This window comes from Diabrotica undecimpunctata, chromosome 10, assembly GCF_040954645.1.
Source record: "Diabrotica undecimpunctata isolate CICGRU chromosome 10, icDiaUnde3, whole genome shotgun sequence".
Classification (NCBI taxonomy): Eukaryota; Metazoa; Arthropoda; class Insecta; order Coleoptera; family Chrysomelidae; genus Diabrotica; species Diabrotica undecimpunctata.
Genome location: NC_092812.1, coordinates 25398712 through 25470800, shown reverse-complemented (window position 1 = coordinate 25470800; position 72089 = coordinate 25398712).

The window sequence follows — 72089 nt, the reverse complement described above, 5'->3', positions numbered from 1 at the left end:
TGTTTTAAGGACGGGAATTTTTGTTACAAAATTATGTTTCCTTGTACTAGATACTTGTCGGACTTCAGGTTTACACCACCTGAATCGGTTTTTCCGTAGAAATATGTCTTATTATGAGTCTTAACTATATTTTCTTCCGATATATTTTCTTCATCACTTTTCGTAGAAATGTCTGAATCCGTCTGGCTATCAGATTCCAAATAAACATCATCTTGTACTTGATCAACATCACTAGCGTCACTCTCTAATTTGTTAAACCACTTCAAAGCTGTATCTTCAAAATCAGCATCGGTAAAACGGATTTTTTTGATGGACCGGCCATGATTGTAACAAATACGCGACGTTTTCAATGAAACAAAATGTAACCTGAACCGAGACGTGCCGTCTAACAGACTAACTAAAACTGATTTTCTGTTATAACTTTTCCAAATATGCGTATTTCTTTCCCTAAGTCGGGTCACTAGTAGTCAACGAATAATATAAGGAATAGATGAAGTGATGTGCCGATGGGCGGAGTTATTTGTACAGGGTGTTAAAAATTCTTAATGCTGTAGTCTGTCAGACGGCACGTCTCCAGTTAAGGGTTAACCGAAAAACGATTTTAACTGATAAATCTAAACGTGTGCAGACAATATGGGTGTCAGTTTTAACAGATCGACTCTTCAGTGAAAACTCTACAGTTGAAACTGAAGGTCTGTAGTCGCCTTAAGATTTTACAAAAGTTGTGTATTTTTTAAAACTACTATGAGTAGAAAACTTTTTCTAAATTAAAAATAAACCACCCTGTTAATTAGGCTTGAGGTTAGGAAAAAATGTGCAGTTTAAATATACTTCCCTACAATATTATGCGATTTTATTGCGGCTATCTGCATGTTTCACTCAACTCCAATAAAAGTTGCATAGCCGTGTAGATAACACATGTACCATTTTGCGTTTTAAGTGGTGAGTTGTGGAGCTACTACATGTTGTGACATATAAATGGACGTTAGTTCTAGACCGCTTAAATCTCAAAAATTATAAACAATTACAAAAAAATACAGGTCGCCAAATCGTAAGCTGTGTAATCTCAATTTTTTTATGACGATCAGTTATGAGATGAGCTTAGGATTAATGTCTAATTCTCATAATGTATTCTAATTTGGGGTTCACCTTGTTTGTGTTTGTGCAAGTTCTCCCATTCCAAGCTCACTGTTTGTTAGTCAAACAAACACTAGTGATAGCGCAACCGACCCCTTTGTAGTCAAATTAATTCCCAATTCAAGACCAGTAACTATACGAAGGTGTTATGTGTAAAAGAAATATGCTCTATTATATCGATGTCAGTTATTTACGTATATGTCAATAATTTTGAGACAAAATGTAACCATTTGACCAACAAAAAACAAATTTTTATTTAAATTCCAATTCTATTGGTTAATTTTATTATATTTTAACTGAATGGCCCGCATTTTAATTTAACCTTGTTTTCATTGTAGCTTAATTAGTTTCCGTTTCGAATTTTTTTTGACATTCTAACGACTAAATTTTTGATTTTATGAATATTTGAAATATTTGAAAATGTGTTATTAGTACCTAAGAAAAAAATAGTTCATACTAATTTTATGGCAAAAATAACAACTCTTTGATAAGCGTTGGCGAAAACTACTATTTTTATTTGTGCGCCCACGAAGAAAACAACTCAGATTACATTTTCAGCGAAAACAATAATTATTTTTTATGTAACTTAACGTGTATGTGATATCTAGGGTCATTAGTGCGAGTTACAGTTTACAGTGTATATGGTATACAGTGATGAGTGTCTTACCACCCGGCTTTTTAACGTAAGGGATAGAAAACACAGTTACCTTGTGAAATAAAAAGAGATGAAACTCGTAGAGGTGAGAAATAATCGGAAAAACCTATAATTTATATTACATTACATTACCACTATCGATAGTCTCACCTTTAGACGTTAGATTCGAGCTAAATCACCTCGGTCATAATTATTATGAGTAACGTCGAATGTGTGACGTATTTCCATTTTTTAATTTCGCATAAAGTAAAAACTGATTGACCACAATAAAGCAAAAATGTGAATAAAATAATTTAATTAATAGTGATTATTTAATCTAAAGTTTTAAATTATTAACCAAGAAGAATTTCTACTATGATTTGAAGCGTTTCATACACTCTTGTCACGGAATAATTATAAATCCTTCGTAGATTAGTGGTAAGAATTCGACATTGCGATACAGACATCGCAGACGATTAGAGTTCAAAACCCACATGTGGTTTTCTTTTTTTTTTTAATAATTTGAAATTATCCAAAGATCGTTTTGCTTTGAATCACTAAACAAAACTAAACAAAAACTAAAGTTAAAACAAAAAATCTTATTGACAAAACAGTATCGTCGTACTTTCGAAAATAAAGTAAAAACTTTTAAAGAATGTTTAAATAAGTAAAAATTCTACAAAAATAAAAAAATATCCATGGCCACTAATCAATCGATTAGGAAAAGTCGCACTGAGATATTCACTGACGATGCGAGAATTATGTGCAGGACAACCATCGTGTTGAAACCATATGAAATCAAAAGGTATTGGTAAATTACAAAGGGCTGGGACAATTTCATTTTGCAGAAGTTCCAAGTATTTCCACCCAGTCAACATACCGTCTATAAAAAATGGACCAATGACATGATTCCCTATTATGCCTCCCCAAACATTTACTTTTCGAAGACGCTGGCTACGAGCGACATAAATCTGACGAGGATTTCCTCGAGATCAATACCAAGCATTGATTGAATTGTGACGGCCATGCAATGAAAACGTACATTCATCGGTCAACAAAACGTTCTCTAAAAAATGTTCATCTTGATGTGACATTTCCATTGCAGTTTGACAAAATTCTAAACGTCTATATTGATCCCCAGGGAATTGTTCGTTGGATTTATGAAGTTTATAGGGACGGTATCCATGTCTTTTCAAAATTTTACCTACTCTAAATCTTGGAATTCCACATTGTTCTCCGAGACGACGTATTGATTGGGTAGGATTTTGCTCAATACTTGCACAAATCAAAGTGTCCCTTAGTTCCAAATCTGGATTTACCTCCCTTCGTCTGCGAACTCCTCTTGGCTCGAACACCGATCCATAAGTAAAAAAATGACGTATAATAGACTGAATTGTTAATCGTGCTGGAGCCGGCCTATTTGAAAACATATTTACAAATTGTTGTCTAATCATGTTGTCTGATAATTCATTCACATGCCAGACAACAATTTGCACTTTTTTCTCGACCGTTAAAATCCTTTTCACGAATTGTTTTTCAATAAAAAGTTTCTGTTTACCGTAAAAAACACTTCTCGATGTGTTATTATTTGATAACTTGAAAGCTTTATGATTTGGTTAGCTATAAAGCAGGTAGCTGTTCGCGCGCATCCATTCCAATGTCGTCAAGTGTTTTGAAAATCATTACCTGTACAGAGGAATTGATATTAACACTAAGAATTTAGTGATGGATTTGACATTAAACAGTCTTCAATGGATTATTTTCCATTCACAACTGAAGACTGTAAAACTGGAATTGAATTTAAAATATTTTGTATTTCTCTTTTATAAAATTGGAATAAGAATAAATTGTAAATAATGAGTTTTTCGAAAACTTGTTACCTAATATGTATCATATTTTCTATTATTTTTGATTGAGTAAAACAAAAATTTTACCCTTGGTGTGAATTGAACCCCAGTCTTCTTATCAATAGACAACGTCTCTAACTACTACGTCAACTCCACATACAACAATAATTGGTTTCGGACTGAACATACCTATTTAGTTTAGTCAAATATTTCAGTTGAGTTATTTTTATTATTAAATAAACTTCGTTTCTAACTCAACAACGTCTCTAACTATTACACCAATTCTAGATACAATAATTGTTTTCGGACTGATTATACCTATTTAGTTTAGTCAAATATTTCAGTTATTTTTATTATTAAATAAACTTAAAGATTTATAATTTAAAATCGCTACTAATTAATGTTTTTTACTCTAATATATCTTAATATATTTAATCATTTATTCAAACATCAGAAATTATTAAAATAAAATATTTTCAAGGTCATCCGTATAATTATGACTGAAGTCAAATAGACACGTCTAATAACTAGCCTTATCTCGTACTATCTCACAACTTAATCTGTCTTCTATCCTTTCTTCTATTTTGCCGGGTGGTAAGACACTCATCACTGTATATTATAAATTACAAATAATATAGTCCAAATTTAACTTCTTCTTTTTCCTCAGTTTCCCTTTTCAGAGGTCGCTGTTCCTTACTCTTCGTCGCCACTTATTTCTGTCCATTAAGTCTTCTTCACCTAAATCTTTCTCTCTCAATTTCCCTGCCACACAGTCCTTCCATTTTCTCCTCGGTTTTTCTCTACCGCATCTTCCATCAACTTCTATAGCTCTATTCTTCGTCCCACATAGTTTTCATCTCTACGTTTGACATGACCAAACCATTGCAGTCTTTGTTCTTGAATCTTTTCTGAGACTGTAGTTACCCCTGCTTCTTTCTTAATTAAGTCGTTTCTGATCGTATCCCTTCTAGTTTCCATCCAACCCAACATCCACCATAACATTTTCATTTCAGCTACCTCCATATTTTTTTCCTGGATCTTTGTTACAGATCACACTTCACCGTCGTACACAAACGCAGGTCTCACTACTCTCTTGTATATCTTTCCTTTTAGCTCTTCTCGGATATTCCGATGAAAAAGTACCTCACGCATCTGCTTTCAGTTAAACCAATCAGCCTGTATCCTGTGGGCAATTTATCGATCTAGTGTCCCATTTTCTGTGTTGTAGGAGCCAAGGTATTTAAATTTTTCTACTCGTCATAGCTTTTTTCCAAGAAATTCTACGTCTTCACCCATTTTTTTTTCTTCCAACCACATAATATTATCCGTTTTAGACCTGCTAACCTTAAGTTCTCCCCCTTTAATAGCCCTTCTCCAACACTTCAACTTCTCCAACATTTCTTTGTTCTCCTCTACTAACACGCTATTATCAACAAAGAGCATTGAACAAGGAGCCTCTTCCCCTACTTTCTCTATCAGTAACGTGTGATCGTAACCAAATTTTTTAAGCACATCTCTTATCCGGCACTTCTCAGCTGGTCTATTTACAGGTTCCATTGCCAAAATTTGGTACTTCTTCATTCGTGACTTTGTCCATTGTATCTTCAGGATCCTTCTGTATAACCATAGCTCAAAAGCCTGAAGTTTGGGTAGAGTTTCCGCCTTCAATGTCCACGTTTCTACTTCGTACAGAAACACTGAGTACACGTAACATTTAAGGAGCCTTATTTTTGTTTTTAGGGTGAGGTCATGGCTCTTGAACACAGAGCTCACAGTCAAGAATGCATTTTTTGCCTTTCCGATGCGACATTTAATCTCTTGGGTATTCCCACGACTCATTGATTATAGTTCCCAAGTAGTTGTACTGTGAGCCACGTTCAATTCTCAATTGGTTTACATACAGATATGCTCTAGTTATTGTCCAATATCAAATCTTTAGAATTCATATCCGAAATTGGACAGTATAATTTTATCACCCAGTAGACCGAATGAATCTACTACTACTACTACTAAGGATTTCCACAGTTTTCACTGTCTTCCTTCACTCAACCGTTTTCTCCAATTTTCCCTGTCATTCCAGTCTCCATCTCGCAGGGTTCTTTTCTCCATAGCCTCGTCGATTTCATCTCTGAATGACCTTCGGGGTCTTCCTCTCTTTCTTCTTCCAATCGGGCTCCATTCTGTGATTTTGTTTATCCAGCGTCCTCTGTCCGCTCTTCTGACGTGGCCGTACCAGGATAGTCTCTTCTCCTCTATATAGTCGATTATGTCTGATTGCACTCCCATTCTCCGCTTAATCTCTGCGTTTTCAATTCTGTCTCTTTTTGTAAGTCTACAGCTTCTATTTCTCTTGTTTATTGTCCAGTTTTCGGACCCATATGTCAGGATACTTCTTGTCAGGGTGTTATATATTCTCTTTTTTGTCTTTATCGTAATGTTCTTATCCCACAACACTGAGTTTAGTTGTCTTATACAGTTTCTTGTTTGTCTCAGTCTGTTGTTTATATCTTCTTCTGTTGTTCCCTGGTTCGATATTATGGTTCCTAAATACTTGAATTTATCTGTTCCATTTATTTGTCTTCCCTCGTCTATCTCTAGGTTTCTCATATCCTTGTTTTCTGTTGTTAGGTATTCGGTTATCTCTAAGTTTATTTCCATTCCGTTGTTTTTATATTCTTCTTCTAGTTTTCTGAGCATAAAGCTGAGATCTTCTTCATCTTGTGCGATGACTACTTGATCGTCGGCAAAACTTAAGGTGTATAGGTATTCGTCTCTTACTGGTATGCCCATTCCTTCGCACTTTCTCCTCCATGGTTTGAGTGTCTTTTCCAAGAATATTTTAAACAGAGTAGGGGACGTAGCACAGCCTTGTAGAAGTCCTTTTGTCGTCTTAAATGGATTGTAGGCTTTATTTCCACATTTAATAGCACATTTAATAACAAATAGATTCATTCACTATTAAATGCGAATGAATCTATTTGTTATTAAATACACACACGTAGTTAATTAGGTTACATACACATTTGGTCAATTATCAATAATATAATTTGGACATCAGTCAAAAGTGCTGACAAAGTTAAACAATTTACATAAATTAAATACACATGTCACGCGAGGTCCGCGAAAATATTGACCCAATTAAAGTTTATATAAAACTAATATCTCTTGCCTAGAGAAGCATTCAATCAATATTCACTCAACGAACTTGATAGTGAACCCATAGTGTACGTCTCTACAATAAACTCTGCTACTATTATTTGGTGTTTCCATTACAACTGAACGAACATCTTCACTGAGCCAACGAAGGGGATTTGTTCATGGTCCTTCGAGCCGAATCATCAAGCAAAAGCTCATCGGCAGTAAGCCTGAATGATATTATGCACACAGGGCCGAAATCACAACAAGATTTGACAAATATACTATTTCGATGGAGATCCAATAAGGTAGCATACTCAGTGGATCTGGAAAAAATGTTTAGACAAATCAGAATGGCAGAAGAAGACCAAAAATATCAAAAAACTTTGTGGAGAAAGGACACAAAGGACCACATACAAGAGTATAACTTAACGACGGTGACATACGGCACGGCCGCAGCACCCTTTTTAGCGTTAAGAACAATACAACAATTACAAGAAGACGAAGGAGCGAGGTTCCCGTTGGCATCGAAAATTGTAAAAGAAAACATGTATGTAGACGATATACTAGGAGGAGCTGAGACAGTGCAGGAAGCAGAAACAGCCCAAAAGGAATTAATACAACTGTTCAGAAAAGGAGGTTTCATTCTTAGAAAATGGTTGAGCAACGAAGAAAAAATAATGGAGAACGTACCGGAGGATATGAGGAACGTAGACTCCAAGGCATTCAAACAAGAAGAAGTACGGAAAACGTTAGGAATACACTGGTCACCTAAAGAGGATATAATCACATTCAAAATAGGGATAACGACGGCAAAGAAAATAACGAAAAGACACGTACTGTCAGAAGTAGCAAAATTATACGACCCACTGGGATGGATAGCACCTGTAGTAATTCAGGCGAAAATGTTCATACAGGAATTATGGGAGCAAAAGACCAGTTGGGATAAAGAATTAACTAGCAACCAACAAAGTAGGTGGAATACATACCAGGCGCAATTAGTAAATCTGGAGAAAATAACATTGCCCAGGTGGAACAACTTAAGCAAGATAAACAGAGTAGAACTACATGGATTTGCAGATGCGTCTATGAAAGGATATGGAGCGGTAATCTACTCAAGGGTATTAGGCCCAGAAATTAAAACGAATCTAATGATAGCAAAATCGAAAGTCGCACCATTGAAAGGGAAAACGACGTTACCGAGGCTCGAGCTGTGTGCCGCGGTACTACTAGCAAATTTAATGAAGAAAACCCTACAAGCATTGAACAGGGAAAACATTGAGGTATATGCATGGTCGGACTCAACGATAACCCTGGCTTGGATAAGGGGATCATCAAAAAGGTGGAAAATGTTCGTCGCCAACAGAGTAGAGGAAATAAGACGCGTTATAGGACCGAAAAATTGGCATAAGGTAGATACAAAGGAAAATCCAGCGGACATCCTCTCACGTGGAAGTACCGCATCAGAATTATTAGAAGCAGAGCTATGGTGGAAGGGACCAACTTGGCTGACTAGTAACAAAACTTTAACGCAGGAATCAGAAGAAATACCAGAGACAAATGAGGAGGAAGTCAAAACGAAAATAACGGTGCGCACGACAACGATAAAGGAGGACATATGCGAGAGATTCTCAAATTTAGAAAGAATGAGAAGAGTACTTTCATATTGTAGGAGATTTGCAGACAAATGCAGAAAAAAGAAGGACAATGGACAAAGTTAGCTTACAGTCCAAAAATTAGAGGAAACGCTATTTAAGGTGATAAAGCACACACAGCATGCCTACTTCAAACAAGAAATAAATAAGCTGAAGAAGAAACAGAAATTAGACAAGAAAAATAAATTAGCGTCATTGGGACCATTCCTGGATAGACAAGGAATTCTAAGAGTCACCGGAAGACTGAGACACACGAATCTAAAGTACGGAGAAAAACATCCGATAATTTTGCCAAAGGATAGTGCATTAACAAAGTTACTTATAACAGATAGTCACGCAAGAAATCTACATAGCGGATTACAACAAACACTACAGTACATAAAAAGGAAATACTGGATAATCAACGGCAGAAGAACCGTGAAAGATCATCTAGCAAAATGTTTAAGGTGCAGGAGGTATAAAAGCCAAGCAGCACAAGAAAGAAATGGAAGAGATTCAAACAATAGAAGAAACGGGTACCAAGCTGATAGGTACAGAGGAGGAAATAATAATCCATACAACGCCAGAGAACAAAATAACGGAAGGCGAGAAAATACACAAGATACCAATGGGCCTAGGAATAGCAACGACCAACAAAGAGGGCAGAATTCAGTAAACTGTGCAAGCCATAAGGAAGGTGAAGCATTACTAGCGACAGCTGTGGTACGCATAAGAGATGCGAAAGGAGTCTCACACATAATGAGAGCACTAATCACAGATCTACAAGAAATATCTAAAGGACTTAACGAAGTAGAAGACAAAGCACAAAAACTAGAAACCAAATATAGCACGTTACGAATACAAACGATAGCATTACAAGTTATGGACTTCATAAACGAATATACTCAATTTTACGAGGGAATATTAAACCTTCACTATAACCACGGACACTTCATTGATATAGTGAAACCGGGTGAAATAACCAAATTAATAGGGAAAGCAGGGCAGATACTGCCTCAAGGGGTCGAAATACGACGACAACCCATTATAGAAACAGAAGTCAGTCATGACGACAGATATATAACAGTCATCGGCTACTTCATAGTGACAGGGAAAAATAAGTACAGCATGCTCAAAGTCACGGCCATACCACTTAACGTTGAGGGGTCGGTGTTGCGCACATTTGTCGCCCCAAGGAATCTACTGGTCGTAGATTATAACACACTGCACTACTGCGAATTGACCGCGGAAGATAGAGAAAGGTGCTTACTGTTGACAAAGGCGCAGATAGCGTGCTCACCAACGGCTATAAGAAACATGGATACCCAACCAAACTGCATACTTGAAGCAATTTATGAGCGATCTAAGAATAGCACATGTCCAGTGGTAGCCAGGACAATACAGACAGCTCAATGGAGTAAGATGGGTACTCCCAACCTCTGGCTAGTTATCACGCCAGTCACGATACACATATCCATTATTTGCGATGGCAATCGGAGCGAAAGAGTACTGGAACGAGTCACATTCCTGAAGCTTTCACCCAAATGTATCGCCCAAACGAAAAATATTACATTACTCCCCACTAGCAGTGGGGTGGACAGAGCAGTGACGAGTTACCTGAAGTCGCCAATCACTCCCGTGGCCCAACTGGTGGCGAGGACACCCCGCAAGTTTAACACGCCTCTAAACACCTACCTTAACATACCAGGAGGAGAGCTACGTCATGTATTACTTGAAGAGGAGAGTCTGGAACAAGAAATGACGCATACGCAGTGGCGTTCGATTCACGAATCTAATTGGCATTATTTTGTGGCCACCGGGATCATTACTATAATGGTAATAATTGGGATACTCACGTTATGGAAGTACCGTCCTGTTGCACGACTATGTCGTTCAGGGAATCCACAAACTCAGACTAACGAACAGGAAGTGCCTGTATTAGTTAGTAATCGGCACAACAATGTACCGTCGACTTCCCAAGTTGACATCCCACTTTCCACATTTTCAGCCAATTGCCCTAATTTTAATCTAGAGATAGAGTCGGACATTGATAGCTAGGGTACGGTTGGAAGATTATTGATTATTCTTAAACTATTTATAATTTATCATGTTTGAATTTTACTATGTTATGTAATACTTATATGTAAACTTTGAGTATTGACACTTGGGCCAGATTGCCCGATTCCGCAGTATGTCCAATATCAAATCTTTAGAATTAATATCCGAAATTGGACAGTATAATTTTATCACCCAGTAGACCGAATGAATCTATTTGTTATTAAATACACACACGTAGTTAATTAGGTTACATACACATTTGGTCAATTATCAATAATATAATTTGGACATCAGTCAAAAGTGCTGACAAAGTTAAACAATTTACATAAATTAAATACACATGTCACGCGAGGTCCGCGAAAATATTGACCCAAGTAAAGTTTATATAAAACTAATATCTCTTGCCTAGAGAAGCATTCAATCAATATTCACTCAACGAACTTGATAATCTTCAACGATCAACTTCATCAGTCTCTACTCAAAGTAATCCCGGGTCAACACCCATAGTGTACGTCTCTACAATAAACTCTGCTACTATTATTTGGTGTTTCCATTAAAACTGAACGAACATCTTCACTGAGCCAACGAAGGGGATTTGTTCATTATGTTTTTCTTGCTGATAATCATTAGCTTGGTTTTGCTGGTGTTTATATTCAGATCATAGTTCTATTTGTTTTATTTTTTTCATTAACTTTTGCATCCCTTCTATAGTATTGGAAAACACTATTCTATCATCTGCATACCGCAGGTTATTGAGCTTGAATCCATTTATTGAGATGCCTTCATCAATATCTTTTAGAGCCTCTTCAAACATGTGCTCCGAGTACAGATTGAATATCAGTGGTGAAATTATCCACGCCTGTCTCACTCCCCTGAAGATTTTGACCTGATCTGTATATTCTCCATATATTTTTAAATTACACCCATCATTTTGCATAAGATTGTATTATAACCCAACTGATTCAAAAACAGTCGCTCCGTGGGCAGACACAGGTTTTATTTAGGTTGTAAACCAATTGCAGATGAAACTAATTTTCAACCATTGTTTTAAAACAGTTGCGTTATAGGCGCTGGACCTTATTTTAAACGATTTTCGTACTAAAAGTCAAACGGTCCAAACGTACATCATTTTAATTACATTAATGTAGTTTATTCCCAAAAGAATAAAATACTTAATCAACTATTAAATTCTTTTGTATTGCGCGTTAATTTGTCTAAAATGATTGAAGAAGAAGGAGTAATATTGTTGACAACCAATGTAATACAATTTTTATTAAGTTTTAAGTACTTTTATTTGTTTTGAATAAACTCGATTTCAATTTAGATAATTTTTCCGACTGCAACTTGATATACTTTACTTGGAAAAGAACTTAATTCAGGAATTCAATCTACTAATGAAATCATTCAACATTACTTTTAAGTAAAATCTTGACTGTAAACTGAACAGTAAATAAAGTAATACAGGTGATTAAATCTCATCTCTAAGTAGAAGTTTTATTTCACTGACATAAAACTTTTAGAAGCCCCATAAATAAAATAATGAACGCACTATCGTGATCAATGCAGGATGAAACGTAAAAACAAGGGACTAAATGGTTACATTTAAACTTCTACACCAAGAAAAGCATCTGCTCGGACTTGCTTGATGATTTTGGCGCCTCTTAGGTATCCCAACTCTAATAAAAACTTTCCTTAAGAGCGAAAACAGACTTAAGGTATTTAACAAAAACTATGAGGGATATTAGATAGCTAAACGGAAATCGGTATTCGTGCGATGAAATCAGTTTGTGGTATTTGCTAAACTTTACTTAAAATTAATAAAGTCGTCCGTTGAAATCAGTTTGCACTATTGCTAAACTTGACTTGAAATTAATAAAGTAGTTCTTGTCCTAACCAACAATTTTATGATACATAAATTTTCTAGTTTCTTGAACATTAAAATATACTTGGGAACTACTACATAAATGCTTACCTTTTAATAAATTTTCTTTTTTAAACACAGCTTAAACACAGCATCTCTAATTTGTTTGTATTTATCCCATAACAAATTGGAAATGTTGGTTTTTTAATTATTTGAAGAATAAATAAGGAGTTTTGGTTATAAACATTCATTCTGTGCGGTTGGTATTATTTGTTGTTCTTGAGTTTGTGAGGAGAAGGATATCAAAGTATTAGGATATTTACTATGAATGTTCATATTTTAAGGTTCTGTTAATGTTTAATTAAAACTTTAATTATTTTTTACTTTATTTCAAGGTATTTTGTTGTTTTCAACTAGGTTATTTCAAAATTAATCAATAAATCATTAAATTTAGTTAGGAAGTTTAAAAATATTTAAATTTATGTTGTATTCTTTTTTAAAAGCTAGTGATTTTATCCCCTAAAAGACTAAACATATTCGTTTTCTAGTAGTTTAAATAGTTATTACTGAAAATATAAATAACTTAAATGGTCTCTTCCTAGCCTTAGCCTGCTATGCAATAAGATCTGTTTCGAAGGAAATCAATTTAGCATCTTCCAAAATAACACATTGTTCTTTGTTCGAGTCCTTCCTTTTTGAGGTTCTAGTACAGCTGCCCAATCTGATGTTATTTTTATATTACAAAAAAGAGCAATACGGTATCTTTTTGGCCTCAGTAGAATAACACATTGCGCAAACTACTTCAAAAGTCACGGGATTTTAACTCTTCACTCTTTATATATTCTAAAAACTGTTTGCTTAATTCGTAAACACCTACATGTTTTTCCAGCAATACCTAAGCATGACTACTCCACCAGAAATTCAAGCTTTGATGTGTATTTACCGATCCCGACCACTGAGTTAGTAAAGAAATCTATATTATATTCGACAAAAAAATTATACAACCATCTTCCTTTGCAATTTAAATCTACAACATCTTTCCTTAGTTCCGTAAATTGACAAAAGCCTTTCTATCTGAAAGACCATATTATTCGGTGGAAGAGTTTCTTAACGAATATCTAAGAAATTACAGTACGTTTAGGTACAAGCAACTAAAGTATTTTTATAATATACATTTGGGTATTACATGCAGCAACTTAAACTTATTCGTAAAATAGTTCGTAAGGTTTTATCATACAATTTGCAATTTAGCTAAATTTTGCAATGGATTGTATACTTTATTATCTTTTATTTTGTGATTCTGTGATATTGACGATTTATGTAATTTTAGTAAATTTTAATTGATATTCTTATTTTTTTTTTTACTTTTTGTAATCTTTGTCCATAAAATTGTACAATTTTCAGTAACAATAAAGCATATTTCTATTCTTTTCTATTCTAAATATTTTAATACTTTGATATTCTTACCTCACAAATTCATGGACAACAATAAATACCAATATGCAGATGACTTGGTGGTTTACGTAAAAGGCAAAGATATTAATTTAATTTCAATAATTTTGCAAACTTTCTTACAAAAACTCGAAAAGTGGTCTCGCGATACTGGTTTTCAATTCTCGGTTACAAAAACCGTTGGTATGGTATTCTCAAAAAAGAACTTCTCAAATAATCCCAATCTCAAGTTTTTCAATACATCGCTATCCTTCAAATCATGTGTAAAATTCTTAGGTATGTGGTTTGATAATCAACTTACTTGGAAAGAACATATTAGACAATTAGTTTCGACTTGTCATAAGAAACTTAACCTAATGAGAACACTGTCAAATAGATTTTGGGGCTCTGACCTCTCTACCTTACTTACAATCTACAGAACTCTAATTAGATCAAAAATTGATTATGGGGCAATCGCTTACGCCTCTGCTTCCCCCACATTGTTAAAACAACTAGACTCTATTCACAACACAGCACTTAGACTCTCTCTTGGCGCATTTCGAACGTCACCGGTGGAAAGTTTATATTCTGAAAGTGGGGAGCCTTCATTATATCACCGCCGAATTTCCTTAACACTTTCACACGCAACGTCAATAGCCTCAAATGTAAACAAACCTCTATTTAATAATACGTTCACTAATAAATATATAAATCTCTTTACCAATAGTACCAAACATAAGCCTTACTATGAGCGAGTACGGTGTTACCTGAGATGTCTTAATATAGAATTCCCAAATACCTTTCCAATCAATATTAAAAGCCCCTCTCCTTGGATAATTAATACCCCAAATTTAAATACTTGTCTAACCCAATACAACAAACATATTAACTGTTACGCAGAGATTAAGAATAATCTAGATCTAATTCTCCGTCAGCATTACGAACATAGCTATAAAATCTTTACAGATGCATCTAAGTGTGATAAAGGAGTAGGTGCTGCATTCGTTACTCCAAGCGATACATATCAATTTCGTCTTCCAACCTTCTTTTCGATTTTCTCCGCTGAGCTCTATGCAATGTTTAAAGCTATCATGCATATAAATTCTAATAATATTCCTAACTCTGTTATCTTAAGTGACTTCAAACCCTTAAACAGATCTATCCTAAAGGTCCCCTTGAGAAACTGATAAAACTAGAACTCATGAAGGCTCAAGAAAATTCTAGGAGTATCAGATTTATATGGATTCCATCCCACATTGGCATTGCTGGCAACGAAAGTGCGGACCAGTGCGCGAGTGAAATTGCTAAATGTGCCGATATAGAAAAAGCCGAGAATCGAAATACCGCGAGTGATATAAAAGCTTTTATAAAAAATCGAGTTTTGTACAAGTGGAAAAACGAATGGCAATCTTCTCAAACATCACTGAAGCAAATTAAAAATGACGTTACAGCTTGGCAACACTCAACCAGGAACAGAAGAGAACAATTGGTGATAACTAGATTACGAATTGGACACACGAGACTTACTCACTCATATTTACTGTCCAAAAGTGATTCACCTATTTGTGAAACATGTAATGTACAAATAACCGTTAACCATTTATTAATTGAATGTCATAGATTTGCCCATTTTCGTCTTACATTTAACATACCTAATAGTTTAAGTAATTTATTAGGCACTAATTTTTCTGTTATTAATATCGTAAATTTCTTAAAATCTATAGGAATATTTTATAAACTCTAATTTTGTAATTCTGTAGCCGCCGCTAATAACCATTATGGTGGATGCGGCTGTAATTTCTAATAAAAAAAAAATAAATACCAATCACACAGAATAAATGTTCATAACCAAAAGTCCTCGTCCAACTACTTATGAGACAAATACACACAAATTAGAAATGTTTGGAAAGGGTTTTAAAAACCCCCGGCTCGTTGTGAAGTAAGACTTGGTAGTCCATTCCAGAATATTTAGTTTATGTATAAATATCTGCATGTATACATAGGAAAAGTCTAGCGATATTTTTATGAAATTATAAAATTATAAAAATGAATTTTCACAAATGTCCAAATTATAGATGAAATCCATATTTATTACACAGCCAACAAAAAAAAATTGTTTTGTTGCCGAAAAAAATCAATCGATTTGGTTTAATTCATCTGTGCTGATTTCAAAAATACAAACCTTTTCTTTGTACCAGCTATAGTTTTCTAGATATAACATAATCATCAAATACACTCCGCCAAAAAAGTATCGCATCACCTATGAGACTGAAAATTTTGTATTAAAAATAATTTAAAACATGGATTTTTTACTGTTTTTTTTGTTTTTAAGTACGTAATAAGTATTAAAAGAAAAATGCAGAATGTACGAAAAACAAAGGTTTTATTTAATTTATTTCATAAATTAGAAGTAAGCGCACAAACAGCATTGAATAAAAAAAACATAAAAATCAAAAGTAAAGATAATTTAGTAAGACGTATTGCCTTCTCTAGCTCTTATAACATCTAGACAACGTCGTGGCATACTTCCAATTAGTCTTCTTAGATAATATTGATCGATATTATCCCATTCTTCGGTTAACAACCATTGCAGGTCCTGAAGACTAGCTGGCGTCACATTACCAGATCTCACCCTTCTGTAACGATGGTCCCAAACATGTTCTATTGGATTTAAGTCCGGGCTGTGCGCTGGCCTACTCAAAACTTGTAAATTTACCTCTTGAAGGTACTCGGTAACGATTCTTGCGACGTGTGGGCGTGCATAGTCATGCATTAAAACAAAGTCATTACCAATAAATGGGGCGTAAGGAACAACATGCATCTCCAAAATTTCTCTAATGTACCTATCAGCAGTTAAGGATCCTCCATCTAGCTGTACCAATTCGGTTTGACCCCTAAGAGATATTCCGCCCCAGAGCATAATAGATCTTCTTTCAAAGTTTGTCGCCGGTCTTAGGTTGCATTGAAAATAACGCTCGCCATCTCGTCTATAAACTGGTATTCTTCGCTCCGAAGTGTATAAACAAAATCTTGACTCATTGGTAAAGAGTATGTTACCCCAGTCGTCGATATTCCAGTTTACGTGTTCTCTTGGAAATGTTAGTCGTGCTATACGGTGTTCTCTTGTAAGTCTCGGGGCAGTAGCAGTTACTCTGGCCCTATTTCCAGACTGTCTTAAGATATGCCTAACAGTTTCTGAAGATACACGTACATTTCTAGTCTCGGCTAAGTCATGTTGAAGTTGACTTGCAGTCACATATGTCTTCGACGCAAAGCCTGAAGGACTAAAAATTTATGGTCCACATGCGTAGTTTATATCGTCTTTCATAAAGACCAGTCTCTCGGTACCTTACTACCACTCGTGATACTGTCGACTAATTTATACCCAGTAAATTTGCCACATATCTCTGACTACTTCCGTCTTCAATGAGGGAAATTATTCTAACCACTTGATCTCTCGTTAAATTTAAATTCATATTGTCACGATCTTCCATACTTAATACGAAATATTTAATACGAAATTTTAAATAAATTGGAGTTCTTCCATACTTTTCAATGGTTTTTCTAGCTGTTTTCTTTTCTTTCTTTAGCATATTATTTTAAATTCTCTTCTAACCACATAGTTTTTGATCGTGTTTTGGGTATTTCCCCTCTTTGTCTACTTTTACCTTATGTTTTTTTGCCAAAACATTCTTTTATTCTTCATCGAACCAGTTTTGACATCTCTGTACATGCATTCTTCCTATACACTTTTCTGCTGCTTCCAACAAGGCTGTCTGTATATTCTGTCATTGTTCTTCTGTTTCCTGCTTGAATGGATTTTCTATCCTAGTCTGTCTATTACATTTTTCTCTTAAAGACGCTTTAACTGGTAATTTGTAACCGTTTCAAAAGTTTCAAAAATTTATTATTATGATTTCTAGTAAATATTCAAATTAATTTTGCTCACACCATCTATCCGAGTATAAGAGTTCCGACTTTGGAATGTGAACGAATTGCGAAATTTAGGATAAAGTATGATTTTATTTTCATATAAGTATTTCTCATTCATAATCTAATGCCAAGATACAAAATGTTTATTTTCTTACTAAATTATTTTAAGTTTAGTTTTATACAAGCACTTCTTATTTGTAAGCTAAACAGAGACTGTTTATTTCTTTTCCAGGATGACGTAATTGTCCTACAATCTTTTAATAACGTTTTGTTCGTTACAAAATAGTAAAGATTAGCTTTGTTTTAACCTTTTCATTGTATTTCTGAGCTCGTTTTCTTACGAGGGTAAACTATTATAGGATGGTGCCCAATTCATTTTAATTTTAAAGGTAATACAAATAGCTTGTATATGATTTTTGAAAGAACCACACCCAAACTCTTTCCGACACGAGATTTTTTAATCTTTTAATAAATATATAACACTCTTTGTATTAATATCTATGAAACTTTCAAGTTCAAACTTTCAGTTCATGAGATATGAACGTTTTCATGCTTTCTTTAGATCATTATCATTATTTGTATCTATTTTTAACCCCAAAATAATCCAACTTTTCTTTTTACTTATTTCTTTCAGTAGTTCAGTTCTTTCTTGTAATTATTTAACTTTGTTTTTTAATCTTTTGTTTTTCGTTTATCTCCTTTGGTTGTTTACCACTTTCTATTTGTTCTTTATGTATTTGTTTTATTTCATCCATCATTTCTTTATTTTTGTTTATTGATATTTGCATTATTTTAATCATACAATTCTCTTTCTGTTCCTTTTTCTCCGTTTCACTTTTAGAAAGTGTTCGCTTTGCTTTGTCATTTTACTTCTTCTAAATAATTCGTCCTGTCTCTTCCCTTGCGTTTCATTTCTTCAGCTCTATATATTTAGTTCAGAATACCTAAATTACATGAAAACAATATCAGTAGAAAACTTTTATGGGATTTGTTAAACTATAAAATGCATCCAAACTATCAATCCGGCTTTTATATTAACTGATTTAGTCGAAATAACCTAATTTTTCTCATAAGTTATATTTCAACAGAACTTAAAAACTAAAAATAATTTACTAAGATACACTGAGTTGTATGAACGGTTGTGAGGTTAAAGACTTTTACTGGATTGTTATTAATCAAAAAATATCTGCGTCAAAAACTATCAATTAAAAGATTTTTTGACAAAGAGTTGCTGTAGAATAATCTTGGACACTTGGCAATAATAAACAAATTTTGTGGATTATGTATTCCCATGAAGAAGAATTTATAGAAACTAAAAGTTTACTAGTGGGGTATAACTTTAAATTGAGACATAAATGGAAATAGCGATCTCGACAGTTGCGCAAGTCTATCAAAAATTCACGATATTTTTATGATATAACGTTAAAGCCATAAAGACGACACTATATGAATAACCAAGTGCATGAATGAAAACTGACTGAATAATAAGTTTTCCTACAGACGTATGAGGAATGTGTATGAAATAACTATAATGCTCTATTTTGCTCGAAATAATTACATTTATGAATTTTATTAGAACACACAGAATTTCTAACAACCTTAAACTATATAACAGATTACATCGATAATATCTTGGATTATACAAACTGTCCAAAAAGGATATTTTTTATTTGACAATCTTTAAAATTAATATAGAATTTCCTTTAGTTAGGGTTTATAAGTTTTCGATATTTTTTTTGTTTTTGTTTAAACCTTGGATTAATAAAACGAAAGATATAACATTTAGGCAACAAATAGATTTGCAAAGTCTGTCAAATATTTCTAGTTAGGATTAATGAGTGGGAGGTGTGACAGGTACGTATTCAGGACAATTTGGGAATAGTAAAATAACGACGATTTAGAGTATTTAATATTAAATAATTTATTTAAAACAATAACTGAAACTAATAAGAGTACTTTATATTTAAAGTATAAAATATTCGCAAGTTTTGCAGATATTAGTGATATTTTTTTTTTCAAGGAAGGAATGCTTTTAATAAATAAATAAATACCTTTGTTTCCTTTTAGACAAACATAGCTTGTATAAAATTGGTCAGTTAATTAAATAAAACAAACAAGTAAACAAACACACTAAACAAACTAACAACAAAACGAGTATCATTTAAAATTGAAGACATTCTTCAATTGAATAGAAAATGTGTGAAAATTTCCAAAACATTTTTGACACTTTCACTAATTTTTATTCCTTCGGGAACCTTTTTGTGAATAAATATTTCCAATAATTCTGATTTCTTAAGACGATCTAGTTCTTTGTATATTAATTCGTCAGTCGCCATCTTGAATATTCATATTCTATTGAAAATTACTTAGGATTCAGCTGAAAAACAAGAATTACTATCAGGTTCAAATGTTTAATAATCTGTATACCCACGTACCGAAGCTCACCATTGTGTCCTTCAAATATGTGGCAAAGTGAACGTACTTGAATCTGGAATTCTTCATTTATCTCATAGCTCCAATACGAAACTTGTATTGTATTATGTTACCCACAATAATACTCAACTCCTGTGCATTCCTGTCGTTCCTTCCAGATCATTGTATGTTAAAACGAATACTGAAGGATGGAGAAATGGGAAAACAAAGAATAAAACGCCCAAAGAAGAAATGGTTGAAAATAATTATCACTTTATGTTATGTTGTTTTCCAAATTATGTTTTCTTTATTGTTTTTACTGCGAATTAGCAACAATATTTCTTTAAAATAAACTTTAAAATTGTGGTTTATTTCCAGTAAAAATAGTAAATTATATTTTCTTTAATGTTTTGCTACAAATCTTACAAGTTACTAAAATTATGTTAACTTAACATAACTATAATACACTTGGTGCAATTTCAGACATAATTTTCTTCCCGAGGGATATACAAGATTGTATTTCAAAGGTAGAATATTTTTAATATCCGCTCCTTGTACCATCTCGCTCATCCGACAAGATAACTTCGCAACTTGTTTGATTAACGCCATATATTTCTGGCAACTTCTTAAACTTACAGTTGTATGAGATTACTTATATACGGTAAGCCGTGAAATACCAAGAAGAAGTATTTTAAATAGTGTTTTAGAAATATGAAACATCTTATAATCAAATTAGTAAAGATCATGTTGATCGCTTTAATTTGTATAAAGCAGATAATTACAGAGCAATCGAAAAAAACCTTGCAATAAGCCATTCGGCTTTTAGATGCTTATCAACTCCCACACAAAGAATTAAAAATATCACCTAACGTGTTAACAATTTTCTACCTTCTTTAAAACACAATTAACAGAAAATAAAATAATATAAAACAAGCTTAAGCCTTTTTGGTTACTTCTGAAACATATACAGGGGATATTGTTATCAAGAATTTAATAAAACATACACACGGTCATTTTACTTTAAACTTTATTTGTCGGTGTGTAACACACTGTTTAATACTCTGACTGCAGGATCCTATTTTTTGTTTATTTAATTTTTTACAGTCAATCATATAAAACTGATTGCCTAAACTGTAAAATTTTGCAGTTCCCTCATTTACGATTGACAGTATCTATGTCAAAAGACAATCAGTCTTTTTGGTTTTTACATTTATTTCCGTATGTCCATCGAAATCATGGCGCCATTTACATGAAAACTCGAACATAAATTTAAGTTCAAATGTTTACAATTAATTAAATTATGTTTTAAACTTCAATATTAAAAAAAACCTTACCAATTTTACTTCAAGCTTTAACATCAAATATAAAAAAAAGAATTTATTATGCTATAGCAGAAGCTACACTTAGAATGCAGTTTTGGTCTTACGGCGCGCAGCGATACCGCTCATGTCGGCACAGTGGTAGGTGTGTGTGGTTTAGCGATAGACTGAGAAATCAGGACTGTACGCGCTTCGTTTCAAAAATCTTTGCTCATTGATTTATCTGATTTAAATAAGAGAATAAAAAAAAACAAAAAAAATACCTGTATACATAAAATATCTAATGCCTCGTAATAACTTATATACATATATACACAAATGCAAGTAGTTAACCCTATACGACACGATAAATATATATATACATAAAATACACATGATCTTTAAATTTAATGTCTGTTTCGTCCCCTTTTTTAAGTGTTTTCTGTGTGTCTTAAAGTGTCCTCAATTCTAATTTTAATCTTTTAACTTTAATTATTGGACTTTACAACCATTTGCCACATATTACAGCAATACTTTATGAAAGAAATTTGATATTTACAAGTTAATAGAATTGCACACCCACACAATTTGTACATCTAATCTCATTCATTGTCTCACAACAGTCACCTTCAAAAATAAAATCTCAATAAATAACACATATTTCATAAATATATCTCTAGAATAAATATAAATAACTTTTAAATAACTCAATGGTATAGAACATTACTTTCATCAAACAAACAATTACATTACACCTATCTCTACTTCATTGGATAAAATCTGTCTCCTCAAGAACTTCCCCGTTTACTGTCAAACAATTACAATAGCAGACTTGAGTTCTCCAAACAACAATACAGGATAGTTTGAACCATGTTCTTTCAACCATCAATTAATAGAGTACCGGCATGTAAGTAATGTTTTATTTATTTGTTCATTTATTAATTCATTACAGTTTAATAGACTATTTTACCAATTTGTGGGTCTTACCCTGTCTGCTTAAACATTTTATTCATTTTGATAAACCACAGACATGTAATATTGGCATAATTACTGTAATTTATATAATTTATATCATCTATCTTTGTTTATCTTTATTAGACAACACCCTAATATGGGTTTATTATTTCAGCATTTATTTAACTTTGTATCGAGACCTGAAGATGCTTTGCATATTGTAGAAAGCGAAACCGGTCGTCTGGATAGTTAAATTAAATTGATTGTGAGTAAGTCTAATTTATTATTTCTTTTACCTTTTAAAATTCAGATATTTGTCTACTGCGCTTTCTTCAATATACAAAGCAGACAGATTGATGAATTAGCCGACAAGGAAAACATCCTTGTACTTAATAAATTAAATTCCAGTACTCACGAACATGAGTAAATAAATAAATCAGGAAGACGATTGAGTTTTAATTTTGTAACGTAGGCAAATTATTTATCAAAATGCGAATATACTGATTTATCTAAAATATTCCAAAGGTACAACTGTCTAAGAGCACCCTATATAGAATTACCTACATAATTATTCTGTGCCCTTCGCTCGTGTCGAAGGAGATTCGGGTGTGGTTCTTTCAAAATTCGTATACAATTTGTTCGTATTATCTTTAAAATTAAAATGAATTCAAAGCTTCATCCTCAATAGTTAACCTTCGTAAGGAAACGAGCTCAGACAAAGAAATATTATGAAAAATTTAAAACAAAACTATACGAAACTAAAATGATAACTGCATCATATAGTAAGAAAACAAACATTCGGTATCTTGGTATTAAATTATGAATGACAAATACTTATATGCAAACAAAATCATATTTTATCCCAAATTTCCAAATTCTTTTACATAAAAAATGGCAATATATAGAAGATATTTATATATTATATAGATATTTATGTAATTAAAAACCAATAATAAATCACATCACTATTATTTAGTTTATAGATAATCTTCACTGTTCAATAAAAACATATAAAATTGGTACAACCAGAATTATTCAAACGCTTGTGTGGCTTGTAGAAAGGATATAATTTTTACAAATTAGGTACTAAGGCTGGGATTTCAGAACGTTGAATCTAACGGCAGCAGAAACATAATATTCACCATAAAAATCTATAGGATGGGGGTGGCCAAGCAAACGGGATATTCACAAAAGGCACTTATACCAAACAACAGTAATCCTGCTTACTGTTGAAGGTGTCATGTAATGGCGGCCAACTATATGTACATTATGTATTCAAAATACATCATACCATAAATCCGTAGAAATATCGGCCAATAAATATAGGTCTGGCAACTATTAGTGCTCCCGGTAAGGGTCTTCTGGAGTCACATCATCATCATCATTGGCTCCACAATCCATGGTGGGTCTTGGCTTGCTTAAGGATGTCTCCATTCTCTTCTATTCTTCGCCATGGCTTTCCAGTTTCGTACTCCCAACATTCTCAAGTCTTCCTCCACCTGATCCTTAAATCGTGCTCTGGGTCTGCCTCTCCTTCTCACTCCAACTATTCTTTGATTATAAATATGTTTTGGGGGTTCCATGTCATTCATTCTCTCTATGTGAGCTAACCACCACAGCCGGTTTATTTTAATGGACCTAATAATATCAGGTCTGTCATACAGGCGGTAAAGTTCGAAATTATAGCGTCTACGCCATAATCCGCCCTCCTGTACTCCTCCATAGATATGCCGGAGGATTTTACGTTCAAAGCATCTTAAACGTTCTTAATCGCTCTTTGTCATCGTCTATGTTATCGACGCGTAGGTGAGGATGGGCTTGATAAGAGTTCTGTATATCACTAGTTTCGTTCTTTTCGTAACTAGGCTTGTTGTTAAAAATTATTTTAACCCATAATAGGCTCTATTTGCCAGATGTATCCGTCTGTTAATTTCTGCAATTACTGCATTATTCTGGTTAATTTGTGAGCCTGGGTATATAAACTATCTTACTCCTTCGAAAGTATATGTTCCGATCGTTAGATCTTCGGGTTGTGCTGCTTGTATATAATTTGATACTTTCATATACTTCGTCTTACTAGTGTTAACCTCTAGTCCCATTCGTTTTCTTGCTGCATCAAGCACCTTGAATGATTCGATCACATCCGCCTTTCTTTTTGCAATAATGTCGATGTCATCGGCTTATGCTAGTAATTGTACGCTGCGATTAATAAGAGTTCCTCTGGTTGTTATTCCAGATTCTCTTATCGCTTTCTCTAGTACAGTATTGAATAGAAGGCATGATAGGCTGTCTCCTTGTCTAAGTCCTATCTGAGACTGGAACGTTCTGGAAACTCCGTTCTGCACTCTAACTTTACACTCGACTCTTGAGAGGGTCGCTTTCACTAATTTTACTAAGTGTACTTGTATGCCGAATTCTATCATGACCTTGTACAGTCCGTTTCTTTCAACACTATCATAGGCACATCTAAAATCAACAAACAGGTGATGAGTATCAATGCCATACTCATATGTTTTTTCCAGAGCTTGCCTTAAAAGGAATATTTGATCGATCGTTGATCTATCTTTACGAAACCCACACTGATATTTACCTATTATGTCTTAACAATATCCCGATAGTCGGTCGTAAAGAATATATGCCAATATTTTGTATATTACGTGTAGGAGGGTTATTCCTCTGTAGTTATCACATATTGTTTTATCTCCTTTCTTGTGGATAGGTACAATTATACCTACATTCCAGTCTTCTGGCAACTTTATGTGCTTCCAGATCAGTTCTACCAGTCTACATATACAGTATGTCAGGTTTTTTTGCCATGTTTTAAAAGTTCTGAAGGAATGCCATCTGCCCCAGGAGCTTTATTTTCTTTCAATTTTTGTATAGCTTGGATGACTTCTACCGCTCTTGGGATGTTATCCCATAGTGGGAGACTAACACATAACATGCAAATATTTATAAGGAATTATTTTTAAATGAATTTTTAAACTTTGTTTGAAAAATAATTTGAAACTGTTAAAACGGTTACTATTTCAATGCAGGGCTCCTGCCATCCGCTTACAGGTATTTCTACCATATTAGGTCTCCTCACAGGGACTTATGTAAAAGCTCTAGATTAAAAATAAACCTCTCATCTTAAAAGTTGAAATAACTACATACGAGCATAAGAAAAATTTATGCTATCCAAATTGTTTACGTGTCATACAGTAGAGTAACAAATAATTTTGTATTCTTAATCGTTTCCCTGTAAGAGGAAGTTTTAGGATACACTTGAAACTTGAAGAATTTTATTTTTGCTATCGTAATCATGAAAAAAGTTTTCAGTTATCTGTATTCGATAAGTAAACATTCGTAAGATTACTTTAATATCTTTAATATAGTGCTTTTATACACAGTAAACTCAAAGATCCTCCAAAATGTTTTAGTGAGAATCAATATCACCCTCGAAAATCGTATTCCGGATATCGGAATATTTTAAACTGGATTATTTGAAAATACATTCCGGAAATAGGAATATTGGAAACTGTTATTTGAAAGTATTTATTTGCGCAAAATAATGAGGAGTTTAGCAATTATAATTTGTTACATTTAACGTCAGTTATACGAATTTATACCAATCACTAAAATACGAAAATAAAGAATTGATGTTTTATCAGACCATAATATAAAAAAAAACAAAAACTATTTTAACAATTTTTCCATTTATCTACCAATAATCTGTAGTCCTAATAAATATATATCTCTGGATATAGGTCTTTCTCTTTCTACTGTCCATGCTCCTCATCACGATTAGTGTGTACTGGTAGGTATAAAACAGAAGGGATTCTTATAATTAAGATGTTATTGTACTGTTCATTACAAGTATTCTTACGTATTTGCCAAAAAAAGTGTTGTTACGATGTATCTTAAATTCATTTTATGAACTACCATGGAGCTTTAATCTTCCAGAGCTCGCGCGCGGACTCTCCCTCTATACTTTAAAAATTTGACCATAACTCCCTAATACGCAGTCGAAGAACTAAGTGCATGCTAGTAATCTCCTAAATTGTGTTGATTTGCATTAGTATTCGTATAAGGTTTGCTCAAAAAACGTTTGGTTGTTCGGTCAGTATTCGTTTATGTGAACTGACGGTCCGCGTGCAAGGATCTGTGTACTCAATATTGTGGGGCGAAGATTAATTTTATATTCTGATTTTATAATATTTTAAAAGAATTTTTTGAAATTATTAAAAATAAGAATGTTACAATATCTGGGACACGTAATGAGGGGACAGCGATATGAACTGCTAAGGCTGATAATACAGGGAAAGAGGAGGAAGGAGTATAGAAAGAAGGGGAGTGTCATGGTTGAAGAATTTAAGAGACTGATTTAAATGCAGTTCTATAGAACTCTTCAGAGCAGCAGTAGATAGAGTAAAGATAGTGATGATGATATCCAACCTTTGATCGGGAGACGGCACTTAAAGAAGAAGTGGTATTTTTATTTTGAAATAGTTTGTACACAAATACTATGTACTTGTAGATGTGTTCTTGAAAAAATGAACAATATTTAGAAAAGCTTATGTTGGAAGTCTTGGCTGAAGATAATATTCAGGAACCAATTGATTTCGATGATGAAGAAGAAGAGGGAGAAGAGGATTTGAATGAAGTTGATATCGACATTTTTGATGATACAAAGCAGGAAATTTCTGATTTAGAAGAAAATAATATGCCTGAAATTCCTACTCCTACATTTATTGGCAAAGACAACACACTATGGACCAAACATCCTATACCCAGGTACAGTAGAACTAGGGCAGAAACTTAATAAAACATCTGCGTGATGTAAAACTGCCACTAAAGAATTTGAAAGTGGAGTTAGAAATTTGTAATTACTTTTTTTCTGATAGCATGTTGAATAAAATTGTCGAATGCACCAACAAATACATTCAATTAAACCGGGAACACTATCAACGTGATAGAGATCAAGGCTTTGATCGGGCTATTATATCTAGTATGAGTTCTCAAATCTTGCTGATTAAACTGTGAGGAAATATGGGACAAAAAAACAGGCATCGAGATGTTTAGACTAACAGTGTCTCGTATTAGATGTAGAATTCTTTTGCAGCATTTGAGATTTGATGATATGGTAAACCATGAGGGAAGGAAAAAAATTGACAAACTTTCCCCTATACGGGAGGTGTTTGAGAATTTTGTCAAAAACTGTCAAATCGCTTATTCACCTTTTGAATATATAACGTTTCCAAAACTAAAATTATAGTATTTTCCAAGATACAAACAAACAAATAAACTTTAAAATCAATCTCAAAGACAGCAAATATCATTCACAAAGTCCAATTATTCGTAAGGGTGATTTTTGTTTTGGTGCTATTGACACAATATCATCCGCGAGAAGGAGGTAACGCCAATAAATTCTTGCAGTAAATACCAACCTTCAGCGCCCTGAAACTTTGGTTTGTGGGTCCTGTGCGTATTAAGACTTTTGTTCGATACATCGAATAGTGTTATATGCGTATTTAATCAAGGGCACTTTTTCATAAGGTTTGTGCTTTCTAAAGAAGTATCAAATATTGAGTGTGTGTGTGTGTGTGTGTGTGTGTGTGTGTGTGTGTATAATCCTTACCTTAACCAGGGCTAGGTGAAAATGAAAGCAAAGCTTTCTCTGATCAATTAGGGGACATACCTATACCTAGTGATATTCCATTAGAGGAGAAAGCTATAATGGGAGGCGATTTTAATGCACATGTGAGCCAACCCAAGACAGGATATGAAGCAATACACGGAGTAATAGGCTTTGGAACTAGAAATAAAGCTGGGGATGATATACTTAAATTAACAACAGCATTAGATATGGCGATTGTTAACACATTATTTTAAAAGAGAGAAACTCAACTTACATAATTATAAAAGAGGACAAAATCATTTCCAAATAAATTATTTCATGACAGGAAAAGAAGATATATATGAATGTAAGGACTACAAGGTAGTAGGTTTTTAGTGAGACAGAAAACCAACAACATAAGTTGCTTGTGTTGCTTTATCAAAATAAAAAGCGGAACTAAACCAAAATATCAAAGGAAACCACAAAAAATCAAGTAGTAGATGTTAAAAGATGAGAAAAAATTCTATTCAAGGCAAGATTAAAACATGAAAGGAAGTTCCAATACAATTTGGAGAAAGATAGCCAGTATCATTAGAGATGCTGCTATTTAAATACTTGCAAAAACGCCAGGAAAGGAGTCTGAGAATAAAGAGACCTGGTTGTAGTCAAAGGAAGTTAAAAAAAATAAAAGAGAATGGAAAATTATATAAACAGCGGCAAGAAAATAGGTGGACACAGATCTTCAAAACTATACGGCCGATAAAAAGAAAGCAAAAGTACCAGTAGCACAAGCTAAAGCAGGAGCGTATAGAAATCTATACGATCAATTTGATACCAGGGAAGGAGAAACAAAACTATATAAAATAGCTAAACATAGGGCAAATAAAGCAAAAAATTGAATAAAGTATTTACAGGTCAAAGTGTGGTAACACATTTTAAAGTTTCTCCACATTTTAAAGTTTAATTCGAGATTCCAACCCTGCGTTTAGTTGATAAAGTGCCGATTAAAATCTGCTCTTACTAAAACTAACTTTTCAGTGGTTTATAATCAAGAAACGTAAAATATTGTTAGCTAAATAGAGTATTTAAACAACAAAGTTTCTTCACACAAAAAATAAACTGTGAGTACATTACCAATTTAATACAAATTCAATATTATTAAATATTATACATAACCCATAATTCAATACAACACATCAATTAATCCAGTCTCTGGTTTTTTGGCAACTTCCACAAGTCGAACTAATTAGCCGATACAAGACCGGCTCTAGAAAAATTTTATCAAATGAAGAAAACAAAAATTAAAAATGGATAATTCTGAAAATATTAGTATACCTACTACATCATCAACATCGACATACTCCAATGCAGTAAGCAACTTCAATTTTCCTTCAAAAGAACAAGCCATTATTCTGTCAGCTATCCAAGGTATTAAAATACATGAATACATAGTAGCCATAGGGTCTCTACTCACACCAAAAAATGTTATCTTTGCATCACGAATAGCTAACAACAGAGTTTGTATTTACTTGAACAATACTAGCATAGTAGATACCTTACTAAACAACCATAAAACAGTACTCATCCAAGGCAATGAGATAGAAATTCGAAGACTTATTACGCCAGCAAGGAGACTAGTAATATCAAACATCTGCCACAGCATTCCGAACAGTATTTTAGAAGAAGAACTGAAACAACTAGAAATAACTGCAGTATCCAAATTAACGTTTTTAAAAGTTGGCATGCCCGAGTCTGAGTATAGTCATGTCTTAAGCTTTAGGCGGCAAATATTTGTCTCTCCGATAATCACCAAACCAATTCCAAATACAATCTTAATAACCTATGACAACACTCCTTACAGAATCTTCCTATCCCTAGATGGTTTAAATTGCTCTAGATGTAATACTACTGGCCACAAAGAAGAAAACTGCACATCAACATCAACTGGTACAGAAACACTTAAAGATCCTTGTACCTCAGAACTCGAACTCATGGAAATAAATCAGAATAATTCAGCAACAAATATTTCAGATGATACAACCAACTGTTTCAACCCTATTTCTGCAGATATCCCAACGACAAATGATTCGCTTATAGTACACAGCATACCTTCAACTAAAGCTAACAGCAATAATAGTAAAACAACCAATCAAGCAAAAAGGCAAATTTCAACCTCTCCTGAAATCTCAGAAACTAAAAACCTAAACGAAACTTTCATAACTCCAAAAAAATCCGCACACAAAAAAAAGAAAAAGGCTTTAGATGTCGAAGCCACATTAAAACCAATTGAAAACATTTTAATGACAGCATCTCCTTTCATAAAAAATGGTTCACTCAAAATTAAATGATAGACGCATGAAAAATAATATCACAAGAATTATAAAGAAAATAAATCCAACAAATGAATCTTCCCTCACTGAAGAAAGCGACTACGATTTATCTCAATAGTCCAATTATATTCATTCTTCAATGGAACTTGAATGGCTATTATAGCCACATTGAAAACATTAAAATACTAATCAATGAACTGTCACCACTAATAATATGTCTTCAAGAAACTCGTCTTTCCAACAATCAAGCAAAACTAAAAAATTATATGCCCTATACAAAAAATCGAGCAGTACAGCAAATATCCAGTGGTGGAGTCGGAATTTTTGTACATTCAACCATCCAATCCCAAGAAATTCCGTTAAATACAAATCTGGAAGCAGTAGCAGTTTCGGTAATACATCATTTTAAAATCAACATATGCAACGTATATTTACCACATCCTGACGAAACTACTCTATTAGAACTTCAAAATGTAATTAAACAAATTCCATCTCCAAAATTAATTTTGGGTGACACAAACTGTCACAACATCGCATGGGGATCACAAAGAACAGATAAAAATGGACGAATATTATTAGAAGCAATTAATAACATAAAACTAGTTTTATTAAACACAGGAGCACCTACTAGATTCAATGCACATAATGGCACTTTTTCCTCCATAGACTTATCTATCAGTGATTCAACTTTAGCTCCATTTTTACAGTGGAATACATTGGACCACCTATACGACAGTGATCATTTTCCGATAATAATTACTCATGACAAAGATGAAAAAACCTGTACAACACCATATGAAACTTGGAAATTAAAGTCAGCCGATTGGGAAAAATACTCGAACTTAGTAAGCATACGTATACCAAATCTCGTTATATCAGATAATATAGACACTACTCTATCATTTTTCAATGGTATAATTTTAGACGCAGCCAGAGATTCTATAGGAAAAACCAAAAATATCACAAAAGCTCCTCTTCCTTGGTGGAACACTGAAATCGCATCCGCTTTAAAGCAAACAAAACATGCTTTTAATATATACAAAAAGTTTAACACACCTAATAACTTAAATAATTTTAGATCTTTAAGGGCCAGATCTAGATTTTTAATAAAACAAGCAAAAAAAGAGAGCTGGACCAATTACGTGTCGTCAATTGACTCGTCTACGCCCATAAGGGATATATGGCAAAAAATAAGGAAAATAAAAGGTTCAAAAACATTTAACCATATTGACACAATCACTACAAATGATCTAACAACTTCAGACAAACACGAAATCTCAGAAATTTTAGTAGAACACTATCAGTTGTATTCAAGCAATCAGCAGTACCACCCAAATTTCTTAGAACACAAAGAAAGAACAGAAGCATCAAAAATTAATATAGAAGATACTGCTGATCCACTAAACACTTCCATAACACTTGATGAATTAAATGAAAGTCTTAATAACCTCAAAAATACCTCACCTGGACCTGATGACATACCACCAATTTTCATAGAAAAACTACCTACAAGCGCGAAGGTTACTTTAGTAGAGATCTACAACAAAATTTATTCGACCCATAAATTTCCATCTCTCTGGCGCGAAGCAATTATAATACCATTTTTAAAAGACAATAAACCAAAAAACTTATCTTCTTCGTATCGACCAATATCTCTTACCTGTAGCATCTGTAAAATAATGGAAAAAATTCTAAGCAAAAGATTAAAATGGTACTTAGAAAAGAAAAATCTCCTTACATCCATCCAAAGTGGGTATCGATCAGAACGGTCTACAATAGATAACATTATAGCATTAGAATCTGAAATACACGAAGCTTTTATACATAAACAAAAATTAATAGCAATTTTCTTTGACATCACAAAAGCATTTGACACCACGTGGACATATCACATCTTAAAAACAATGAAGAGTTGGAAAATAGATGGTAAATTCCTAGCCTTCGCCAAAAACTTCCTGGAGAACAGAAGTATAAAAGTTAAAACAAACGGTGTCATGTCAACTAAGAAATCACTGGAAAATGGTATCCCTCAAGGATCTGTATTAAGCCCCCTGCTATTCTTAATAGCAATCAACAACGTATCTAACCATTTTATGCTTCCAGTAAAAGCAAACCTTTACGCCGATGATCTTGTAATATATATGAGAAGTAAAAACCTAAAATCAGCTGCATCAATATTACAAAATACACTAAATAAATTAGAAGGGTGGTCTTTAGATATAGGCTTGAGATTTTCAACCGAAAAAACTAAAGTAATAATATTTGACAAAAGAAAAACACAACACCACTTAAATTTAAAACTTAATGGAAATACTCTTATAACAATTAACGAAATCAAATTTTTTGGGAATGACATTCGACTCTCAACTAAAATGGACATCGCACATAAATGAACTAATTAAATCATGCCAACAGAGAATAAATCTTCTAAAAGTTCTTTCCAATCACAAATGGGGCGCAGACACAACTATTCTTCTGCGATTATATCAAGCTCTAATTAAAAGCAAACTAGATTATGGATGTATATGCTACGAAACTGCTACTAAAACTCAAATGAACAAACTGGACATCATCCAATCCACAGCATTACGCATAGTTTTCGGAGCTTTCAGAACCACGCCAATTAGCAGCCTTCAAGTCCTAGCAGGAGAACCGCCATTAACTCTCAGAAGACAATATTTTTCAATGTGTTGTGCTACTAAATATCTCAGTGCAAAGGAAAACCCGTTTATAACAAGCCTAATAAGGAGCAACCCTCCAAATCTGTACTCAAATTATTGCCCTAGAAACTTACCTTTCAATGAACGAATAAATCGATTTGAATTCGATATACATCAATTGAGAGCCACTTCTACAAACAGATGCCAGTCTCCTCCCTGGAAAGTTCAAATACCAAAAGTAGATTTTACCTTACTTAACTATCCCAAACATTCACACAATCCTTCTGAAATACAACAACAATTCCGGTCTACCATCTCCAGATACCCTGATTTCAAACTAATTTTTACTGATGCCTCTAAAAGCAGTAATGGTGTAGCTGCTGCAGCTATTTTTGAAGACAACACCTCTGTCACCCGTCTAGCCAAGGAGTGTAGCATATATACTGGAGAACTGCAGGCAATCTTCAACGCACTGAACCAATGTACCAGCATTGATACAAACTTTCTTATTATATCAGATTCTCTAAGTGCCTTAAATGGTGTCAAGCAGATGTATCCTACTCATGCCAATTTAGCATTAATAAAAGACATGCTATACAATGCCCAAACATGTGGTAAAAACATAACATTTTTATGGGTACCATCCCATGTTGGGATAAAGGGTAATGAAGCAGCTGATAAAGCAGCAACAGAAACTATCAATAACATGACAATTCCTATTATGCAAAACATACCAATTTCAGACCAAAAAACATTAATAAAAACTTACATGAACAAAATCTGGCAAGTAAAATGGAACCAAACAGAAGCAAAATTAAAAAGTATCAAACCAGATGTTACTTCTGCTTTACTACCGCTCCCAGCTAAAAGACATGACCAAGTAGTTATTAACAGACTGCGGCTAGGTCATACAAAATTTACACATGGATACATCATCTCCAAGGACCCTCAGCCGATTTGCCACATCTGTCAAATACCATTTTCAGTGCAACATATAATGATAGACTGTCCAGTGTACTCAACAGCAAGATCGACAGCAAAACTAAAACACAATTTGAAAGAAACTCTAAAAGAAGACATCAGCAATACAATCAATTTTATCAAAAATTGTAAACTGTATAACAAACTGTAACATAACATAAAATGTTTGTATTTTACAAAACTGTCATGTAAATTTTAATAATATACTAAATGTAACTTTTCTAAAATAAAGATATACCACCCGCTAATAACCCTAGGGGTTGATGCGGTAAAAAAAAAAAAAAAAATTTAATCGCATTAGATATATATCCGAGATGAAAATATTAAAATACTAGTTCACGAAGAGGATGTCAAAAATAGATGGAAAAAGTACTTTTATTTATTTATTTATTAAATAACGAATTTGACAGAAAACAAGTTGAGTTAACGGAGACAGTAACAGCAATGGTGACCAAAATAACAAATAAGGAAGTCATTTAAGTACTTAAGTACTAAAATAAAGAACGGAAGATTAGTTGAACCAGGTGATATTTCTGGGGAAGTATGTAGTACAATGAGAGAGATAGAAACAAGGTGGTTAACAGGTATATTTAATAGAATTATGAAAGTTGGAAAAATGTCAGACGAATGAAGAGAAGAGAAAGAACGAGGGATATGTACAACAATGTATAAACTACAGAGATATAAAACTACTTAGTCACAACCATGAAAAAATGGGAGAGTGTAATTGATAGAGGGATACGTGGAAAAACCGAAATATCCGATAATCAATTTGGATTTGTGCAGGGTAGATCAACAACAGATGCAATTTTTATCATAAGGCAGTTCATAGAAAAATACAGGAATAAAGAAATAAATGCTCGTATATTATTCATTGATCTTGAGAAAGCACATGATAGTGTTTTTTAAGGGATGCTGTGGTCCCCAGTGAATATGTAAAGATTTTGATAGACATGTATAAGGGATTAACAAGTAGTGTTAGGACAGGTGTGGAAGAGATTGATAAATTTCATATGAAAGTAGAATTGCACTATTTCATTTATCACCCCATGTCTTTGATCTCTAGTACATTTTCATTTAAACTGTGTATTAACAGCCTTGTAATATACAGTGATGAGTGTCTTACCACCCGGCAAAATAGCGGAAAGGATAGAAGACAGATTAAGTTGTGAGATAGTACGAGATAAGGCTAGTATTAGACGTGTCTGTTTGACTTCAGTCATAATTATACGGATGACCTCGAAAATATTTTATTTTAATAATTTCTGATGTTAGAATAAATGATTAAATGTATTAAGATATATTATAGTAAAAAACATTAATTAGTAGCGATTTTAAATTATAGATCTTTAAGTTTATTTAATAATAAAAATAACTCAACTGAAATATTTGACTAAACTAAAGGTAGGTATGTTTTGTCCTAAAATAATTATTGTATGTGAAATTGGAGTAATAGTTAGAGACGTTGTCTATTGACAAGAAGACTGGGGTTCAATCCACACCAAGGGTAAAATTTTTGTTTTACTCAATCAAAAATAATAGAAAATATGGTACATATTAGGTAACAAGTTTTCGAAAAACTCATTATTTACAATTTATTCTTATTCCAATGTTATAAAATAGAAATACAAAATATTTCAAATTCAATTCCAGTTTTACAGTCTTCAGTTGTGAATGGAAAATAATCCATTGAAGACTGTTTAATGTCAAGTCCATCACTAAATTCTCAGTGTTAATATCAATTCCTCTGTACAGGTAATGATTTTCAAAACAATTGACGACATTGGAATGGATGCGCGCGAACAGCTACCTGCTTTATAGCTAACCAAATCATCAAGCCTTCAAGTTATCAAATAATAACACATCGAGAAGTGTTTTTTACGGTAAACAGAAACTTTTTATTGAAAAAACAATTCGTGAAAAGGATTTTAACGGTCGAGGAAAAAGTGCAAATTGTTGTCTGGCATGTGAATGGATTATCAGACAACATGATTAGACAACAATTTGTAAATATGTTTCCAAATAGGCCGGCTCCAGCACGATCAACAATTCAGTCTATTATACGTAATTTTTTTACTTATGGAGTTCGCAGATGAAGGGAGGTAAATCCAGATTTGGAACTAAGGGACACTTTGATTTGTGCAAGTATTGAGCAAAATCCTACCCAATCAACATCTCGTCTCGGAGAACAATATGGAATTCCAAGATTTAGAGTAGGTGAAATTTTGTAAAGACATCGATACCGTCCCTATAAACTTCATAAATCCAACGAACAATTCCCTGGGGATCAATATAGACGTTTAGAATTTTGTCAAACTGCAATGGAAATGTCACATCAAGATGAACATTTTTTAGAGAACGTTTTGTTCACCGATGAATGTACGTTTTCATTGCATGGCCGTCACAATTCAATCAATGCTAGGTATTGGTCTCGAGGAAATCCTCGTCAGATTTATGTCGCTCGTACCCAGCGTCTTCGAAAAGTAAATGTTTGGGGAGGCATAATAGGGAATCATGTCATTGGTCCATTTTTTATAGACGGTATGTTGACTGGGCGGAAATACTTGGAACTTCTGCAAAATGAAATTGTCCCAGCCCTTCGTAATTTACCAATACCTTTCGATTCCATATGGTTTCAACACGATGGTTGTCCTGCACATAATTCTCGCATTGTCAGTGAATATCTCAGTGCGACTTTTCCTAATCGATTGATTAGTGGCCACGGAGATATTTTTTGGCCTGCGATCTTGCACCTTGTGATTTTTTTATTTGAGGATATATCAAGTCCAAACTATGTATATGAGAGATATAACGATGAGAACATCGTGCCTTGAACTCTGATCCATCAGACTTTTATAATTCTTTAGTGACAGTTTGGGTTATTGTTCTGCTGCTAATGAAGGCTTATTTGAACATATTGCAAATAAGTTTATTTACGATATTTTTTTATTTTTGTAGAATTTTTACTTATTTAAACATTCTTTAAAAGTTCTTTTAATTTTGAAGAATGTTTACTTTATTTTCGAAAGTACGACGATACTCTTTTGTCAATAAGATTTTTTGTTTTAACTTTAAACACTTCTAATACTAGTAACGACTGACATAAATGTTTAATGATTCAAAGCAAAACGATCTTTGCATAATTTCAAATTATTAAAAAAAAAAAAAGAAAACCACATGTGAGTTTTGAACTCTAATCGTCCGCGATATCTGTGTCGCAATGTCGAATTCTTACCACTAATCCACGAAGGATTTATAATTATTCCGTCACAATAGTGTATGAAACTTCTCAAATTATAGTAGAAATTATTCTTGGTTAATAATATAAAACTTTAGATTAAATAATCACTATTAATTAAATTATTTTATTCACATTTTTGCTTTATTGTGGTCAATCAGTTTTTACTTTATGCGAAATTAAAAAATGGAAATACGTCACACATTCGACGTTACTCATAATAATTATGACCGAGGTGATTAAGCTCGAAGCTAACGTCTAAAGGTGTGAGACTATCGGTAGTGGTAATGTAATGTAATATAAATTATAGGTTTCTCCGATTATTTCTCACCTCTACGAGTTTCATCTCTTTTTATTTCACAAGGTAACTGTGTTTTCTATCTCTTACGTTAAAAAGCCGGGTGGTAAGACACTCATCACTGTATACTAGTTGTATTGGAACTTTCCTAATCCTAAATGCACTTCAGTTAGGGATTGATGGAGAAGTGTCACCGAGACGCAAGCCCTCATCTCTTGCAATACTGCTCTTCCATCGATTGATCAGACACCAGCGTATTTTAGACTAAGTAGGTACTATGTTAGCACTTTTTGTTTTTCTGGCCAGGGCCATTCCACTCAACAGTAAAGCAAATGCGTGTTATCCGCATGTCTCGCTTGTATATCTGACCGTCAAAAAATAAAGATACTATTGGATTACTTTTTAATTATTTATTTAAAAAAAAACGAAACCAATTAAATCTTTGTCTTTCTGCAAGAAAGTCAAGCAAACTTGATTTCGGATATCACTCATTTTTAAGTTAAAGTATTTTAATCAAATTGAGTCAGTCCCAACAGCATTTTTCACAAAAAATTTATCCAAGCATCTTGACAATTTTTAATTAAACTCAACCAACTCCGTCGTTATTGCCTCAAAATGAATAATAAGAAACTATAAAGACTTTATTTGAAGTCATCCAAGGGATATTAAATCTGAATAAAATGGATACTAGGTAAAATAATTATGCCCTGGTTGAATTGTTGAGCATCATGAATTTGCAATTTTTATTTTTTGTATATGAGGCGAAAATAGAACGAATAAATTCATTCCGTAGAACTAACAACCGCTATTCGAATTTTAAATTTTTTTAATCTGTCAATGTTGATGTTTAGTTTGCTCTTCCTAATCGATAAAACTAATTCATAGAGAACGAGTTATTTGTTTAGGTATGTTATGAAATTCTGGTCCATACCCTTAAGGCTTGGTTATTTGCATTTTATGTTGTATTTGAAGTTTGTTGGGTGGCCATATTATTTTATAAACTGCTGTCTAAAATGAAACAAGAACGTATCGATCTTTACCAGTTCTGCCATAAATATTGATACAAAGTATTTAACTAAAAAAAAAATGATGCAGTAGGCGCTACTGTAGACTAGCGTGAAGCTTTTTTTTATTCTATTGATAACAGCATCAACCACTTTGGGTTATTAGTTGTACTATAGGTAATACATAGATACTTAAATCTAAACAGTATTTTTGATTAATTGCTAGGTTTACAATTGGGTAAGAATGTCATATTTTAGTATTTGTAATTAGGGTTTACAAAACATTCATAGTTACAGTTTGTTTAAAACATTATAGACTAGGTGGGATATGTAGAAATTCAGACCATAATGGACATTTTAAATAGGAAGCTATTTTTTTGCTGGAATCCCTTCAGAAAAAGATCCCTAGAGAAAAAATTATAGAAGTAAAAAGTTTTGCTATTCAATTTTACACAATATTTCGTTAGCTAAAAATTGAAAATTTAATGTTTATTGTTGAAAAAAATAGCAATAATTGGAAAAAAAGTACAAAAAACTGAAGTTAATCCTTTAAATGTTTTGGACTTTGTAAACTTGACTTACAAGCTCCATATTCCGCCTAAAAAAACTTTTTAAAATGTTTAAAACGTGTGCTAAATTTTTTTAAGATCGGTCGAATAGGTTTTGCATAATAATTTTGCAATCCAGCCTACTGGAAAAAATCGCAAATTTTCAAATTTATAGTAGGCCCCAAATAAGCCTCTTAGATAGTTGCAAATTTTTTTACATATAAAGAAAGGCTTAAACTTTCAAACACTTTTTGTAAAATTCAAATCGGTTCACTAGGAGAGCCTAGAAATTTTTTTAAAGTTTTAAACATTTTTTAGGCTTATAAACAAATTAAATAACTTTACGAGATTTAAACATATCAATTTCAAAATTTATAAGGTTGTGATACAACCTCTGCATTTTTTTATCAAGGAAAAAGCAAAATTGTTAAATTGTTTTCAACAAATAATGATATATCGCAAGAAGCAACCATTTTTAATGAAAAAAGTGCCACTAAGGAAGAAATTAAATGCAGCGGATGTAAAATTATATCGGCATTCTATATGGGCCACTCAAATTGCGATTGTACATTGAATAAAATTCGCTACTTGTGCTTTAATAAAGGTTGCAAAAATAAAAAATTTCAATTGTTCATGCTGCCACCAACACAATCTACAGCTGAGCAACACTCTTGTATAGCTTCGTGTATATTTCCAAGTACAGCAGTGGCTTGGAAATAACCTGAATGCTACTGAGCGGGGGTGGGAACTAACTCAAAATGGTCTTGAGCCAATACAAACTGACAGGTATTACTACCTAACTCACTGATTATTCAGAAATATTAGTTGTAAATGTAATAAACTTTGTTCAAAAATGGATTCCTTAGATTTTCTAGAGGCACAAGATAAAGCTACAGATGAAGAAGAAACATTAAATTTACAGTTTGAGGATGAAGATATTGAAATGGAAAATGAAGGTTTTGAGGAAGAAATAAGACCTGAAGATTCTTGTCCTTCCAAAAAAAGAAAGACTTAAAAAAAATTATTGAAGATTAAGTCAAAATAAAGTTTATTTATGAAAATTTTTTTTTTCGTTCGCCTTTGTTTTAACAATTTAAATTATTTATTAACAATTTATAAATACATTTTTGTTTACTAAAAGTAACAATTTACTTCAATGTATGAATTGCAAGCTCAAAAAAAATGCATGAAGAAAAAATGCAATTACTTGTTTAACATACAATTGTTTATTGCAAATTTCCCAATTTGCAATTAAAAATGGTATTTGAAAATATGATATTTGAAATCCTGGTCGTCCGAGACATCAATTAAAAAAAAAAGAGCAAAATTGGTTAACAAGAAGCCGAGATAATGCAATTTTTAGCGCGCGCTATGATTTTGAACTCGCCGATTCACATTTCGAGTGAATGTCCCCCACCACCACCTCTCATGCGTTCCGAGCGACATTTTACGCGAAAACGGTTTTTTATTTGTCTTTTTTATGGATGTTGCCATGAAGTGCATTACGTAAAACTTTTCATATAAAAAGTACTTGACAAGGCGAGGGTACTTGTTTAAAAACGAGCCTTCTATCACTTATGGTTACACGGCAAATGTATGCCAACTTTGACCTTCAATATCTCGGCAACCAGTAAGCCGAATGTATCTTTTTTTTAAAGAAGCGTCTTTTAATATTCTTTAAGTGTATAAATTTTGAAATTGATATGTCTAAAGCTCGTAAAGTTATTCAATTTGTTTATAAGCCTAATATATATATAAAAAATGTTTAAAATTTTAAAAAATTTTCTAGGCTCTCCTAGTAAACCTATTTGAATTTTACAAAAAGCGTTTGAAAGTTTGTGGCCTCCTTTATATGTAAAAAAATTTGCAACTATCTGAGAGGCTTATTTAGGGCCTACTATAAATTTGAAAATTTGCGATTTTTTTTCCAGTAGGCTGGATTGCAAAATTATTATGCAAAACCTATCCTACCGATCTTAACAAAATTTAGCACACGTTTTAAACATATTAAGAAGTTTTTCTAGGCGGAATATGGAGCTTGTAAGTCAAGTTTAGAAAGTCGAAAACATTTAAAGGATTAACTTCATTTTTTTGTACTTTTTTCTCCCATTATTGCTATTTTTTCAACAATAAACATTAAATTTTCAATTTCTAGCTAACGAAATATTGTGTGAAATTGAATAGCGAAACTTAAATAAGTTAAATAAAAAATTTAGCACAGGGTTTGCGACTGGCGCATATCGTGATTACCGATATTGGGCACATCCTGAAGGGATTCCAGCAAAAAAATAGCTTCCTATGGAAAATGTCCAATCCAAAACATATCCCGCCTAGACTATTATTATTATGATTGGCCTAATCGAGCTAAAACGTGTACGTTCGAATCGGACAACCTCTTCAATATTTTGTTGTCTAAATAGCGAAATAGTTGATATTAATTGATAAGAATCACAGTGGAGTAAAGTTATTGAGTAATATTTTGGTGAGTAAAATTTATTTTTACTTGCATTTACTGGCATAAAAACATTCACAACACTTCATTTAGATGTACATATGTACATATGCAACTTATAGAGCAGGTGCAGCGTAAATTTTTAAAATTTTTGTCTTTCAAAATTAACGGCCTATATCCCAAGAGGGGCATGAGCAATAGTGAGTTGTGTAGCGGTTTGGACGTAGTGTCATTAGGATCTAGACGAATTAATGCCTCCTTAATATTCCTGTACAAGCTACTACATAATCTCATTGACTGCCCTGATATTCTTCGACAAATAAATTTTAACGTTCCATCTTATCCAGTGAGAAATTCAATTACGTTCAGAAATACACAAGCTAGAACTAATCTTATGTTAAATTCTCCTCTATTTCTCATGTGCAACTATTATAATTCCTTAAGTGCTTACTGCGATATATTTCACTGCAGTTTAAAGCAGCTTACTAGGATGGCTGAGATCTACCTAGGTGATTGAGTAGTTTCTTTATGTTAAGGTAAAATACTCGAAAAATGTGTTATTTAGTTAGTACTTATGAATTTATTATTATTATTATTATTATTTAGTAAACGACTTTTTGCTCCTCTTATCAATAATTAGTACGGTACAATAAACATAAACCTATTATTGGAACAACTACCTGTTGAATGGGCAGCCAGAATTACGATGAGTAATTACTGGTTGCTAAACGTAATATTCACCAATGGAAGACAAAATGAAAAAGATTTCCAGGTTCCAGGGAAGTTTTAAATGAAGAGACTGATCGATAAGGGGATAAAGCAGAGAAAAAGGCCAATCATCAAAAATATTAAAAACCAAAAACTAAAAATCAAAATATTAAAAATTAAATTATAATTCAAACAAAAATGTCTTCTTTTTTTCCTTTTTGTCTTTTTTATATTTACAAAATTTCATGCAACACAACAGCAATGTTTTTCTTTTGCAGTGTTATCAGTCAATAACTGATGAATTCTCTATATAAAATCGGCATAGACACATTTCCATTTGATTAAATAACACCAAAAAAAAAGTTCTCGTCAGACTGAACTTATTTTGCTTTCTTATTTTTATTTAACATAAAAAAACTAACCTTTGAATGGACTAATATTTTATATCGAAAAGGATCTTTTAGATTATCAAATGGCTTTAGAAGTAAACTGCGGTTAAAGCTCCTTTAAAGGACTTCAAAAGGATGAAGGTCGATTCCACAAATACCCTTGTATCCAATTATGTTATAATTTAAATAAAATTCCCTAAAAGCTCTTTTTTTAGAGTGGCCCACTCTTGGCATTTTATTCAATTAAATATAAGAGGTTTTGGATTTGGGAATTGGTGTAAGGTATTTATAAAAAGTAGAACATTTTGTGGATCCTAATAAAATAATAAATGTTTTTTATATTGTTTTGACCTAAAAAAATATAAGTACGTTATGTAAGAATTAATATTTCAGATCATAGATGTTTTATTAACAAATAGATTTTGTTTTATGTTAACGACTAGAAATAGAATTACCCAGGAGATCAATGACTATAAGGGTAGTAAAAGGTTGTCTCTAAGTAGGAATATTATCGCCACTACAACAGAGGTCAACAGTAGTTGACTATCTATTATAGATCAGAAAAAATAGCAAAAAAAGCCTTTTTCGTGACACTCGTTAATACAGGTGTCAAACAAGTTAACACTTTTCCAGATAGACACAATTTTTAAGACACAATTTTACAGAAAAAGCATAGAAAATCCTTTAAAATAACAGTTCGTGAAGTTATTTTTGTTATTTTGTTGATTAATTAAGCCGCCAATAATAAACCAAAGATAAAGTGTGTAAAATCGAAGCAATTTGATTATTTAAAAAACTCAATTCATAAATTTATAAAAGTCGCAATATCTTAGGCTTTAATGAACGAACATTGATGTTTTTTTTTTATTTGGATTACCTCGTGGCATTTATCATAAGAATGCATTTGCTAATCCGCCTTAGGTCAGGATACTCATCACTTTGAGTGCGACCACGTTTTTGTAATTTCAAAGAAACTTTTATTTTTTTGTTTAATATTTGGGTAAGTCTAAGGTACAGCGAATAAAAAATGAACAGCTAATATAACTACATAAGTAGAAAAATGGTAGAAGAATTTCAAAGAAACATTTCAAGAAGGATAGAGAAGAAGAAAAAAAAACAACAATATACACGAAACAAGATGAGAAAGAAGAAGAATTAACCTATACAGAAGTGGAAGATAAAATTTGCAAACTTAAAAACGGTAAAACCAGCGTGAACTACAATGTTCTATAGAAATAAAAAATATTTAGAGATAAGAAGATAAGCTGAAACACAAAAATAAAAATCTACAAAACGACCATGAGACGAATAGTAGTATATGCTGCAGAGATATTTACATTAAAAGCAAGAGAACAAGAGCAATTGAAAGTTTTTATAAGGAAGAGAATGAGAAAGAGACCCAAGTAATTTACTTTTTGTCGCAAATATTTTTAAGAGTTATAGTTCTTGTGACTTACTCACTTGGACTTTATAGAATCAAGGAGGTATTCGACTTCTTAACTTTGACCTATCTCTCGTTTCACCTTTCAGCCACCCACTTCTCACTATTAACAAACTGGTACTTGCTTATTAACTGACTACACAAAACTTCACTTGCTTCTTTCGGATGCCCATCACATAATAATATTTTTTAATCCAAACTTTCAAACATTCACTCTCTTTCATCTCCATTCCAAACTCGCTAACCAATCAGAAAATTACTATATCCCGCCTCTCATTTTACATCAGAAAAACCCAAGCATTATAAACAACTATTCTTTGAAAATGATAACGGTTTTATCTTATATTTTCTAAATACAATAACTACCTGGTGGCTTTTGCCTTTCCAGCGAAACAAAACAAAAGGCTTTTAAAATATAATATCTACAAATACCGGGAAACAATTGTCTATTCACATTAAGTATTCACTAATGTTTTTCAGTCCATCAGGGTAAAACTCATTATGGATAAAACCCACTGCTTAAAACTAACTTATAACAAATATTTACAAATCGATATACAGGGCGTTGCAAATTTATGTGCCCGCGTTCTAAAACCAAATAACAATTTTATTCTATCTTCGATTAATAAAATGAAACATAACAATATATATTATATATATATATATATATATATATATATATATATATATATATATATATATATATATATATATATATATATATACATATACAGATATCGAGAAAAGGAGTACGACCGTCAATCCAATATAAACTAAGGAACACTCGAAGAGTGGTGGGTTTTTCGGTCAAAGTGGAGAAATAAAAGACAAAGAAGGTGGCTACTTCATCTATTTATTGAAGACGTTTCGCTTCTTAATCAAGAATCATCATCAGTTCATCTAAAAAGCACAATATGAAAAACCAAACATCCATGGAAAAGTTATTATAAGTGGGTTAAAAAGATATGTAGCAGTCAAGATATAAAATGTGTAACATGTGAATACTCTTCGAGTGTTCCTTACAAAATACTTTATTATATAATATATAAAATTGTATGTTTTGAATAAAATAACAAAAAAAAATTTAAAGGATTAACAATTTATTATCATTATTTACAATATGTATTATAAATATATTTTTTTTATTTTGTACAGATATAGGAACCAATACTTAATATGCCGTATTTCCACCTCTTGCATCAATGCAAGACTGAATGCGATGTCCCATGCTTCTTATAAGTGTATTAATATAGTTCTGGTCCATGATGCCCCATTCTTCAATCGCTGCTAGTCTAAGGTCTTGTAGTGTCCTTGGGGGTAGCTGCCGGGACTGAATTTTTCTTTTGAGCATATTCCATCCGTGTTTAATGGGATTGAGGTCAGGTGAGTAAGGTGGCCATTGTAATCTGACGATATCTTCCGTCTCTAAAAAGTCCGCCACATATCTCGTACGATGGGGAGGCGCATTGTCGTCCATAAAAATAAATTCTGGATCAATAGCTCCTCGCCACAAGCGTACAACAGGCCTAAGAATGGTATCAATATAAATTTGTCCATTCATGTTACCAACAATAGGAATTAAAGGAGTTTTATTATTTAGCATGATGCCGCCCCAAAACATTATGGAGCCACCTTGATATGGGACCCTTTCCATATAGCTTGGTCAAGTCTATCCCGTCGATTTGGGTTCCTCCATCGGCAATCGCCAATCCTCCAATCGCCCTCACTGGGCGAATATCCTATAAAAGGCTAATTTTGGTTTGATCAGACTTCTCTGTTGTCATGCCATTGTAAATGTTCATTGGCCCATTCCAGTCGAGTCCTTTTCTGCTCTAACGTAAGCTTTGGTACAAAAAATGGTCTTCTTATAAATAAATTCGCCGAATGTAACCTGTTTCTAATAGTCTGATCGCAAATTACAATATTATGAGCTTGCTGGAGCTCTCTTCTAATAGCTGGGGCAGTCATAGAGGGGTTTCTCCGGGCAGTTAACGTTAAAAAGCGTTCTTGGACATTGGTAGTAATTCTGACTCTTCCGCTTTTTGGACGATCGCTAACAGAATTCCTCTCGATATTTTTTCACAATCCGAGACCCATCACTCTAATTAACTCCAAACTCCAACCCCGACAGCAACGTTGACTTGTGTGTGGCCTTCCTCAATCAAAGTAACGATTCTAGCTCTGTTGAACTCAGATATCACTTGTCTATTCATATTGTTCACTACAAAGTGAATAAAATGCAAACCAATTTTTACAAATATCGGTTTTCGAAAACTGATGAACGCAATATGAATACTGAGAATCTTTGCGACGATTAAGAAACAAAAATCAAGCAATAAAATACATTATTTTAGTAGACAAAAAAAAACTCAGTGCAAAAAATTTCAAATGAGAAACGTTCAGTGCAGTTACAGATAATATGCAAAACATTTTTGAGTTAGTATATATATATATATATATATATATATATATATATATAGATATATATATATATATATATATATATATATATATATATATATATATATAATATACTCTTAATGTATGCATGAAGACGTATGAATCAATGAAAAACACATTCCTCTTATTATAATTGAAAAGAGCCAGTAAAATTCAGACATATTTTACAGTGAAGCGGGAGTCGAAACATACAATTATTTTGCTTGATCCCTAATAAACTTACTATCTGAAAAATTAATGGCTCCCGGTTTTCGCGTGATGAAGTATAATTTCTATAAATCTCCATCAGAATCGCTGCCTTTAAAGAGTATCGGAAGTGAAATTTAACTTTTAGTAAAGAACAAGACACGAAAACCAGATACATACCAAAGAAGTGGCAGAAAGTTTTAAGTACTAATTTAAATTTAACGTCAATTTTGTAATACTGTTATTAAAGTTACCCCTTTTTCGTGGAAATTTCTAAGCTGATACACTAGGAATGTTATGATTTAAACTTTGGCTTAACGTTATGAAAAAATATTACTTTTTTAATTATTTGTCTTACTGTGATAATTCTTTTTAAAATTTTTGTAGCAGTTCAATTTTTGTGTTTAAACATGTTTCCCAGAGGTCTGCTATAACTATTTTAATTCTAAATTAGCATGTTTCTACAAACTGTATATTCAGCTTTCTTGTTTTGATATATGACGGTGAATTAATTATTTACTTTTTGAGGTTTAAATCTTTGTATGTAGGTATATTTAAAAAACCCTTAAAAGGGCTACATCAAAAAACGCAAACGTTTTCGGAATAATAATTCCATCATCAGGTTAAAAAGCTTAAAATAAGTATAAACCATTTAATTAAAACAAACCTCTACCTCATACAAAGATTTAAACCTCTTGTTGTGATACATGGTATACAGCCAGCTGCAGGAATTTATTTTCCTTGTGGATTTTATGTACTTTTTCTTATTAGTACTTGCATGATGGTGGTATAGTCATATATTATCTCTTATGATGCTAATGTCATTATGAAATCACATCAGTATTCACGCTGTAGATATTGTATTATCATCAATAGCTGTTCTGTTGATTGTCGGATGTAAGTCTGCCTAACATTGGTGTGTTAATTCGCTTCTGTTAGTTATATTTTGTCTTTATTCGTGACCAGCAATTTGTTTTATGTCATTGATTCATTTGGCTTGAGTCCTGTCTGTTGCTTCCTTACATTAATGTGCCCATTTGCTTGTGTTGGTTGTTTTTGTCTCCACTTTTGACAAGCAAATTGTTTTGTGTCATGGATCCATGGGTTACAGCAATATTTGACATAGCTATTTCATGACACATCTTTTATATAAATCACTAGGTAATTTTTTTTTATTTCGGTTTTCAGATCATTTATTTAACGTAGTTCCTTTAAAAACCACGGTCGAGCATCCAGATATACAACAGTGCAATGCAATTAAAAATGTACATACATAAAAAAAATTAAATCTTATTACTCATATTCAAATTTTTTCAGTCATTGCCGGCAAAAAATAAAAAAAAACTTAAAAGCTATGCTATGGCTCGCTTTTGTTTGGCTGCATGTACTTATCAGCAATTTTCGATGTTAATTCTGACCAAATTGGTCCAAAAATCATGTCTGTATTTAGGGACATTTAAATGTTCTAGAATAAAAATGGGAATTTGAAGAAACACGCATTAAAAACTTTTTTTCCATGCGATATAGTATCTGACCAGAACCTGTAAACACCTTTTTTAGTTAACGATCAGAACCATCTACTCTCAGCTTCACGACAAACAATACAAGAATATTTGATTGTGTCTGATTTATCTTCAGATGTCTATAAACCTTCACTGCGTCAGACACAGACAGTTCATCGGAAAGTGATATTGAAGGTGTTACTGACCATAAGAAAACTAGACAGCCATCGCCACATCAACCACGCAGGGTTATTAGTGGAGTAACGTACACAAGAGTTCATTTTATTTACATTAAATAGATGTTTATAAACGTAAATCTTTTAAATAATTTATTACATGGTCAGTGTTTATAGTTAAAGTGGTTTTGATGTCATCTGAGATTCCATATTTTCTTCTTGTTTCTTCGTGGTACTGGCAGTCAATCAGAATATGATTCACCGTCAATGGGAATGAACAGTTTCTGCAGGTTGGAGAAGATTCTTTGTTGATTAAAAATTTATGGGTCAGTGCAGTGTGTCCAATTCTTAGTCGGTTAGTTTGGTCCATTCTATTGGATGGATTATTCGAGATGATATTCACAAGCGGATAAATCTCATATAGTTTGGTTCCTGAATCTTTCCAGTAGTCTTGTCATATGTTCATACAGTGGTCTTTAATTAGGTTTTTGAGATCGGAGTATGGGTAGTTTCTTGATTTGGTTGTGTATTGTGAGTTTATTCGACTTAGGTTTGCTAGGTTGTCCACTTTCTCATTTCCAGCTATTCCTACATTTGACGGTACCCAGATAAATGCTACTTCTTTTCGAGTTGATTGAATTATATTTATCTCATTTTTTACAGCCTGAAATATTGGATTTGTAGGGTATATTTGTTTATATACAATTATTCTCACTACGCGTTTTGAATAAAATTAAGGCTTCCAAAATGGCTGTGGTCTCACCTGTGAGGAGCAGTTTGTAGGTATGGATATAGTGTGAGTAGTGTATTTACAGTAGTATGCAGCAGCGTGTTCGTCATGAGATTTAGAGGCATCACTGAAAATTTGGAGATAATTAGGATAATGAGATATCATTTCGGAGTACAAGTGTTTAATGAGAATCATCCCTTGATTCTCCCTCAATTAGTGATGATTCGTCAGTTTCGTCAGCTGAAGAAGGGTTAGGGTTTATTTTTTTCTCTAGTCGGGTGATGTTATTTCTTAACCTAGAATTTTGTGTGTAACAATAAATAAAATTAAGGATCTGAATTAGTTCCTCTGGTTCATTGGAGTAATCTTTAGAAGTTTATTCAGGGTTATGAGAGTTTAAAACATTTTCCATAAAATCACATATTTCATTGAAATTTAGAATAAATGGAGGTGATCTATTTTCGATTTTGTCTTTGATAGATTCTAGGGTGTGAATGACATCTTCGCGGGGGGTTTTGGAGGAGGTTTTAGGTTTCTTTTTTGGTTTATATTGTTTAGGGGTATTAAAAACGGATGAGTCGGTTTTTGGGTTGTCTTCGTTAATTTCAGGAGATGATATGTTATGTCTTTTTATCTGTTTAGAATTGACTGCCTTTTTTTTTTCTTGGCAATCGGGCTAAGTGCCCATCCAGCCAGCAGCAAATGAAATGTGTAATAACGTTCACTTAAATTAACCTATTCTAACTAAACTAAATTCACTACAATTCTGGAAATTAAAAGAAGACTACGATGGGAGAGGAACTAGGATTACTTTTCACACCTAGGGGTCATTCAAGGTGACTCACAGACAGAAAGTGTAGACCACGGAAAGTATAGGTAAAAAGGTAAAATATTTGGCGAGTCAACAGAGGTAACGAGCTTAACACCTACACTAAAGTTTTAAGTTACACATTTTAATAAACTTAAGAATAATTTTATATACCTTGTATATATTTAATGATATCAAATAAAGTAGATTGAAAGGAGGGTATAATTTTTGCAATAATAAACTATTAATAAGTTCTTGTCTTTGTATTTCAAATTTACTACAAGCATAAAAAATGTGATCTAAGTCGCAAACCACATTGCAAGTTTCACAAAGTTCGGTGTTGCCTACACCGATTTTATATAAGTGTTGAGGGAAGCTTGCATGTCCCAATTTTAGCCTACAAATGGTCACAATATCATTTCTTGTAAAATCAAATTCTTGGTGCCACAAATCTGTCGGAATACTTGGATGTAATAGTGTATATCGTGTGAGGTTATTAGAGCAATAGTTTTTCCAATGCAATTCCCATTTTGCCTTAAAATTACTCTTAGATATCATTAAATATTCCTGATCACCTAAATTGTTGTTGATATGCTCTCCAGTTGTAACGCTTTCTTTGGCTAAGGAGTCTGCAACTTCATTGCCTCGAAGTCCTATATGAGTTTTTACCCAAGTGAATTTTAATTCGTATTGACTTTTTTTTAATTTATGAATTCTTGCTTTTAATTCTCTAATAAACAGATTTGTATCAGTAGCCATCACATTAATTGGGTTAGCGATGCATTTAAGAACAGATAAGGAGTCACTCAAAAAATGTATTTTTTTTAACTTGTTTTTTTCTACATAATCGCAGGCTTTAATAATACCAATCGCTTCTGCAGAAAAAATGGAAGTATTATTATTCAATTTGAATTTTTCTTAAACGTTTGTTGAGGGTATATAGAATGCACATCCCGTACCATTATTTTGTTTTGATGCATCGGTATATATTTCCAGAAAATCTGACAAATTTGATATGCAGGCGCTTAATATATTTTTACTTATCAACAAATTTTCATTATATACAGGAATATTAATTTCTAGTGGTTCCAACATATCAAAGAATTTAAATTTTTCGACTGAAATAGTTCTTTTTAAATTACTATTATAACTACTTGTATTTCTAAACGCCATACATAATGGAGGAGAAGGTTTTTTTGACCAGTACGTGTTAGTTAAATCGTGGTTATTTAATAAGGCTATTTTATCTAACAGAGTACGGTTTTTAAAAAAAGACTTAATAATAAATTTTTCTGCTAACCATTCCCTTCGTAAAAATAATGGTGGTTCTAGTGCTTCAATCCGAAGTGGTTCCACAGGCGTTGAACACATTGCACCCAAACAGAGTCTTAGGGAAATATTTTGAATTATTTCCAGTCGTTTTAGAATGTAAGGACTAGCTGATCCATATAACGTACATCCGTAATCCAAGATGGACCTAATAAAAGCTTTGTAAAAAGTTAAACATGTATGTGGATCTGCTCCCCACCAGGTTCTCCTTATGAATTTAAAAAAATTTATGCCTTTTAAACATTTTGATTCTATACTTGGTATAAATGGTTTCCAGCTAAGCTTCTTGTCAAGAATAATTCCAAGATAAGTTACCTTATTTGATACTGGGTATAAGGTACCATTTACATTTATGTTATCAATATTGGGTAGATTATGTCTTGTAAAGATGGTAACACTAGATTTTTGAGGCGTTAAAGAAAAACCTAACGATTCAAATTTCAAAGTAGTTAGTTGTATATGTGACGTGAGCTCAGTTATGCCTACTTCTAATTTTTTATTAGTGTTATAAACGACAAAATCATCAGCATACTGTATAATATTAAAATTAAATTTTTCCTCGTGTATTTCTTTTGTAAAAACATTAAACAAAAGGGGAGAAATAACGGAGCCCTGTGGTAAACCTGTGGATGATCGTCTGGGACCTATTACAGAATTGTTATTTGACCTTACATAAACTTTTCTTTGTGTTAAAAGATTGCATAAGACATTACACACTCTCGCAGGGACATCTGCCTGAAGCAATTTTTCTCTTAACATAATGATATTAACTGCATCGTAGGCACCTTTTATATCGAGAAATGCAGCACCTAAGTAATAGTTATTTGAAAAACATAACTGAATGTCTGTTGTTAAATAAGAAACTGCGTCAATAGTACTAAACCCCTTTTTAAAACCAAATTGTTCCAACGGAAAAAAGGCAGTGCTAGTCAAATGAAATTCTAACCGGTGTTTAATAATCCGTTCAAAAGTTTTCATAACACAGGACAACAAGGAAATAGGCCGGTAAGACTCTGCAAGGTTGGGATTTTTGTGTGAAAAGAAATAATTTACCGACAGTTGGTAAATTCCACAACATATCGTATGTAACTTGATCCATACCTGGAGCTGTGTTACTGGTACTTTTTAATGCAAATTGTAGTTCCGTAAATTTCAAAGGATAATTAAATATATCATTTTGAACATCTGTATTATCTATTAAATCCTTTACTTCCTGATCTGCTGAACATGGTGTGATATTTTGCAAAAAAGTTTCTATCCAGTCATAGTTACTACATTTAGGCTTAGGTGCGGGAATTCTTTGCATTTTTTTTGCCTGTTACCATATTTCCTTAGACGGAGTATTTTTGTTAAGTTTAGCGCAGTAGTTAATCCAGTAACTCTTAGCCTTGTTTTTTAAAAATTTTTTTGATGTTGCCATTTTTTCTTTAACCTGTATATAATTTTCTATATTACTATTGTTGATATAATTATTTAAAGCTTCTTCCCACCAAGGAGGTGGTGACAGTTTAGCTCTTTTACAAGGTTTATTGATTGGAATTGAACATGTAGCAGCATATTCAATGCCTTCCATGAAATATTTATATTTATCATTTACATTTAGTAGTTGCGGTTTATTACTAAAATATAAAATGCACATTCGTTCATGTTCCATCCAGTTAGCTTTTCTAGTGTTCCATTTGGTTTTTGGTTGTATTGTGTTGCTAAACTGTTCCGTTAATATACTAAGTTTCATAAGAATGAGAAAATGATCTAATCCAAGAGTATCTGTTACCACCGTCCAGTTAGTTTTATCCGCGATATCTGGAGATACTAGTGTTAAATCGACAGAAGAATTTTGACCCGACCGAGATATTTTTGTAGGTGACCCATCATTTAAAATTACCAGGTTATTTTGATTTAATGTATTTACCATATTTTTCCCAGATTGATTGATTTTATATGAGCCCCATAGGTCATGGTGCGCATTAAAATCTCCTCCAATTATTGATGTACCATTTATATCATTAAAAAGATTGGAAAAATTGTGTACAGTAACTGAAAGATTTGGAGGGCAATATACAGAAACACAAGTAATAGATAAGTTTCTAGAAACAAAAATTTCTGCTGCACAGACTTGCATACCATCCACTACATTATTAAGAAATACTTCTTTGAAGCTGATATTATTTTTTATAAGAATAGCGACACCCGTCATACCATCTATCCTATCCTTTCGCACAATAGAATATCCATAAAATGTATAAGTAACTTTTGGTTTAAACCATGTTTCTGATATAAGAGCAATATCAACATCATAATCTGCTAATATTTTTACTAAGCTATGTTTATTGGATACAGCGGAACGTGCGTTCCACTGACAAATTTTTAATTGGTTAAGATTAGAATGTGTCGTCATCATCAGGTATACTTTCATTACAATTAAACGCAATATTTTTAATAAAATTTACATCGATGGTTGAGAGTTCTTCAAAAGATTTTACTTCACTTAGTACTTTCTGAAACACCGTGAAAAATCCTTTAATAAATTCATCTGACATATCAGATTCAAAATTTTCTCTTGGTGGTACATTAATAGGTTTATCGGGTCCAAAATTAAATGGGAACATTGGAGGGGGATTTAATATTTGAATGGGAGATATGGCTTTTCGCTTTCTGATAACTGACTCGATTTGAGTTAAAGCGTTGTGATTTCGCTCTGTTTGTAAGGTAATAGAATTAGTTGACTGCGATGAGAAAGGTTGTCTAGGATTTTTAATATTAGGCCTTCGTGTGGGCAAAGGGGGAAACTCTTCCTCTGATAAATAAGATAAAGCTTGAAATTTATTGTTATCTTTTAATGTGGAAGCATATGATGTTTTATTTAAATTTCTTGCTTCCGTAAAAGTTAAATTCTCCTCAGCCATTTTCTTTTTTATTTCACTGTGTTTTATATATGTTGGACAAGATTTAGAGATAGATTTATGTGAATTTGTTTTACAATAAATACAACAATTATCCTGTGGATCCCGACATGAATGAGTTTCATCTTTTGTTTTACCACAGTTTATGCAAAGAGCCACTGTGTTACGACACTGCTTCGCTACGTGACCATATTTAAGACAGCGGTAACATTGTGTAACACCGTGAATATAAGGTTCAACTGGACAAGATACAGAATTAATAAAGATGTTTGAGGGTAACATGTTACTCTCGAATGTAACTATGACTGTTTGTCGAGGGACAAATATTGTTTCTCCATCAGAAATAATATTTCGCTTGATTCTTCGAATCTCAGTAATAGTTACCGCAGATAGAAAATTTGTAAAAAGATATTGCTCATCAAAAGAAGTATCAACATTCTTAACAACACCCTTCCTCGATAATAAATTATTTGGAATATAAGCAATTAAATTTTCGTTTTTTAATTGATAATTCGCCACTAGTTTATTGGCGTCTTTAATTGTTTTTAATTGAACCCTAATTCTGTTTTTGCCTACTCTATCAATTCTTAAAATATTTTGAATATTTAATTTTTTATGTAAAATATGACCGACTGCCATAGGATGTAATTTACCTATATTTTGATTATTGGTATTTTCAATAAATACGTAGACAAAATCTGAATACAGGTTTGGTTTTTGTAGATTGAAAACCTTACTTTTTTGCTTGCTATCTAAAGGTGTGTCCTTATCTTTATCACTTGTATTTTTACCATCTTGATTGTTGGATGTCGTGGTGTTAAACGTAACCATAGCTACGCTTGCTCCTCCATCATCCACTGTTCCACCCTTGTCCAGGGGTGGTTCATCGTCCATTTTTTTAGCTTATCACCCACTAATTAATTTATTTATTACACTTAATAAAATATTTTATGTTTTATAAAGCTAGATAATTTTATCAAAATATCAAATTTGGTTCGAATCACCTAAATTACCTATTAAGCGATAATTAGATTTTAATGAGAATTCGATAAATGTTAATTATTATTTAGCAAAGAAAATTATTTTTAACACATCCGCACTCCACAGAGGCCAAAATAAGACTGAATTGACTGCCTTATTTAAGGTTATTGGTGTTTCTGGTGTCGTAGTATTTTCAGTGTTATTTACAGCTGGTGCTGTTGTTTTGGAAGAAGAAGACGAAGTGTTTGGATTATCTTTAGACATGTTTTGGATGAGGTCGATTTCCGTAATATTTTCAGTGTTATTTACAGCTGGTGATGTTGTTTTGGAAGAAGAAAACGAAGTGTTTGGATTATCTTTAGATATGTTTTGGTTGAGGTAGGTTTCCGTAGATTGATATATTTTATCATTAGGTTCATTAGGTTTAGATAATGACGATGTAGTTTGAGTTAAATCTGAGAGGGGAGTTGAAGGGGTATCATTAGATTTATGAGGTTTAGATAATGATGATGTGGTTTGGGTTAAATCTAAGAGGGTAGTTGAATTAGTCTGGTTTGAAATCTGAGCGCATTCTGATTCTTGATGACCAATGGTTTTACATTAGGAGCAACTGAATTCGTCTATGAAGACCCGTTAGGAAGTATTATCATGAGTTATGGTAAAATAGTCAGGAATAGACATATTTTCCAGGGGTGTAATGAATGACATACCTACTCGAAGAAAAGTCATTTTGGATACAGTGTCAATACCAAGTTTTTGTAATTCTTGTTCAATTATTTCGTTCGGGATTGTAGGACATGCATTAGATATTAGAAGTGTCTGAGCTGGAGAAATTAATCTTCTTACTTCGACTTGAAATCCAGTTATTTCGATATATTTATAAGAATGAAGAAGAGCATCAACAGTGTATTTTGAAGAGAGGTATATGCATATCCTGTTGTTAGCAATTCCGGAGGCAAAAAATACATTAATCATGGATTTTTGTACCTTGAATGCTGGAAATGACTATTGCTTGTTGTTTTGTTGGATGTTTAAAATAATTTACGACATCTGAGTAACTGTGTTTAGTGGAGTTGTGAGTACTATTATTGTTGTATAAAGTCATTTTATTAATTTTCTTGATAAGAAGTTGAGCCGATCCTGTGGCCGGTCCAAAAAACTGATCAAGACCCAACTGGAATTTTTGTTATCTCTTTACGTAGGTATTATTTAAAGGTTATTTTGTTGTTGGTACAAAAATAATACGAAAAGAAGTGCTACTCACTTGAGATAATATTGTCAGCACTAACTAATTCACTTAAATTTGCAGTAGAGGTATAAAATATTAAATTATGGTTTGTTTTTACCATTTTAAATGACTATATTTCGGGACAGCTGATAACGTGGCAGATTTGATCGCTATCAGGGCCGAACTCCAATATCAACATTTTATTAAAGCAATTTGGCTTAAATCGTAATATTTTAAAGTGTAGAATCTATTTTTTTTTGTACAATTACTTAAGGACCACCCTGTATATCCCTTGTAAAAACTTTGGCGTTGGTTTAAATGAGAGAGTGGTATTATAGAATTTCAAAGTAGGAAGCGTAGATAAATTATGTAATTTTAATGGCAATATTTTCTTATTTAAATTATTATTCAGTCAAAAATAATTAAAGACTGTTATAAAGTTTAGGTGTACTTTTGATTAAGACTCATTTAAATGATTTTTAATTACGGTGTTCATCGGATTTAATCGAAATTCTACGTTTTTACTAAAGAGCCTATTATTCTTGTTTCGAATGAATTCCATTTTGTTTGTTTTCGGCTTCGAAATGAAAATGCATCACCCCGTAAAGAAAACAAAGCATCCTTGAAACCCTTTCTGAAAAGCACGATCCCCATAACTTAGTAATATTTGTTTAATTTTAATTTAAATTAGTTTTGACATATCAGCTTGCGCCTGCCGATTTAATTGAAACTGAAATAAATATTCAGAATAGAAGCGGATTATTAATATAAGGAAATTGTATTCAGATTCTGAGAAAGTTTGGCGTTACAGTTACAAATCCAGTTTGCTACATTGGCGGGTGCGAAGGCAATATAATAAACGTACGAAAATGATTAATTGAATATCTCTATTGGTCTGGAATACTGTTAGTCTAATTTGCTCTCAGGTGGCTGGAACGCATGCGGTTACCATAGTTATGTTATCGCTTGGGAATACGATACAACTAGCCAAGGAAACAAGGACACCGTGGGATACGAAAAATTAATAAAAAACAGATTAAAAAAACATTACTTTTTATTTTAAGGCAGCTGAAAGAAAAATACAGGAACAAACGTTCATATTGTTACGATAAATAATGAAGAGTCATATTCTCAAAACTTTAAACATATTTATTGCTAATATCTTTTCTGTTCTAGTTATTTCGGCGCTCAGTTGAAAGACCTGTTTACCTGAATTATGATGACTCACCCGCGATTTGAAATTTCCAGAATAAAACCAGTCTGAGCGACCTTCTGGGCTCTTTGATGGGGAATCGCGGCGATTCCGGAACTAGCGGCATTTTATATTTAAAGAGGAATTTTGTTATAAACAGAACAGTTAGTTTTTAAACATCGCGTCGAGTTTTTAAAATGTAACGCACGTAGATAAATTATATAATTATTGGTGTAATATAAATTACTTATATTGTCCAAATAAAGACTTTAAATAAACTTATAAGTGTTATAAGTGTAGAACCTTTCATAATAAATAAAAACAATAAATTAGAATAATAAAAACATTACAATAAGGTATTTATTGACCTTCAGAAATCATGTGAATTATCAGTGAATATGTAAAGTGTCTGATACACATGTATAAGGAAGTAACAACCAGTGTTAAAAGAGGTGTGGGTGAGATAAATTTCATATGAGAGTAGGACAATTACATTAGGACTCAGTGCTTAGCCTTTATTTATTCTCATAAGGATTGGATTAGATAATATTGAATTTACCCTGGTTCTTTGTGTATGCTGATATTGTAGTGGTACTAATAATTACTGAAAAAAATACAACACCAACAATGGCTCTTGAGGAAAAATTGTGTAAAGTTTGGTAGGACTAAAAAAAATTATTTGGAATGTTCATTGTTTAAAGACGGATTTACTACAAATAAAATATCTTTAGATGTAGAATGATGTAAAACAGAATAATGGGAAACTAAACGTAGATTCAGGTATTTTTTATTAATCCATAAATTAGCTGTAATAAAAGAAATCCAGAGGAATGATTTTCGTCACTCGATCTTAGTATGTGGCCCGCCTATCTTATTCGGTTTACTTTAATGTAACGTACTATGTTTTCATCTCCATATACTGTCTGGAGTTCATCATTGTGTCTTCTTCTCCATTCTCCTGTTTTCTCTTCTCTGCAAGGCCCATAGATAGTCCGCAGTATCTTTCTTTCCAGTACCAGTAATTCTCACTTCCAACATATCTCGCTTCCGTACGTTATTGTGGTACGAATTATTATCTTGTACACTCTTATTTTTACTAGTATTGAGAGTATTTTTGATTTAAGTACGGTCATTAATGAGTAATATGCCCTGTTTCCTGCGATGATCCTGGCTGCCACGTCCTTTTCATATTTATTTTCAGATGTTATGATCGCTCCCAGGTACTTGAATTCTTTGACGACTTCAAAGTTGTATTCATTAATTGTTACGTTTTGTCTAACCCTTGGTCTTGGGTCCTTCGTAACCACCATGTACTTGGTCTTGTCTTCGTTGATCTTCAGACCAACTTCCCTGGCTCCATTTTCGAATAGGGTGAAAGCTTCTTTTGCATATCTGGTGGATTGTGCAATTGTGTCCACTTCATCCGCAAACGCCAATAATATTTTTGATTCTTGAGCGGCAAATCCGTTTATCAGTTGTGGTTGAGCTTTCCTTACCGCATGTTCCACTGCAAAATTAAATAGCAGGGGAGCGAGAGGATCTCCTTGTCTAAACCCGGTATCAATGAGGAATTCCTCCGACGTGGTGCTGCCAATTCTGATCAGTGCGGAAACGTTCTCTGTGCTCACCTGTGCTAATCGTACCAGCTTTCCAGGTACTCCCATTTCTACCATGGTCTTCCACAATGCTTCTCTGTTAATAGAATCGTAAGCTTGTTTAAAGTCCACGAAGATTTGGTGTACATCGCGGTTGAATTCCCAGTTTTTTTTAACACCTGGCGTAGGACGAATATCTGGCCTATGGTCGACCTTCCCGGTCTGAATCCGCTTTGGTAGTCGCCTATTATTTCCTCTGCGTATGAAGTAAGCCTTCATAGGATAGTATTATGGATATAATTTTGTATGTTGTATTAATTAACGATATTCCTCTATAGTTACGACATATTTATTTGTCTCTCTTCTTGTGGATAGGTACTATATGGCTTATGCCAGTGTTTCGGTATTTCTTTTCTTTCCTAGACTTCTCTTATAAGATGATATAACTCAAGGTGCCTTTCTCCTCCTTTTTTAGTAGTTCCGCGTGTATGCCGTCTGGGCCTGGGGCTTTATGGTTTTTTAGGGACGAAATTGCGGACTTTACTTCAGCTAGTGTGGGCCTGGTATTTTAGGTTCGGCTAACTGGTACAGTCTTTGTTGTCCTGTCGTTGTGGGTTTTTCTGTATTTAGGAGTTGCCCAAATCTTGGGCTATTGGTCGTCTTGCCCTTCATTGTTTTTAGGTCCTTATAAAACTGTCTAGACTGACCGGTTCTATGTTCCTTCTCCAGTTGCTGTATTCGCGCTTCTAGGTACTGTTTCTTTTTTTTTTTTTTCTCAAAAGTCTTCTCGTTTGAGTCTATACTCTGTTGTAGTTTTCCCTGTTCTCATCTGTAGGGCATGTTAGTAACTCTAGCCTCTTGATTGCTTTCTAATGCAACCTTTGTTCGCACTCCTGGTCAAACCACTGGTTTTTCTGCTTGTTATTCCTTTCTTTTCCTATAGTTTTCGCTTCAGCACTTTTTATGGCGTTCGTTATCTGGCGTTGATGTTTCTTCTTCCAGTGTCTGCAATTTGTTTTGGATCAGTGCCTGATATTGGCATTCATTATCAGGTAAATCGAGCCTTGAAATGTTCCATCTGTTTCCTTGCTGGCGTTGCTTTGGCTGTCCCGTCTTTAGCCTTGTTCTCATTTTTGTTCTGACCAGGAAGTGATCTGAGTCACTTTCTGCTCCCCTCAGACTGTGTGCGCTGATGATATTGCTAGAATGTTAAACCGCGTCGATTATCATTGCGCCAAACTTTCAACATGATCTTTGATGTCTTCTTCAGGGCTTCAGAGGTCTCAGTCTCCCAAGCCCTCAAACACTACTGATCACTAACCAATGCATTACTCGAGATTGGTTCGGAGGTTGACGTGAACATTTCTGACAGTATGATTTTGATTATGGAAATTATGTTCACCTTTACCAATTATTAACACAGCTGCTACTTTGTCGGCTATAGTACGTACCATTCTGCCTTTGTAAAAATTTAAACAATAATTAAACTAAATATTAACTAAGAACAACTAAGTAAAAATAACTTGACTAAACTAAGCAGACACAGAAACTAAATATTCAAGTATAAATGCTCTTGCAAACTAAAAACAACTAGAGAATTGACAAACGTCAACTTTTTTGACAAATAACCAAAGGTGGACATTTTTTGGAATTTTTATTAATTAAATGCCAAACTAGAATTTTACTATTTATTTAATTTATTTGTCAAAATCATCTTAAATCCAAACAAAATTATTATGATTGAATAGGTATATTAAAATAATTGTGGTTTCGCATTTAATTAATAAATATTTTAACGTTCGCCTCTGGTTAATTGTCAAAAAAATTGACGTTGAAGTAAAAACCATTAGAGAATTGAAAATCATCAACTTTTTGACAAGTAACCAGAGGCGGAGGTTTTAATATTGAATAATTAAATGGGAAACTACAATTTTAGTATTTTTTTAATTTATTCATCAAAATGAGCTTAAACTCAAATAAAATTAATCTGGTTGAATAGGTATTTTCAATACCTTTCAAACGAGGTATCACTTGCCATAAGGTCCTATTTAAAATTTTGTCACAGTGGCGCTGTAACGTCATCTGTCATTATTACGTCACTTGTTATGACAAGTTAAGACGTCTACGTCTCTTTATTACCTCCCTCCAAATTTCACTATTATAAGTATAACCGTTCAAAAGAGACGAGGGGGGAGCTTACTTTTGACTAGCACTGTAGAGGTAATGACAATTTAAAAATAATAGCAATAAAAACGGAGAAATAAATAATAAATAGTTACTTTTGTTGCGGGATTTATAGACTCAGTATATTCTGGAGTTTGTTTGCAGCATAATTCTACATAATTACTTTACTTTCTGTTGTAAGTGCATTACTTTTGTTTTAAAACTTAATGCATACACATTACATGATAAAATTACGTGTATCTCACATGAATATGTGAAATCGATATAGTAACCCACATATTCCAAGAGACATGGGTTAAAAATATCTATTTGTTTGGTTGAGTAGTATGACGCGACAATGTTTGGAGGTTGGAGGGTGAGTGCGTGAGAGGAATAATAGCATGAAATACTTCGTTTTTTTTTTAAATCCGATGTTTATTTCAACAGTATATTATCCTTATTTATTTATGCTAAGGTCATATTATAAATGACAATAACATATACAGTTGTCATGTTAGGGTTCGTGCTATACAGTGTTTATTTTGGTTTTGTGATTTTGTATCACATTTAATTTTTTGATAAAATAGGGCTCTTATCTGTTGCGTATCAAATACTGTGATATATTAAATCGTTTATTGAAGTACCTTTTATCGATTCTTCAGAGAAATCTTTAGTTTGTTTGGTAAGCATTTAGCTTTTTTTGTTTAAAGGGGGATGTATGGTGTGTATGTGTGTGTGTGTTTTCTTTTTGGTTGAAAATACTTTCATCATCAGGACTAGATGTACTGCCTGGTATGTCGGACTCGTATTATACAATACTGACTAAAACCCGTCCCCTTTCTGCCACCGTTTTCCCCTCTACTATAAGGGGGGAGAATCTAGATATCACTCTCCTTTTCTAACCGTCTCTATTTTCAGCTCATCTTCCTTCAACGTGGCGAAGATCCTGAAGAGCTTCCATCGCAAATGTAGTGATTGCATTCCAAGCTGCCTTCAATGAAAATATTTCTCCTATTATGGTCTCTGGTCAAATTTTCTGTTTGGTAACTAGTTACTACTGAAAACGTGCTCCACATCTTCACTGACCCCGAGGCAGGATGCGCACTCTGAAGAATCGTCATTTTTAAAGCGATAAAGTTATGCTCGAAAACGCGCATGTCCTGAGAGCATCTGCGTCAGATAGTAGTTGACCTTCCCATGTTTGCGGTCCAACCAAACATTCACCTGTGGTATAAGACATTGCTTTCACCTGATCGTTGTTGTGAAATCCCTCTGTAATTGCCATCGATGTGATATATTGCCGTTCGATGTGGATATTGCCGTTCTCTTCTTCATCTAGTTCATCTAAGCACAATGTAGTTGTAGTTGACTCTCTTTGCCGATAAAGGATCTTCATTACTGCAGCTAGAACTCCAATGTGTAAAATGCCGTCTATGACGTATGTACGTCCTCGCGGATACTATGAAGAATGCTCTGACAACTCTTAAAGCACTCACAAAATATACTGATGCGACCTTCCTCCTTGATTCCTGGGTTCCAAGGATGTCAGCCCAAATTGATATTCCGTATATATACTCGTATATATATATATATATATATATATATATTTCTAAATCGCTGAGAAACTTCCTGTTGAAATATTGAAATGAGTAATAGAATTATTCTTTATAAAACAAGTGTCAGTAATGTTAGTACATTCTCTACTTTTCTTTCTCTTCTCTCTAAGCTTTCCTCTGGCGTACGTGGTTTGTGAACCCCACGCAATATTGTGGGCATTAAAGTCTCTGATAGTAAATTTAATTATTGTTTATACGAAATAAGATTTTTAAAAATAATAATTGTATTTATATGAAATTATTTTAAAACGGGAAATGTCATAAAAATTCAAACACATGATTCAATATTGTGAAAGACATTAATGACATTGATTTTGACAATCGTTGCGAATTGACTCATCTATTGACAGATATTCTTTTAATTTTTCAATTCTCATTCAATGCCTGTATTTTGTTAGTTATTGTCCAAGCAGTCTTTTTTTTAAATCTGTTTAGAATAAATATATGATGACTAGAAACGAATTGATCAAGAATAGTGACTCGATAAGAAGAAGGGCAATTTTGGGACGCTACCCGTGACGACGCCATCTTGTGGCGCTATTTTCGTGACACTGACTTCAGCATTTTACCATAGAGATAAAAGTAATACAACGCCAGTATAGAAGTTTCGCTTCAAAAACCTTTCTCGATACCTGGATTATTCCAAAGTTAAAAAAAGTAAAGAGGCTGTCGATTAAATCTAGTTTCACCGATAACATCACAGTTAGTAATCAATATAAAATAATAAAATTTCCACAGAATGTTTAAGATTATTAAATAGATCTAAAATCGACAAATGCATAGAAATCTTAATACCAAAGTAATGAGTATTGATTAATGATGACAAAATTTCAATATTTTAAATTTAGCATAGCCAAACCAGAGTAGAGAACATATTTGTAATACATTATTCTAAAATATTGAAAAATATTCGCAACCTTCCCCATTTATTTTCAGTTCTGTAATTGTTTTCAATCATATACACAGCAGCAAACACAATTTTTTTGTTTGTCCCCTTTGTCTCGAGTAATTCGGGTCTATTTGCATTCCTGAGTGGTACGAGTTTCGCATAATGCGTTCTACCTTATGGCAAAATTTTTCCCTTCAGAATATTTTATTGGGAAGATGGTCTATTAATATTTATTAATAATATTGGGCTTCCCGTTGTATCATGTTGATTGCTTAGGTACAATGTTTTTTTTTACTGTAGATATTTTACGATAAATTTATATTGTACTATAACATTAAAAATACACTTTGTGGAATATTTTGTCACAATAGTCTGATCACACTAACCAAAATAGAGTATACACCTATTGTTATTAACCCTATATTTTGAAGCATGTTCAATTTAACTAAGTGTTATGAACAAATGTTTTTATTGCTAGGCACATGGCGGCCAAAACGGCATTTGGTCAAGCCTCATCTGCTGAGGAACGGAAGCTTAAGCTTCCTTAATATCTTGGAGCCACTATGATCGGGACGCCACATAGAGGGAAGAATTAAAGTCTCAATGTCATAGTTTTTTATATATCACCTAACAATTCTCGACTATTACACTTTCTTAACTACTCCTTGGGTTGTCTTGTTACCATAGATAAAAAACTGTACGTGATTTTTGCCATGGTCTATTTTTTTTTTCATTATACACACATAGACAGTTTTAAAAAACAAACTACAAACAAAAATACTACAATTGTATAGTCCTAAAAGAAACGGATGGTAAAAAGCGTAAAATCAAAGAAGCGGCTCTAATTATGCTAAATGAGACCAATTGTGTCGCAAATTCCTCGGCAGAATGTAGTAGGATCTGGTTACCCATATTAAAAGAGGAAGTGATTAAAAGAAAAATACCAGTATTAGTAAGTCGGTAACATATAGAGGATACATAATTTATGTTTTTTAAATAACAAAGATATAAAATCAGAATTTGGTGTTTATTGAAAATAAACTAAATGCGCGACCAAATACTTACCATGTCGGGATAGTATTATGAGGTTTTTTTCCTGGTTTTTCCCTCATAATTTACTATGAAATCACTAACAGGAGATTTTTACAGTCATCATGGCATGTGTTTGTCTTTTTAAAGACGAATTACATGCTATGATTTTTTCTGACGAATATTCTCAAGTTAAAGTTGATTTCATGTAATCGAATGAATTATCTTACAAGTAAAGTCGTCCCAGGAACGCAACTCAACAATATTGGCAATATCATTTTAAAGTCGTCTACTTTAAAATGTATAATGTATGTCTGAATTGTCAATATAAATGAATAAGATAAAATTAAATTATTAGAAGAATTTTTCACCAAGTAACAAAAAAACAAAATTTGTTTAATTTACTAATGTTTGTATTTTGAGAACGATTTCCGAAGTGGAAATTGAAAGGTCAATAAACGTACTTTAACCTTTAATTGTGGCTTATTCCCATCTAAATAGTAATTACTTTAACATACCACAAGAAAATAGCTTCAGATCAATATTAGGAGATTGAGAGGTATTGAAAAGTTGAAAAGTCAGAAAGAGGTCTATCTCCAGCAGTGCATACATAGATAAGGGCTATAAGAGAAAAAATAAGAATCACCTGAGATTATAGAGATTTAAAATATTGAAAACTGCACAAAATAGTTTTGATGTTTAAAGGATGATATGTGGAATTTAATGCCCGTACAAAATAGACCACTAGCTTGTAGAAAAAATTAAACCATTTTTTAATTTGATAAAGATTTGAGTTATTTAATATTTATGTAATATAGAAACAAACAGTACATAAAGGGAATAAGATACATTTGGAAACTACATGACCAAAATTTAAAATTTTGTTCCCTTTGTTACTGAAATTCGAGATGTGTTTGCAGCTTTTCAGTTAATTCTACCGAGAAATCGGCCTACTCCAAGTATTAGAAAATTCATTTTATTTCGTAGCTTCGATTGCCTATTCTGTTTTCTGTCTGCATATGCTTAAAACAGATGGTTCTTTTGTGCATAATTACATCATTTATCATTTTTTGTAAAGGAAAGGTTTATGGTGATGTCCGTTTTGATTCATTGTCCATTTTAATGGAAGACAGTGAATTATTTTTTCAATAAAAGTCAGTCGAGATCAACGAGCTGAAAGCGAGAAAATAAATTAGAAATACCGAAATGAAATGAGAGGAAATTACTAAATAGACCAGATGAGGATACAGCAAAAATTTATTTTTTTGGGATTACTTTAGATAAAATTTTATCAACGTATGTAACAACTTTTATTAAAATAGAATGCATTATAATTAATCGCCATTTAAAAGCTACACCTTTAACTGTAGTATAATATGGTGCTCGTTATAATTTTATTTATTCAAGAGTCAAACAGATACATATAATACCGAGATATCGAAAAAAATCATATTGAGCTAGGCCGTTAAATAAACCTTTCATCTTTTGGGTGGCGAGTCACTCCCACACAAGACATCCAAGTTCTAAATAACTAAAGATACATCATCTAACTTTTGCAAAGATGATTAAAGCTTTTAAAACACAATTAATTAAAAACTAAAATCTAAACACGTTTACGACTTTTTTTGTAACTTTTGTAACATACACAGGGGCTATACTTATCAACAATGTAATAAAACTTATTATCAAGGTTATTCAATGTTAAACAAAGTAATTGGAAATATTTATCAGTTACTTACCTTTAAAGTTTATAGCGTTAAACCATATATGGCTTTATATGCGTTATTATCAAAAATGCGCAGTTGATGTCGGAGCGACATATGTCTTGGTATGCATTTTATGAATTATTTAAGAACACATTTTTTTCAGAAATGAATGCGGAAAGATTTTACAATAATTATAAATATGTGAAGAATATTCCCGCTGATGAAAGGCTAAGCAACGATGAAGCATTATGCTGACTGGGACAAGGACTAGTCCCATTTGAGTGAAAGAAACATATGTGATGCTCAATCTAAAACTGACAGTGACACCCCAACCACCCCAAAAATATTCAAAAAAATAGAAAAAATAAAAAGATCAATAAATCTAACAATAAAAGAGAGAAATTCAATCGAAGGAACCAAAATTGAAAAGTTTCTGTAAAAATAATTATTCGGTAAAGATTAAAAAGTCCTTCGATTTTTTTAAATTCATATTAAATGACGAATTATTTTAGTTACTAGTTTATGAGTTCGATTTAAAATTGGTTTAAGATAATGTCAACAAACCTGCTACCATTACAAGTAATGAAATTGATTTAATCATTGAATCAGTACATTTACGTCACTTTTAAAATTAACTTAGTAGTAGGCTCTTCTGGAACTCTACCCTACTTTTAGTTGTACTGAAAGCTAGGTCTTTCATTTCAGTGTTATGCATGTTTTCAGCCGTGATCTATCTCATATATCCATCCATCCATCCAATGGCACTACAGCCCAAATCGGGCCTTGGCCTCCTTCAACAGGCTTCTCCAATCATTTCGATTTACTTTCGCTGTTCTTTTCCATGAACATGTTCCCAGGCAGTTCCTGGCATCCTCATCGACTTCGTCTTCCCATCTCTTTTTAGGTCTTCCAACAGGTATTTTTCCCTGCATTCTTGCATTTAGTAATTTTCTGGGGATTCTATTCTCATGCATGCGGACCACGTCTCCTGTCAACCGTAATCTCTGCAGTTTAGTGTATTTTGCTAGAGTTGGTTCGCTATATTGCTCGTATATTTCTCTATTACACCTAATTCTCCAGTTGTTGTTTTCACTTATTGGGCCCAGTATCCTACTTTCAAACACATCTAATGCATTGGCAGATTCCTGTGTCACCACCCATGTTTCACAACCATAACTTACTATGGGTCTGATTATTGTTTTATAGACCCTGGGTTTTCTTTTCCGGTGTACGTCTCGCGATTTGAATATGTGGCCCATCGCGAAATAGGCTTTACTTGCCAGCATAAGCCTTCTAATTATTTCCGGTTCTTCTTCATTGCTTGCGACCAGATTAATTCCTAGGTATGTGAATGTATTCACATGCTCTATATCCTCAATAAAGTGTTGTTGCGCCGGTCTGTTTGATCTGGTTTGTATGAGTAGTTTTGTGTTATTTGTATTTATTGCTAGCCCTACTGCTTCTGCACTCTGTTTCAACTCAACGTAGGTTTCTTCCGCTGCATTCACTGTTCTGCTCATTATGTTTATATCATCTGCGTAACATGCTAATTGGGTAGATTTGTTTGTAAGTATGTTATTTCTGTTCACCGTCAACCGTCTAATTACATATTCAAGAACAAGAGCGTTGGGGCCAGTCCGTTGCCTTGAATCAGTCCTTGCGTTAACATAAATGCATCAGTGATCTGTCCCTGAATACATACCTGTGCTTCTGTTTCTGTCATTGTCATTTGCACTAGTCGTATTTATTTTGATGGTATGCCAAATTCTTCCAATATATTAGGGAGAATTGTTCTATCTATTGCATCATAGGCTTGTTTAAAATCTACAAAGAGATTGTAAACGTCCACGTCATATTCCCATGCTTTGGCTAGTATTTGCTTAACTGTAAATAGTTGGTCAATGGTAGATCTATTTTGCCCAAACTCTGCTTGATATTCCCCGATGATTTTTTCCGTGAGAGGTTGGAGTTTTCGATTAATGATGTTTGTGAATATTTTTTATCCCGAACAAAGTAAAAAGATGCCTCTATAATTCTTACACAACAGTTTGTCTCCTTTTTTATGAATAGGGCAGATTATACTTTTCTTCCATTGTTGGGGGATTTCTTCTTTTATCCATATCTCTCGTATTAGCTGGTACATCTGTTGTGTCAAATTCCTTCCTCCTTGCTTGAGTAGTTCTGCCGGTATATCAGATATACTTATTAAAATTAAAAAACAAATTAGAACTATTTAAAATAAACACCGATTTTTATTAATAACTATTAATTATAAAGTTAGATCCCCATTACAGCACAATTATTGAATATTTTTTTGCTGCTCTGCAAGCAAATAGGATCGCTACATTTTATGCATTTGTATGTTTCTTTCCCTTACTGAGGTGGCCAGATAGAACATGTTTTGCGTTTCTCAAGGTTGTTAGATGGAGGTTCTTCGGTGGGATTTTCTAATTCTTTAGGAATGACTTCATATATAAGTGACCTTATAGCTCTAGGAAGATTTAGAATTAATAGGAATCTCCTTACTTGTAGTTCTATGAGTGTCATAGCCAAACTTTGAATAAATTGGATCCTTTTTATTGAGGGACTTTGACGGTAACGTAAATATAATATAAAACTATTGGCTCAACTTATATTGATTAAAGTCTAAAATATTACTAACATCCATCTCCTGGTTCTTTTATTAGATGAATATCAGTTTTTATATCCAGAATGTCTGTACCATTTTGTGTTTTGTTATAATAACAGACAATTTCCGGTTTATTTTTGTCAAGGTCTGTTTCAACTCTATCATGCATTGACGATATATGTACAACTGATCTGTTGATTTTCGGAACAATTGATAAGAGAGTTACAGGTATATTAGTAGCAAAGCCATAAAGTGTTGATCCCACCGGTCTAGATTTACTTGTTTTAAACTCTGGTGGTATAATAGTTTTATTTATCTTCATAGTGACAACATATATATGTTAGAGATCTTATTCTAAGTTCTTTACCAGCTCCAATGAAGTGAACCAATTGTCTGCCGTAATATTCCGGTTTGATCCTTAAAGCGGTTTACATAGACGTAAAACTGATTAAGTGGGTTTTGAAAAGCCTACGTTCTTCTTCAGAAAGTCCAGTTCTATACCATATTTAGCTGGTTTCTTTGGCATGTACATCTGAAAACATTTCTTAAGATTTTGAATAAAAGCATTGAATATTTCGGAGATCGGGGCAGGAAGGTCCATTTTCTCTCTCTCCTCTCGAGTTGTGGCATCATCAAACCTAAGAGCACTCACTAATATTTCAAAGCGCTTAACGGATATGTTTGATCTAAAAATAGGTCTTCCAGTTAGGGTGCTTTGCAAATCATCAATTCATATTTTCGTGGCCAGATTTTAAAACTGAAGTGTGTGTAAAGCTAACCGATAAATGCGTATACCTCCACAATATCAACATCTCTATAATTTGATTTACTACTTAATAAGTTTTAGTTTGCTTCTAATTAAAATTAACTTAGCATTTGTGCATTGGACAATTTTATCAATCATTGGTTCATCAAATAAACATTTCCAAATTTATGTTTTGAGAGTGTTCACTATTTGGGTAGTTTTTCTGGTAAGTCCGGGAGATTGACAAATAATGTTATGTTTTAATGTTTTTTGAACAGATGATGCACTTTTTAACCATTTATATTACTTCTTGTCTTTTGTGCCAATCAAAACTGTGGTTCTTTGCCATTTTCTTCGTCATATAGGTTTCAATATTTAAATTAAATTAAATTAAAATAGGTTTTAATTTTAAATATTTAAAAAAGCTACTATTTTATCAACTCTAGAAATGCTACAAATTTGGGAATAAAGAACCATTATAGAGTTAATTACGTCATGAATTTATCAATTTCTGTATTAAAGCACGCAACGAGCTAAAAATGAAGGTTCTGTGAGGATAATTGGGTATCACATAAACGTTTGGGATGTTTCAAAGACCTTATAGAATGGAAGACGACTATCGAAGTCTAATATAGTTTGTCCTGTATGTTGCCTAAGGAAAAAGCCCTACACGTAATGAAAACCAGAGCCGCATTTAGGTAGGTAGGTAGGTACGGCGGGTTTGTTATGTACCGTGCATTTTTTTAATAGTAGGTATTGCCTGAAATATATAAAAAATGTAAATTAAAAATATTTTTATAAATATAAGTTGTTACATGGATAATTACAAAACTGTCAAATAAATTTGAATTTTCACTTGCTTCCATTCATCTTTGAAAATATCAAGCAGGATTGCTTCCTTATGCTTTACCCCTGAAACAAAATATTGATAAATACAAGATGATTAAAACCAAACCACACATAGAAATTACAGGTACCCACCCTATGGCTCATTTGCCATGTAGTAGCGTAGCGAAGTCTTAGAAGTGGTATATGAGATTGTAATTTTTCCCTCAAAATTAGTAAAAATGCAACGTTTATATTTCATCATTCACTCGCGCTATAAAGTAGGGGCCACAATCTTCTCAGATACAGCCATCGATTCGTCGTTACCATTGTTATCTTAACTTCAATGAATGACTCGTACGATGTGATTAATTAACTAAGTTGATTTTTAAGTTTTGTGTGAAATGCTTTAAATCTATATTTAATTTTGCCATGTGAGGGATAAAGTTTTTAAAGTTTATTTCCTTTAAAAATAATTGCTTTCAAAAAGACCGTGAGTCAGCCTTCAACTTAAAACGAAAATGTAAGTACCATATCACGATTTGTGAGTTGAGAACTAAATGGGACGAAAAATTCATAATTTACTTATCACAACACTTCCAAGACTTGCTGTTTGATATGTGCATTTTGGAACATTATAAGTAAGTTTGTGGTAATTTTATTAACAATTATCCTGTGGGATTATCCTAGGAGTTGGATTGGAGTCGAACCAATCGCCATGAAAAAATCTGTAGCCAGTAATCAATCTTTATTTCAAAAAATATGAATGAAATGCAAACAAAGGAGCAAACTTTCTATAACCTCTCGCTGTTATTACTAGCCGTATTACTTTTTCAGAGCCAGATTGAGCAGTAAACAGGAGAGAGGGTCACCTTGGCGCAGCTTATTATTTATTTTAAAAGGTTCAGGCAGTTTTCCCCTCATTAGTGCTCTAAATTAAACTTTTTTAAGAGTTGCTGTTATTAAATTTGCCAACTCATTTGGTACTCCTAGCTCTTTCATTGCTTTGAACGTTTATCTTTTATTTACAGAGTTGCTGGTCTTTCTGGCCTTTTTTGTTTACATTTTGATTCCATAGCCTGTTATGATGTTTTCCGATTATCGTTCTGAAATTATCGCATCTCTTAGCTTTTGCAAATTTCATTTCTTTTTATCCATTTTGATTTCTTTGCTGATGTTTGAAATTCTAGCTTCTAATTTTGAGATCACTAGGCTATGATCTGAGACTATTTTTCTGCCTCTATAACTTAAACCTGCTCAATCCTACCGTTTTCCATCCTTTTTTCATCAGGAGAGGTCCGGATTACCTTGTGTATATTATTGTGGTCTCTATAACAGACCAATCACCTTTCTTTTTTTTAAGAAGAGTCTTTTAAAGTCCTTACAATATGTTCTTTAAAAAAAGTGTCATTGTG